General features: G+C 39.0%; 3 protein-coding genes across 5 annotated transcripts in view; 1 reads left to right on the top strand and 2 right to left on the bottom strand.

The window, feature by feature from the left end:
• Positions 1-25,965: 25,965 nt before the first annotated feature.
• spp1 (secreted phosphoprotein 1) lies at positions 25,966-32,215 on the top strand. 2 transcript variants are annotated; one of them, XM_047371990.1, is made up of 8 exons: positions 25,966-26,070; positions 28,383-28,459; positions 28,577-28,621; positions 28,901-28,975; positions 29,195-29,257; positions 29,339-29,479; positions 30,074-30,403; positions 31,025-32,215. In XM_047371990.1, exons 2-8 carry the CDS (start codon positions 28,406-28,408, stop codon positions 31,436-31,438), a joined length of 1,122 nt encoding a protein of 373 aa, XP_047227946.1. In that variant the 5' UTR covers positions 25,966-26,070; positions 28,383-28,405; the 3' UTR covers positions 31,439-32,215. The 2 variants fall into 2 exon arrangements, with proteins under 2 accessions (XP_047227946.1, XP_047227945.1); XM_047371989.1 differs by having other exon boundaries at positions 30,074-30,409.
• Positions 32,216-45,664: 13,449 nt separating this feature from the next.
• LOC124872794 (FK506-binding protein 5-like) lies at positions 45,665-53,524 on the bottom strand. Of its 2 annotated transcripts, XM_047373141.1 has the most exons (4): positions 53,369-53,524; positions 50,947-51,106; positions 50,667-50,746; positions 45,665-46,514 (listed from the first exon to the last, which is right to left on the bottom strand). In XM_047373141.1, the coding sequence occupies exons 3-4, from the start codon at positions 50,727-50,729 to the stop codon at positions 46,098-46,100; spliced, it is 480 nt and encodes a 159-aa protein (XP_047229097.1). In that variant the 5' UTR covers positions 50,730-50,746; positions 50,947-51,106; positions 53,369-53,524; the 3' UTR covers positions 45,665-46,097. The 2 variants fall into 2 exon arrangements, with proteins under 2 accessions (XP_047229097.1, XP_047229098.1); XM_047373142.1 differs by lacking the exon at positions 53,369-53,524 and having other exon boundaries at positions 50,947-51,371.
• Positions 53,525-67,931: 14,407 nt separating this feature from the next.
• The window catches only part of parm1 (prostate androgen-regulated mucin-like protein 1), a 9,557-nt gene continuing 5,399 nt past the window's right edge, over positions 67,932-72,089 (bottom strand). Inside the window, exons 4-5 of the mRNA XM_047372233.1 lie at positions 69,453-69,531; positions 67,932-69,369 (exon numbers count right to left, since the gene is read on the bottom strand). Coding sequence (XP_047228189.1) covers positions 69,288-69,369; positions 69,453-69,531 — 161 coding nt within the window. The 3' untranslated portion in view covers positions 67,932-69,287. The remainder of the gene's footprint in view (positions 69,370-69,452; positions 69,532-72,089) is intronic.

The following is a 72,089-nucleotide window of genomic DNA, read 5'->3' as shown; positions in this document are numbered from 1 at the left end:
ACGCTCATTGCTGAAGATGGCAGAAAGCATGAATTTTGCTGCACATGTCCAATTAAAAATAGTCCAGCATCTGGGAGTCGACGTCAATAAATGTCTCTTGAACTCAGTCAAGGGTTGACATGCGTGTAAACGTGGAAACAGAAACAGACTTTCACAGACAGTTTGACGTGTGTGAAGATGGAAAAATGGTGAAAACAGGTTTAAACTAGTTGGATGACCTTTTTCATATGTCTGAGTGAGTGTTTGTGAGGTTACATATACAGTATATTTGCGTACTTTCCTGCATTTCTGTCTCACTGGTGGTTCCCCCACGTTTTGTTGTTTTTATTAATAAATTAAAGTTTTTATAAACCTAAACTGTGAGTAAATAATCTGTGATCAGTGTGGAATACCTTAGTCCACGTTTACCTTGTTTCTGTAATGCCATCGTCCAACTTGAATCAATCTAGATGATCCTAATGGCATTAAAAACATTTTGTGCATTCACAAATTGAATAAGGGCTTAATTATGTTTTATACTGCGTTTTAAAGAATATCTGGTCAATGTAGATCAATGCAGTTCAGGTCTGACCAGTCTGAATACTTTACACTCTGGAATAGAGATGATCAAATGTGGTCCAGATTTCCTAAAAATAGAGTGGCATAGCCTTTTAATTTGTCACTAGATAGAAATCCACAACTCAGATACCAACGTCAGCAACATTATCTTCTAAAGAGATATATTTTCTTGACCTGTTTACATTGAAAAGAACAGGGGGCACTCTGAATTTACAGGATGTGCAAAAACAAGAAATAGGAAAGCTGTTTTTGTTATGAGTGCTCCGTGATGAAATGGCACCTTGGGCAGAGAGCCACATTGCCTGTATCAGAAACTGCTCCAGTTATGGTGTCTGCAGGAGTCCAGGTAGGTTTTTATAACAGAGTTCAGAGTGTGCTTGTCATCAAGCAGGTTTTCATCGTCTCTCCTCGTCTTGGGCACCTGAGAACAAACCGTTTCCTGTAAAAGCGGGCTCAGCCCTTTTCCCCCTCCTCTTCTTCTAGGAAGCGACTGGAAGATGTAAACACAGCAGCGGCCCGGCCCACTCACTTTGGTTTCTGAGGGCTGGCTCGCAGCTGTTTCTACATTCTCCACCTTTCTGTTTGCGTTCTGCAGCAGCCACGGGCTAACTGCTGTGCTGTCACACTTTCAGTCGCTGCTGTGACTTAGCAGAGGCCATGAAGTTAAACACGAGCCTGCAGACCACTCAGTCTGTTAAAACCTCAAGAAGCAAAAGCAAACGTGGTGAAACGTGCCACATGAGGTGTCAGAGCTCAGCTTTATGAAGTATTCCAGCATTAGCTCGCTGTTTGTTTTCCAGCCCACAATTTTAGAGTTCGGTTTTACTTTTAATTTTGAGCTTGTATATTTTTATGTAGCAGCCAGTTAAAGAACTTTAATAACATTGTTGTATAATATGGAGAAGTTGTAGATGTAAACACAGCTGTTAATCTTCTGGTTTCTGGATGAAGAGTTTAATTCTCAAGAAGTTTCTTATTCCTCTGGAACAGCTCATGGGATGGAAACAACAGTTATGACCCGAGTCACATTGTTGTGTGTAGACTTGTTTCTGCTACTAAACTTTGTAACACGGCAGCATTGCTATTCTGCATGTCTGATACTGTAGCATAGGGTGCTGTGACAAAGTATTTCCACTTTCACAGATTTCTCCTGATTTTGCCTTTTTATAACATTTAAATGTTTCAGGTCATTAAACACATTTTGAAATTGAATAAAGATAACCTCAATAAATACAAATAGCAGTTTTCAAGTGATGATTACATTTATTAAGAGAAAAGGTCATCCAGACCACCCTGCTCTTATGTGAAAACAAATTGCACTCATTGTTTAATCATTAATTAACTGCGATTAAACATTTTTGGCAGCTGAGTTCAGTTACCAACCACACCTGGCCCAAAAGGCTCAAGAAACAATTTAAGTAGACTTAACCAAAGTTTAATGTTAGACAAAGATCCCCTGAGTAAATACAGAAAGCATTTTGATTAAAAAAGTTATCCAACCCAACCTGGTCTAGGTGAAAACCCCACCCTTCTTTGCATAATTGATTTTATTCAGCCATACTTGAAGTTTTTACAACATTTCAATTGAATTTAAGTCCAGACTTTGACTAGGCCACTCCAAAACCTTTATTTTGTTCTTATATGCTATTCAGAGATCAACTTGGCATAGTGCTACTGATCATCCTGCTGCATATCCCACGTGTGTTTGGGGATTTTCTGCAAGAAAGAATTCATGGTTCCATTAATCACGGCAACTCGTCCAGGTCCTGAAGCAACAACGCAGCCACAGACCATCACACTACCGCCACCATGTTGGTTTTATTTTCTGATTTTCTTTTTATTGCTTTTATGGGTTTAACAACACAAGGGCACCCAAATGGTTGATGTAAATAAGGAAGGAAATATGAAGAACAATTGAATAAAAAGCAGTAGTAAGAAAATAAGACCGCAAGACAATTATTGAGGCTTAACTGAGAATTAAATACCATGAAACACAACGAAGTACTATTACAGAAACAATAAATTGATAGAAAAGTGTACAACGCATGACCCCATCACCATGTTTGACTGAAATGCTTTGTTAGTTTTAAACCAGATGTAATGGCAGGAACATCTATCAAGAAGTTTCCCTTTGCCCCATCAGTCAGCAGAAGATTTTCCTAAAGGTCTTGAAGATCATCAACAAGTTTTTGGCTAATTTGAAAGTGAATTTCCTTTCGTCATGACATGATGTTTTGCTTTTCGAGATCTTCGGACTTACTTCATGCTGTCAGACAGGTTCTGTTTGAGTGATTTCTTTATTCTACAAGTCAGGCAGTAAGTTAGGCCACAGACTTGTTACCCTTCTAACAAGTCGTAAAGCCAGAAAAGCAAAAACCAGTTTGTTAAATTTTTAAGTAGTTCTGTCTCTTTTTGCTTTTGTTGCCTCTCAGGGCTTCCATACAGGGTAGCTTAATTTATCATTGAAAAAGGCTTTACTATGGATATATTGTGCACATCAACCAGTAAATGTTGCTTAGATAATTGATATATAATCTACAACAGATGAGGTAAAGAAAAGTAGCCTCACAGTTGAATGACTCTATGATCTCACCATATTAGCTGTGCTGCTTTCGCCATTGTAGTTTTTGAGACAACAGTCACCTCAGTAAAATGCATATTTATAACCTCACAGCGGTCAGTTTTTAGTGCAGATATTATATATAAACCAATTTTATTAGATATTAATGAATTACAGGAGTTGAGGGCTGGTAGGGATTCCCTTGTAAATACATTTAGGAGTAAAACTGAATGGAAATTAAAGATGTGTGAGAAGAGTTTATAAGGGTTGAGCACATGATGCAAGAGTCCATGCATAGGTTTTAAATAGTGGGGAAAAAGCCCCAAGTGTTTATCTTTCTGTGGCTTAGTGGTGTTGTGTGTCACCAACCCGCTAGGTCATTAAACAAACTGGACGTAGCACCATCTCTGCTGCAGCAAATCAGACTTTTTCCATCATCACTGCCTGGAACATGGGGAATCTCTGAGTCTGTCCCAAAAACAAACACAATGAGCTTAAACACCAACCACAAAGTTGAAAAATGCATATTTGTAACTAATTTCTAATATTATTTGGAAAGCATGAAAAATCACACTGAGGTTAAAGAGTCGATCAGTCTCCCACCCACATGTATAAATGTCTGAATGGGCAACCAGGTGATCTCCAAGGAGGTTTTTGAAATACTGGTGGATCAGTTTGTGGTTGCACCAGGCCAGAAATGCTCCAGGTTATCTCTAAATACAGGGGTTGGACAATGAAACTGAAACACCTGTCATTTTAGTGTGGGAGGTTTCATGGCTAAATTGGACCAGCCTGGTAGCCAGTCTTCATTGATTGCACATTGCACCAGTAAGAGCAGAGTGTGAAGGTTCAATTAGCAGGGTAAGAGCACAGTTTTGCTCAAAATATTGAAATGTACACAACATTATGGGTGACATACCAGAGTTCAAAAGAGGACAAATTGTTGGTGCACGTCTTGCTGGCGCATCTATGACCAAGACAGCAAGTCTTTGTGATGTATCAAGAGCCACGGTATCCAGGGTAATGTCAGCATACCACCAAGAAGGACGAACCACATCCAACAGGATTAACTGTGGACGCAAGAGGAAACTGCTGAAAAGGATGTTCGGGTGCTAACCTGGATTGTATCCAAAAAACATAAAACCACGGCTGCCCAAATCACGGCAGAATTAAATGTACACCTCAACTCTCCTGTTTCCACCAGAACTGTCTGTCAGGAGCTCCACAGGGTCAATATACAAGTCCTTCTCAAAATATTAGCATATTGTGATAAAGTTCATTATTTTCCATAATGTAATGATGAAAATTTAACATTCATATATTTTAGATTCATTGCATACTAACTGAAATATTTCAGATCTTTTATTGTCTTAATACGGATGATTTTGGCATACAGCTCATGAAAACCCAAAATTCCTATCTCACAAAATTAGCATATTTCATCCGACCAATAAAAGAAAAGTGTTTTTAATACAAAAAAACGTCAACCTTCAAATAATCATGTACAGTTATGCACTCAATACTTGGTCGGGAATCCTTTTGCAGAAATGACTGCTTCAATGCGGCGTGGCATGGAGGCAATCAGCCTGTGGCACTGCTGAGGTCTTATGGAGGCCCAGGATGCTTCGATAGCGTCCTTTAGCTCACCCAGAGTGTTGGGTCTTGAGTCTCTCAACGTTCTCTTCACAATATCCCACAGATTCTCTATGGGGTTCAGGTCAGGAGAGTTGGCAGGCCAATTGAGCACAGTGATACCATGGTCAGTAAACCACTTACCAGTGGTTTTGGCACTGTGAGCAGGTGCCAGGTAGTGCTGAAAAATGAAATCTTCATCTCCATAAAGCTTTTCAGCAGATGGAAGCATGAAGTGCTCCAAAATCTCCTGATAGCTAGCTGCATTGACCCTGCCCTTGATAAAACATAGTGGACCAACACCAGCAGCTGACACGGCACCCCAGACCATCACTGACTGTGGGTACTTGACACTGGACTTCTGGCATTTTGGCATTTCCTTCTCCCCAGTCTTCCTCCAGACTCTGGCACCTTGATTTCCGAATGACATGCAGAATTTGCTTTCATCCGAAAAAAGTACTTTGGACCACTGAGCAACAGTCCAGTGCTGCTTCTCTGTAGCCCAGGTCAGGCGCTTCTGCCGCTGTTTCTGGTTCAAAAGTGGCTTGACCTGGGGAATGCGGCACCTGTAGCCCATTTCCTGCACACGCCTGTGCACGGTGGCTCTGGATGTTTCTACTCCAGACTCAGTCCACTGCTTCCGCAGGTCCCCCAAGGTCTGGAATCGGCCCTTCTCCACAATCTTCCTCAGGGTCCGGTCACCTCTTCTCGTTGTGCAGCGTTTTCTGCCACACTTTTTCCTTCCCACAGACGTCCCACTGAGGTGCCTTGATACAGCACTCTGGGAACAGCCTATTTGTTCAGAAATTTCTTTCTGTGTCTTACCCTCTTGCTTGAGGGTGTCAATAGTGGCCTTCTGGACAGCAGTCAGGTCGGCAGTCTTACCCATGATTGGGGTTTTGAGTGATGAACCAGGCTGGGAGTTTTAAAGGCCTCAGGAATCTTTTGCAGGTGTTTAGAGTTAACTCGTTGATTCAGATGATTAGGTTCATAGCTCGTTTAGAGACCCTTTTAATGATATGCTAATTTTGTGAGATAGGAATTTTGGGTTTTCATGAGCTGTATGCCAAAATCATCCGTATTAAGACAATAAAAGACCTGAAATATTTCAGTTAGTGTGCAATGAATCTAAAATATATGAATGTTAAATTTTCATCATGACATTATGGAAAATAATGAACTTTATCACAATATGCTAATATTTTGAGAAGGACCTGTAAGTACTCAGGAGACTGATTAATCAAGTCAAGTCATGTCAAGTTTATTTATTTAGCTCTTTTCAGCAACAAGGCACTCAAAGCGCTGTACATGAAGAAAAACATTACAATGATACAGAAAATCAAACACAGAAAAACAAATCAAATGACATTAATAATCCCTGGGAGTTTACTGGTAAGACCTGGTTCTACTCCTATCTTTCTAATAGAGGTAATTCTATTCTCAAACATAAACATTGCATGGTAATGTTGCATCACTCTTTTGGTCATGATTTTCAATCATCTTTAATCAACTTTTTTATTTTGTACATACCCCATTAATCTTCCCTATTCTTTAATTCTGCTTGGTAGTTTAGTTGGATTGTTTTAGCATAGTAAAGAGTTTGTTGATTGAAATATGTTTGACTTTGAGTTGACTTATTTTTGTTAATAAATTCTTGTATTTTAAGAAATTGTGTGAATTCATTCCATGTGTGTGCAGAGTTTATGCTGTTCAATAATGTCAGAGCTCGTCTCACACCTTTCTATTTTGTCCTAACACCATCGCCTTACTGGGCTGGTATTCACAGGACAACCCTTAAAAGACTGAAATATTATTTGATAAAATATAAAAATATTAATATTAAATAATATTCTCAGATTCATAATCCTAACATAAGAAATCTGAAAATCTATGAAAAGTAATGAAATCACACATTTAGGTAGATGAGAAAAGAGACCACATTGTCCTTGATGAGACGTAGGAATGTTCATCAACCGGCCACACGGTTCAGAGGGAGCAGAGCGTCATGTTTACATAACTTCCAGGAGAAGTTGAAGATAGCCAGCCATCAAGGCCGTGCAGGGGAGCCAGATTCTGGATAACCACAATTATTTGGTTTAGGCTGACTCTTACTTTTCCGTCAGCCTTGAGAGTCTTGCTGGTGCTTCTCAATGGCGAATCCAAACAGCCAAATTCCAGGTCCTTTCCGCCAGACCCGAGCGAACAACTTTCTCCAAGATTTATCCCATTTCAGCCCTGATTACCTGCTGAGGACAGGTATTTTACCATCAAAACTACAGCTCAGATGTTTACATGCACTCATCATGGACATGGATGTCATTAGTTTCACTTATAAGCATCACAATGACTTAGAAATCATTGTGAGGCTTTCAAACTTAAGAATACTCTCAGCTGTAAAGCAATTTGGTGGCAGCATCCTGCTGTGGGTCGGTTTCTCACAAGAAAAATCTGAAAGGATTCTGGAGAAAAGTTTAAGTTCACTTGGTCATGATGGCAGGATGTGTGTTTGGAGGAATTAAACCAAAGCAAACGCCACTGAACTAAATGTCAGGCATGGGGTTGGTACCATCATGCTGTGTGGTTACCAGTGGTACTAATACATTGCACACAGTGGATGGGATAATTCGAGGATGACTGCCTCTAAATTCATTAACTTCACCTCAAATCAACCCCTGGATGGTGGAAACTCAGATACAGTTGTGTTTCAGCAGAAAAATAATCCCAAACACTATCCATGCAGACAACCTAAACTAATCTTAACCTTCTGAATCGGCCTTCCCAAACCCGAGACCTCAGCCTTATAGAAAGTTCATGGACTACTGCAGGAAGAGGGGTCAAATATCCAGCAGAATGAGATCAGAAGGCTACAAAAGGAGTGGGTTGAGGGGCACGTAATATTGACTCTCTGTGGATAAGAGAAAGTCCACAATCAATTCAAACTTATGCACCCATCCAGCTGCCCATCCATCGTTTACGCCTGCTTATCCTTGCTGGGTGGTGAGGGTTGGAGCCTATCTCCAGCGGTCAGTAGGAGAGGGGTGGGTACACCCGGTAAAAGTCAGCAGTCCATGACAGAGCAACACAGAGGCAGCCTGGAGAGACAACCATGCTCACACACTCATACTTATACACACTTTAGAAGGACCAAATTACCTAACATGCCTGTTTTTGGACCTGGAGAGAACCCACTCATGCACACGAAGAATATACAAACTCCTTGCAGAAAGACACAATGCAGGGATAGGAACCAAGGACCTTCTTGCTGCATGACAACAGCACTACTAACTATTCCACCGTGTCAAATTATCATTTCAAATTAACCAGTAATCACTTCTAATGATTAATGTGCAATTAATATGAGGTTTATGCCTACAATTAGGGGGTTAATGGATACAATTAAATTAAACTGTTCACAATCACATCAATGGCAGCTATCTTGCACTCGTTGGCTTTCTCAGGGTTTTCCTGAATGAACATTTACACCAGGGTAATAAAAACAATGCATACTTCCTGAACAAGACACTTTGACCAGGTTATGGTCGCCGCAGACAAAAACTAACCGCAGCATCTTTAAAAAAGCCGTTCAACCTCAAGATACACATACAATTCAAATCACTGTCGCTCTATTGTCATCACCCCACAGTTTGTTCATAACCTCCTAACCTGCTGATTGTACAAAGAAGGGGTTTTTCCGACAATAGGGAATACAGTTTAGGTTGCGGGGTCGGAGGACAATGGATGGGAACCTGTGGCTAGCGTAGAATATACCACAATGATACTGTATAGCTCACCACAGTGAAACAGTGTCTGTTCTGCCAGGTTAATTTAAGCCACAGGCTGGTTCTTATGCGGCCAAAGCAGAGAGGCTTGTTGAAGTAATGTTTATCAGATGAGGTTTTGTATTTCACAAATGTCTTTACTGTAAGTAAAGTCTGAGTTTGGTTTTGTTGGACCAGCAAAATGTTGAAGAAGTTCTTAAAAAGAAGTTTGAGAAGCTGTAGAGGTGAAACGTTTATGTAATTTAACTTGCGACCTCGTTTGTGCTCCATAAAGTATCACCTAGAATACTACATGTTTAAACAAAGTTTTAAAGCCCATTTAAGGCAAAAAATTGTCATGCTCGGCCAATTTTTGCTTCTCATTACATTTACATTTCCTTCCTTATTTGTTCTTATCTTAACACCTTCCTACCTCATCTCTGATGACAAACTGTCTGGTCTGATCTGAGTGTTACCACAACATGACCACAGGCACAGGCAAAAATAGCCCATGTGGCTCCACCCTCGGATAAATATAGTGCAAAGAACCCAGAGGCAAAGGCAGGGACGACTAGGTTAATTCCCCAATTTACTCCATTTCTACAGTCATGGCCAAAAGAAAGCACATCTTCATTTGATTCTTGGTTTTTGGGAATCCAAACATGATAAAAATCATCAGCAACAATGACTTTCTCTTACAGAGCATATGTTCTTGGCATTATGCTGCTCTGGAACATACCAGGGTGGGAAGACATCAACAATAACCTTGCAAGACACAACTATTGCTCCCCAACAATCAGGGAAGGGCTTTAAGGGCATTCCCAAAGTATTTTAAGTCAGTCATTCTGCAGAGAAAAAGATTATTTACTAGTGGAAAAGATTTAAGAGAGCTTCCAATCTTCTCAGGACCTCCAAGCAAATTCAGCCCAAGGTCAGAACCTGCAACGTTTAAAGAAATGACAAAACAACGTCTTACGCCTCTGTTTTCAAGAGCCCATCAGTCCATCCATCCAACTTTACATCTTGTTTCAAAAACATACTGCGAGAGGAAGTACTATGTTGTATAACAGCATGTACCTCTTGGATGACAGTCGATGGTGTAGTTGATACATTAACCGTTTCTGGACTGACGATCCTTATGGCTGCTAAAAAAATGACATCTCAGCACCTGTTGTTTGTGAAGAGGGGGGTGTTGGACATTTGGGGGCTTGGGGTTTCAGTGTCGTATTCACTGGCCTAATTTTGTAAATTGTCATTCAATTAAATTGGACTATATTGTTCTCACAATGGAGAAATTGTCCTGTGCATTTACCCTATCCCTTAGGGAGCAGGCCTAAGGGAGAGGTCTCCAGGCCTCTTCTGGAGGCCAGGTTCTGCAGGCCTCTGCAGAACTTGGTGACACACTGAGGAGGTTTGAATCAACTGTATGCAAGCACACATGCAAAACATCAGTTGCACATTCATAAAAGAGGTGTTGGTCTTGGATGACTGTTTTGGAGTTGGACCTAAATCTGTTGACTAAAAAAGTCAAATTTCAAGATGTTTTTCTGTTTCCCAATTAAGACAAGGACTGGAAATATCTATGAAAAAGAGTCCATGGACATCCAGTGTGGAGAGGGAATTGACATGCCTGCCCTTGTCCATACACACAGCCACTCTGCTCCGCTGTAGGAGGTTTGACTTATGTAGAGAGGGTTTCCAGTCACTTCTTCAGGACCCCGAGAGAACAAGGTTCAATCATTAAGTGCTTCCTGGCAAGCTTTCTCCCAGGCCTGGCTCCAGGAAGGGTTTTCTTGGCCCTGTCCCAATACCCACACTACACCCTACGCCCCTCTATGAAGTGTTTACTTTGTACAAATGCATGTAGGGGTTGAAGTGTGCAGGTTACAAGTGTGCAAAATTGGAGAATTGGGACAGTAGGAGTTATTTCATCGACTTGCACCTCTGCGCCATAACTGAAACATCAAAAAGGGCGGGAACCAGCGCTGTTTTCACAGTCTTGTTGCTAAAAAAACAATTTAAAACTGCAACAAGCAATTGTTTTGAGGAGTAGAAAGTGCAGGAAGCGAAGGAGGTTTATACACCAGACTTGTCGTGGCACCAGTGTTTGTTTGAAAGGTAACTTCAGTGTTATGGCCTACTGACTGCCCAGACTCCCTGTGAACCCAGTGGTTTCTTACAATGTTGAGCCTGGCAAACCATTAAAAAATATATATTTGTTGGCTTGCTGTCTAAAGTTTACGCAGTTCTTATTATTCTGATTTGATGGGTGGTTACGTTGATGGTTGTGATTGGTTTTTGCTCAGAACGTCATCTGCAGCAGTGAATTGTGGGTAATATACTTCAACGAAGTCCGCTTAGATGCGGGCTTTGCCGAAGGGCGGATGTGGGGCACAAAGGGGCGGGGCTAAGGACCACTCTGGAGAATTGGGTCACACTACGGACTCGAACCCATCAACGGGAACGCGCAATTCAGGGACACAAGGGTGGAAGTGCAGGTAATGGGACAGGGCCTTTGTTTCGCTTTTCTGTTCCAAGTATCCTGTTTCCTTTGCATCAAAGTTGAATTGCTTTTAGTCAGACCATTGTCCTGAAGCCAATTTACCACGGGGGACCCTACCAGGAGACAGCACAGCTTCCAGTATCACTGGAATACTCAACCACCCTCAGTTATGTCAAGATGGTGATTCATCAAGCAATATAATTTATTTGCAAGAAAATATTCATCTTCTAAACTGTTTAGTGCTGTTAAGATTAGATAATTTTATAGCTTAAGTAAAATAAGAAATTAGGGAAAAAACATAATTTAGATGATTATTGTAGAGACCTGAGAAAGGAAGTCAGGTGCTTCCCCCAGGTGTACGTTTGAACCCGTTTTTTCCCCCGTGGCTCCAACCACCTTCCACTTGCTTTACATTTTGCATGATCAGGTCAGGAGTTATTGAACAGTAAAACTAGGATGTTGTTAAGAACACAGAAATGCTTTTTTCTGAAGTGGCATCTTATGTTTTTACATATTGAGACATTGCATTGATAACATTTTCTATTTTCTATCTTTACTCTTCTTCCATACAGGATCATGGGGATGCCTATCTCCAGCGGTCTACGGGTGAGAGGCAAGGTACATCCTGGACAGGTCTCCAGTCCATTGCAGGACAACACAGAGACAGACAGGACAAACAAACATAAACAAACCTAGTCACACCTAAGGGATATTTAGAGAGACCAATCAACCTAGCATTCATGTTTTTGGACTGTAGGAAGAAGCCAGAGTACCCAGAGAGAACCCATGCATGCACAGAGAGAACAAGCAAATTCCACGCAGAAAGACCCCTGGAGTCGAACCCAGGACCTTCTTGCTGCAAGATAACAGTTCTACCGACTGCACCACCATGCAGCCCTTTACCCTTTACCTTTGACCTTAATTGGAAGATCCAACAAATAGCTGTTGAATATTACACTGAAAAAAAGAAGCCACTTTACAAGAGTTTTATTTTTTGCACAAACAGACACAACATCAAAGGTTTCATCCAGTATATAAACTAATCTAGCCTCAGTCTAAACAGACATTGGTCGTTTTGCAATGCTAGTTAAGGAACACACACAACATACAGTCCACATCTCAAATCCCTCCCTTATCAGACTCACTAGACCTACTTAGCTGGAAAAGACTATGCAGTCATAGCAACTTCTGTTCAATAGAACACAACTGCTTTAATCAGGTGCTGAAAAATGACCCTGAGGTAAGGGTACCTGTGCTTTTCAGTTGAATTATGAATGAGCTTATTTGCCTCAGAGCCAATTAAATGTCAAACGTACGAAGCTCCACAGGATGTCTCGTTAGTCTTCTAACCAAAGCAGCTGCATCTGTTTTCCAGCAGAGTTTATGTTGATCATTAACTGAATAGAAAACTTGTTTACTTATTTGGTTCAATTATGAATATAACAATGTGGCTTCTGCTTTTGCTAATCTGTTTCTATGTATTTGGAAATGCTCTCTAATGTTGGCTAAAGATGTCATTCTGACATTAGGGTCATACCTTCTTTTTTTGAGGATGTTACCTCCAGGTTCAGTAGAAACAGAAGAAGGTGCACACAGGGATCCTAAAGAGGTTGGAAAAGTTTGGAAAGTCTGGAATTTCATTTAAGTATTTCCCAGTTTTTCAATTCTTTCAAGAGCCCATCGGTCTATCCATCCATCCATCCATCTAGGGGAATTTGAGGAGTAGTATAAAAATTGTTCATACATAATTTGTGGGAACCCTGAATCCAGTATTAACCTAAACCAAAGCATCAGTCTTAAAGTTCTTTACATAGGCCCTAAAAGGCAAGTAAGAAAAATGTTTTTTTTTAGAGGCTTATTTTTGTTCTTGTAATACTTGGCTCCGCCACTAGAGGCACTGTCATAAAGCCACCAGTCTTCACTGTAGAGCCAGCAGCTGTATTGTTCAAACCGGTAGTCAAAGAGCTGCTTTCCAAGAACCAATGTCCCGTTTTCTAAATGAGATTTTTGTAAAATAAAATAAAATACAACAAAGCACATAAACAGTGTATTAGTTGGCCATGCTGTGTTTTCATACTAAGAATGTATATTCATGTGAGATATATAATTAACTACAGCATTGATCAAGGATATCTGTAGGACAGAATGACCATTGCCCACCATGACTGCTCTTTCTTGGGACCTAGACTGTATCTCGCAAATGACCTTAAAACTGTCGTGCCAGTCGTGCTTATCATAACCTGTCACAACAAATTAGAAAGGGATACGAATAATCACCAGGCAAAATTTAAAATATGAACCTGTTAATTATTTATATATGTTTTTATTTGTTTATGTATTTATAATTTGGTGACAACAGCTTAATAAAAAGTCATTTAGAAATAGAAACCATGTTTTATCTCTGTCAACAGAGAGGGAAATAAAGTCTTTTTTTTTCTTGTCTCAAGCCTGAAAGTTCTTCCTCATACTCGTACCCGTACTCCTTGTCTTCCCCTTTATCCGGTACCGGGTCGCGGGGGCAGCAGACTCAGCAGAGACGCCCAGACGTCCCTCTCTCCAGACACCTCCTCCAGCTCCTCCATGGAGAGCCCAAGGTGTTCCCAGGTAAGTCGGGAGACATAGTCCCTCCAATGTGTCCTGGGCCGTCCTCTGGGCCTCCTTCTGGTGGGACGTGCCTGGAACACCTCCCGGGGTAGGCGTCCAGGAGGCATCCGGTATAGATGCCACCTCAACTGGCTCCTCTCGATGCGGCAGCAGCACCGATCCGTTTGTTGATCTCCCGCTCCCGCTTAAAAAGGAAAAAATAATAATAATTGACGTATTGCATAAACAGTCTATTGCACAATGAAAACAATCTCTCTATAATGCATAAAGATTAATTAGTGTCCTCAGCCTTCTTTTTCCTTCTCTAATCTCTATAAGTGTTTTTATGCTAGAAATCTGTGAGAAATAAAAAAACATGTCTGTAGTCCTCCATAATGACTAAATAACCTTTAATATGAAACAAAAGTATTAAAAATAATCATTAAGCTGGTTTGCTAACTGGTGACACACGTCTAAAAACCATCAGCCACAGAAACCGCTCGCTGGTTTTATTATCGCTAATGAGGAAAAATAAAGAAATTTGACTATGGAAAGAAATCTATGTGATAACAGCTACAACAATTAAAGGAAACAAAAACACTTTTAATGAATTGATAAGATTTAAACCTTTCCACAACATTAACAATACCGCAGGGTTATTTTCTAGCCTGTTTTAAAATATAATAAACTGTTGTTATGGAACATTTACTGTCTGGTTCAGCTCTCTCATTCACCCAGAAGACAAACGGCAAGCTTCAAGTAAGTTCATGTAAAGGAACAAGGAGCTAGAACAACAGGCTGATTAAAAAAGTGAAACATAAAGACCTCTAGAGCTATGCATTTAGGTCAGGAGCAATCCTCCGATAAGTGGGGATAGGGTTAGGTTGCTGCAACTTCCTTTAACACAAAATGGGTTAAAAGGTTTCTCCAAACTTCCAGCTCATCATCCTTATATCCTAAAAACCACTTCAGCTTCTGCTTTCCACATATGTTATATGGTACCATTCACAATATCCTCTCCAGAGTTGATGGGTTAAACTTTCTGTGATGTGGTTCTGGTTGATAAAACATTTTCCTTGCAAGAGGTCCCACTGATCTAAAAATAGTTTTATATGACTGAACTTTATATGGGATCACTGTGAAACTATTAAATTTGAATTTCTGGGACAACTCTGCAAATTATTATTGTCACTGATTTTACTTTTATCATTGTAATGATGTTTTTCAGCACTGTGACCTAATTAATTAAATGCTATGAATGAAGGAATACATGTACGAATGAATAAATGCATACATTTATTATTGCAAGCATTTATTTATTCATGCATTAATTTATTATTATATTTATAAGTCCTAAATGAAGGAAAGCATACCGCAACCAGAATCAGGTTAGATGACAGACAGACAGACAGACAGACAGACAGACAGACAGACAGACAGACAGACAGACAGACAGACAGACAGACAGACAGACAGACAGATAGACAGATAGACAGATAGATAGATAGATAGATAGATAGATAGATAGATAGATAGATAGATAGATAGATAGATAGATAGATAGATAGATAGATAGATAGATAGATAGATAGATAGATAGATAGATAGATAGATAGATAGATAGATAGATAGATAGATAGATAGATAGATAGATAGATAGATAGATAGATAGTATTACAAAGCACCTTAAATGTTGTTGCACAGTACCTCACCTCTGTCTATGCGGGAACCTAAATCCAATTCCACCCCAGTTGTACCCAAAAATACTCAAATTACAACCTCAGACAACAACATCAACAAAATACATAATTTCTTGTCTGAAATACAAGCCAACCCAAACACGGAGCTCAGTTATTGGGGGCAGTGATTGTAGACTGTAATACGTCAGTCGTTAGGTGAAATATGAACCTTCACATGTGGGTGATGTTTAACTGTTTTACAATCCTCCCCTGTACCCCTCAGCCCCCATCCAACAACCAGTGTTCTACTTGGGCTTAATTAGAAGAGGAATGTCTGAAAAAGGTTGTTAGGGAACCACCCTCAGTTTTTCAAACAGACAGGAAGCTCCTCATACTGTAGATTTCAGACCTGTTATTCTGCCTGGGCTGCTCTGCTCTGGATATTTCTGCAGGAGGGAGATGCAGATCCCTGCAGAAAGACAAACTACATGTGAGATTTATGTGTTCTTTCAGTTTGTCCTATGCTTTTAAAACATACTAAACCTTTTTTGTAAAGGAGAGAAATACAGTCCCTCCTAGAGGGATTACAAGCCCTTCAAACTATTACACGTTTTGTTACCTTACAACTTCGAACTTCAATGTATTTTATTAGAATGTGATGTGACAGATCTACACAATGTAGAGCATAGTTGTGAAATAAAAGGAAAATGGTGGGTGGTTTTCATCAGTTCACAACATGGTCCCATTGGAGGCTTTTTAAGAAAATGTTGGATGACTTGGAGTCAGACACAGATCAAATAATAATTAAAAAACTACATACAGGGCAATCCTGGAAGAAAACCTTTTGGAGAAAACAAGTCCTGATACTATGGCAGAGTTTTGCCTTCCAGCAGGACAACCATCCTAAAAATCCAGCCAGAGCTAGAATTAATTTAAATCAAAGCATAATAATGGGTTACAGTGGCCTAGTCAAAATTCAGACCAAAATCTAAATGAGAATCTGCTGCAAAACATGAAAAGTGATTTTCATAGTTGCTTGTATCCATTGTCATGTAGCGTGAGCTGCTTTAGCAAACCCAAATGACCTCTTTTGCTTTAAAGAATTTTTTTTTTAGCATTTATGTTACCCTTAACTGTCTGTTTCTGTTGCACCACTGCTGTACTCTGATCCTGGAATCTGCAGGAATTCCCCAACTGAAGAAAATAAATATATCTTTGCTTGATGATTTAAGACCCATCAAACCTACCCGGCTTACTTGCTGTGTTAAGTTTCGCCCACTCCTTTGCAGTTCAAAATGCTTCTACAACAAAAGGCAAATTTAATACAAAAAGTTCTACTTCATTTTTATTTTATAAAGATTAAAAACTGTTATGTAATAAACATTAACAAAGATAGCCAAGTCATTCCATGTGAGCATGCTGATGTTTCCAGGAAGTGACACACTGCCACCACACCAAATACAGGAAGCACATGGATGTCCAGTCATAGTGGAAACCGGTGGAGTAGGCTAAAAATACTGCAGATCCATTGGTGTGCATGCATGCAGCGCCTCATTTGTGACCCCACCGCTGGCATGAAAAAGGTCACAGCAGGAAGTGATAAAAACAGTGTTATAAACAGTTTTATTTTTCTGTTTTTAAGAACATGCTTTACTTCAAGCTGTTCCTCTTATTGGTTTCATGGGTTTTTTATATTCTGTTTGGAACATGAAAACAATGTCCTCTTTAAAAGCAAAAACAGTTCGGCTCAGTTTTAGAGCCAAAAGTCAAAGTCTGGTATTATTTAGAATTTGAATTTTCCAGCAGATTAATTGTAATCTCACTGAGCATTGTGTTTGTGTCTTAGAAAACCAACAGCTTGTTGTTTTGGACAGTGTACAGACCACATGAAGCCATGATACCTTAACAACTGGAAATGATCCAAACTTTGTTTATCAAGGAATCAAAGATGCAAAATTCAGACAGAAAAGCTCCAAACTGAGGCCAGTTTCATCATCCCATCGGACTGGTTAGTAAAACAATAACAGGAAGAGTTTACAGTAGCTGCTGTTGTTTTGGTGAGCTGAGGGAAGGAAATTTACTCACTTGGTCTTGGCCTAAAAATGCATTTGAGTACAAATGAACATTTGCTTTGAAGCGTGAGGTTGTTTATAATCCATTTATTGTGGCTATTAGGTAGAAAATAAAATAAGGCCACTGAAACAAAATGTTTACCCGTTGTCTGCACCTGGGGTGTCCTCCTTCAAGGACATGGCTAATTAAATGGCCGAAATGGTTCCCACCTCATTAGACTTAATTTGATACAGGATATTAAAGAATAGCGTAGCATAGCATAGCATAGCATAGCATAGCATAGCATAGCATAGTATAGTAAAGTATAGTATAACATATTATAACATATTGTATAGTATAGCACAGCATATTATAATGTGTGGTATAGTATAGATTGGTATATTATAACGTACTGTAACGTATAGTATAGTATAGTATAGTATAGTATAGTATAGTATAGTATAGTATAGTATAGTATAGTATAGTATAGTATAGTATAGTATAGAAAAGCATATCATAACATATTGTATAGTACTGTATAGCTTAGCATAGCATAATGGTATAGTATAGTAAAGTACAGTATAGTATAACATATTATAACATATAGTATAGTACTGTATACTATAGTATAGCAAAGCATTGCATTGCATTGCATTGTGTAGTACAGTATATTATATTATAACATATAGTATAGTACAGTATAGTATAGCTTTACATGTTATAAGATATAGTACAGTATAGAATAGCATATGATTACCTATAGTATAGTATAGTATAATATAGTATAGTATAGTATATTATAGTATAGTATAGTATAGTACAGTATAGAAAATCATATCATGACATATTGTATAGTATTGTATAGCTTAGCATAGCATAATGCTATAGCATAGTAACGTACAGTATAGCATAACATATAGTATAGTATAGTATAGTACAGTACAGTACAGTATAGCATAACATATGATAATATATAGTAAAATATAGAATAGCATATAATAACGTATAGTATAGTACAGTATAGAATCAGAATCAGAATCAGAATCAGAAAAGCTTTATTGCCAAGTACGTTTTTGGACATACAAGGAATTTGTTTTGGCGTAGTCGGTGCAATACAGTACAAATTAAACAGTATAAACATATCTACAATATAATATAAATATATGTGCACAGTTTTAAGTGAGTGAGAGTAAATATAGAGCAGTATAAGATGCAAGAGCAATACAACAGTGCAGGTGATCATTGTGCAAGTAAAGCAGTGCAAGTAAAGCAGGAGTCCAAGCTGAGCGTTAATGTAACACATAGAGTTACAAGTTACAAGTGTCCTGTCAGCAAAAAAAGGGGGGGTGTGGGGGAAAGGGACAGTGTCAGGGTGGTTTCCGGGCTTTGTTAACCAGGCTGGTGGCAGATGGGAAAAAACTGTTCTTGTGGCGTGAGGTTTTGGTCCGGATGGACCGCAGCCTCCTGCCAGAGGGGAGAGTCTCAAAGAGTCTGTGACCGGGGTGGGAGGGATCAGCCAGAATCTTCCCTGCCCGCTTCAGGGTCCTGGAGGTGTACAGTTCCTGGAGCGACAGTAGACTGCAGCCAATCACCTTCTCAGCAGACCGAATGACACGCTGCAGCCTGCCCTTATCCTTGGCTGTAGCAGCGGCGTACCAGATGGTGATGGAGGAGGTGAGGATGGACTCAATGATGGCTGTGTAGAAGTGCACCATCATAGACTTTGGCAGGTTGAATTTCTTCAGCTGCCGCAGGAAGAACATCCTCTGCTGGGCTTTCTTGATGAGGGAGCTGATGTTTGGCTCCCACTTGAGATCCTGGGAGATGATGGTTCCCAGGAAGCGGAAAGATTCCACAGTGTCAATTGTGGAGTCACAGAGGGTGATGGGGGCAGGTGGGGCTGGGTTCTGCCTGAAGTTCACAACCATCTCCACTGTCTTTAGAGCGTTGAGCTCAAGGTTGTTCTGTAGTGTAGTGTAGTGTAGTATAGTATAGTACAGTACAGTATGATATAGTATAGCATAGCATTGCATAGTCTTGTACAGTATAGTATATTATAACATATCGTATAATATAGTACAGTATAGTATAGCATAACATATTATAATATATAGTACAATATAGAATAGCATATAATAACCTGTAGTGTAGTGTAGTGTAGCGTAGCGTAGCGTAGCATAGCATAGCATAGCATAGCATAGCATAGCATAGCATAGTATAGCATATCATAGCATAGCATAGCATAGCATAGCATAGCATAGCATAGCATAGCATAGTATAGTATAGTATAGTATAGTATAGTATAGTATAGTATAGTATAGTATAGTATAGTATAGTATAGTATAGTACAGTACAGTACAGTACAGTACAGTACAGTATAGTATAGTATAGTATAGTATAGTATAGTATAGTATAGTATAGTATAGTATAATATAGTATAGTATAGTATAGTATAGTATAGTATAGTATAGTACAGTACAGTACAGTATAGTATAGTATAGTATAGTATAGTATAGTTTAAGGACCCAGAACGTTGGATAGCTCATCTGCATAAATAAAGATTATGAATGAATGAAAAAAATAGGATATTCAGCAAAAACAATAAAATGTCATTCAGATTAGAGAAGTTTAGTCAGACAGTATCTCAGAGACTCAAGGTCTTAAGGGGATGGGCTTCCATAAGGCAACACTGCAGATATTTTTGGACAGCTACAAATACCATGGGACCCCAGAGGCAAATAGTAAGAAATGTTCTAAAAAGCCAACTGAAAATGAGAACAAAGTCCTAATCATTATTTTATAAGTTTTACCAGTCATTAGATACCCTACAAAACCTACAATCAGGCCTAAGGAGGAGATAGAAGCCACTGATTTTCAGCACTCTAACAGCACGCTAAGCCAAGAGAGGGAGGTCAAGGCCAAGTAAGCATCAGAGTGTGGGATACATCAGGAAGATGCACCTGACAATGAAATGGAGGTTTCAGGAAGCAGAAAATTCAATGTGAAAAATGAGACGTGTAGGAAACTTTCATGGAAGAATAAGTTTAGTCGCGACATCTATCACCAGAGGACTGAGGAAGTGGCTGATATTGAAAAGCTAGATATGGCTAGAGGAGACTGGATTGAATTGCTGAACGGAGTCAATTATACGAGCAACAGATTGTAAAACAAAACGGCAAGGTAACATGTAGAGAAGCGCCTCATACCCACTGTTAGGTGTGGTGGAGGATCTGTGATGCTGTGGCCTTTTTCCCATCTAAACGCCCTGGGAGCCTTATTAGAGGATATGATATTATTAGCTACTTTAGATGCAAGGACACTCTAAATAAACATATGGTGGACTTAAGACATGGACCAGTTGCCTCTATCAATGTATACTGAGGATGCACAAATGGCAAATTTTAGGGGGGCCTGTGTGAGTGAGGGTAGTACGTGTAGGGTGTGTTGTGTTATTTTTGGTCTTCAAAAAAAATCAAAATACAGCAACTGAACTTTAAGATAAATAGTTTCTGAGAGGTGCTTCAGTTTTAAAGTAGTTGTTTTTGTCAATTTTCCTGAGAGGAAAGTTCTCTTTCGCGAAATTCATAAATACGTTAATGCATAACAGAAAGACACATGCAAGTCTGGAAAAGTCCTAATGAATGTGGGTTTCTCACTTTACTCATTTTATGTCATATTCCACTGTCTGCAAGTCAGCCTTCCATCACATTTACAGCCTGGAAAGAGTGTGTGTTCGCTCCTGCTGCTTGTCTGTTTTCACACGAGCCGAACGTGTCTGTGACAGTATGTGAAACAGCGTCTCCGCCGGCATCCAGACCACGTCTCGATCTCCCCCTGCAGCCGAGGACAGCTCTGAATGTTTTTTTATGATAACCAAACTTGATGAACGAGCGTTCTATTAAAAATGTTGCTGCACTTTTATGAACACACAAATATCCTGAGGTTGCTTTTAAAAAGTGCAATTCCACAACGTCACAACCACAATGGTCCCTCACATGCAGAAAATAACAAAAAACATTAGCTTTGAGGTACACATGCGTGTTCATCTGATACATGGTAGATGATTTTGTGCAATTTTAAAGTTTTTTTCTATTTGATTAGTAGATTGGAGCATCATTTCTCTTTATTTCTCATAAAATGTTTTACTTGCATATAGATGACTCGTGAAAATGCATAAAAACTGTTTGTTTTGTAAAATTTCTGCAAATATATTAATTTCTCAGTTTGTCACATTGTTATCATACCTTTCTTTCCAGCTGTAGTTTATTGAGGTTAGCAGACATATGTTTCTGCAGAGTTCTGTAAAGGTCCCAAAACTGCATATCAATCAGGTTAAAGTCTGGACTTTGATTAGACCATTAGAACAACTCGATTCCTTTCTTTTTCAGTCATTCTAAAAACTGTAATTTTGGATTAAAATAGACTATTATGTATGACTTTATGTAATTCTGTTGTGCATATAATGTTTATGTACCTGGGCTGTCATGTCTGCTTATCAAATGTCAAGAGAAGCAGACATTTTATTGTAATTGCAGGTCTGAAACATTCACAAATCAGTCATATTTAATGATCCTGTCGCCTCAGTGAGTGTAAAATAAAAATTAGGAGAGAATTCAAAGAATGCTTTTCTGTCTGGATTCAACGCACCCGCTGTAACTTATTCCTATATTGTAAGTTTTTATGTGCATCTGACGTCAGTGATGTATGTGCTCTGAGATAATAAATCAGTGTAGTCAGGCAGGGAAAATTATCTTAACTATGCCTGGCTTTGCAGGAATAAAAAGATACTTTCCAGCAAATTAGTGTAAAACGTTTTACAAAGAGGAATTAAAGCAAATTTTTGTCTTAAAAGGCAAAATCAAAAGTCAGTTTTTTGTAATAAAAATTTAAATTCAGAGAAGCTTCTTCCAACCATCCTAAAACATGCATGTTCGTCTTACTGGTAGCCTTAGCTGTGTGTGTTTGATTCTTTGTCTTATTTGTCTCTCTTTTGAGCCTGTGATGGACTGAAGACCTATCCAGGGAGTATCCTCCCTCTGTAGTCAGTATCTTACCTGCAGTAGACAACAGTGAAAGTGATCCCAGTTTGGAGAAATTCCTGCAGGAAAGTCATGCTAACTTTAGTTTAGAGCTGGAACTATCCAATCTAAGGCAAACCAAACTCAAACATTTTGTAGCTTTCCATACAAATGTTAAATTGGGTAATTTTACACTTCATTACCTCATAAATTAGACAGTTGATTACTTTATCACCATGTTCCTAACTGAACAATGTTGTTGTTGCTGTGTGTCCTGCGTCTTCTAAACATACCACCTGTGAATCACAGTTCTGGTCCAATCCCACAACAACAGCTACAGACCGTGAAGTTAGTGATTAGGAAAAGCACAGAGAAAGGTTACATCTAATTATACACAGGATAAAATGTTGATTAGAGACATGGAGCACAAGATTCCTGCACATTTTCCATTTACAAATTCAATAGTTTCCAGACTTTGGATTTGTTATTTGGATATCTGAGTACAAAATGCTTCAACAGTGGTCAGTTTTAATTATGTATCTAAAAATTGAAAAAAAAAAACACAAGGACTACAGGAGTTGGACAATGAAACTGAAACACCTGGTTTTAGACCACAATCATTTATTAGTATGGTGTAGGGCCTCCTTTTGCGGCCAATACAGCATCAATTCATCATGGGAATGACATATACAAGTCCTGCACAGTGGTCAGAGGGATTTTAAGCCATTCTTCTTGCAGGATAGTGGCCAGGTCACTACGTGATACTGGTGGAGGAAAACGTTTCCTGACTCGCTCCTCCAAAACACCCCAAAGTGGCTCAATAATATTTAGATCTGGTGACTGTGCAGGCCATGGGAGATGTTCAACTTAACTTTCATGTTCATCAAACCAATCTTTCACCAGTCTTGCTGTGTGTATTGGTGCATTGTCATCCTGATACACGGCACCGCCTTCAGGATACAATGTTTGAACCATTGGATGCACATGGTCCTCAAGAATGGTTCAGTAGTCCTTGGCAGTGACACGCCCATCTAGCACAAGTATTGGGCCAAGGGAATGCCATGATATGGCAGCCCAAACCATCACTGATCCACCCCTATGCTTCACTCTGGGCATGCAACAGTCTGGGTGCTACGCTTCTTTGGGGCTTCTCCACACCGTAACTCTCCTGGATGTGGGGAAAACAGTAAAGGTGGACTCATCAGAGAACAATACATGTTTCACATTGTCCACAGCCCAAGATTTGTGCTCCTTGCACCATTGAAACCGACGTTTGGCATTGGCATGAGTGACCAAAGGTTTGGCTATAGCAGCCCGGCCGTGTATATTGACCCTGTGGAGCTCCCGACGGACAGTTCTGGTGGAAACAGGAGAGTTGAGGTGCACATTTAATTCTGCCGTGATTTGGGCAGCCGTGGTTTTATGTTTTTTGGATACAATCCGGGTTAGCACCCGAACATCCCTTTCAGACAGCTTCCTCTTGCATCCACAGTTAATCCTGTTGGATGTGGTTCGTCCTTCTTGGTGGTATGCTGACATTACCCTGGATACCGTGGCTCTTGATACATCACAAAGACTTGCTGTCTTGGTCACAGATGCGCCGGCAAGACGTGCACCAACAATTTGTTCTCTTTTGAACTCTGGTATGTCACCCATAATGTTGTGTACATTTCAATATTTTGAGCAAAACTGTGCTCTTACCCTGCTAATTGAACCTTCACACTCTGCTCTTACTGGTGCAATGTGCAATCAATGAAGACTGGCTACCAGGCTGGTCCAATTTAGCCATGAAACCTCCCACACTAATATGACAGGTGTTTCAGTTTCATTGTCCAACCCCTGTATGTTTACTGTGGAATCTGTACGGTGGTAAAAAGAGGGTTCTCAGTCTGCAGCATTAAAAACAACATGCTAATAAGTAAAACGTGAAACTCAGTTTGAGAAAAGGTGTAAATCTTAGACACATTTTGATGTTTGAAAGGATTAGTAGAAAGTCTTAGGATTTCTAAAAATCCTAAGGATCCTAAAGCTGCAATACCCATGCCATGCCAGCAGGTGGCAATAGCTTCAACATTAACAACATCGAGGTTTGAAAGAAAAAGATTCTAGTATGGCTAAAGCAGTGTTGGGCTAAAGGTTCTCTTAAAACAGTTGTAGTTCATGTTCTCTCTGAGAATGTTTAGCGTTTTCCCTCATTGACTTCTTCAGCTCATATTTGAAGTCTAAAGGAAACAGAGTCATAACAAAGTCAGACAGATGTGGGACAAAAATCACAAAAACTGCTCAGTTATCGTTGTGGTTCCTAGCATAGAAAGCCATAATGGGCATGTGTGCATCGCCGTATTTAATGATTTACAGATATCCAGCCTACATGTAGGCTATACGCTGCAGAGTTTTCAAAAGTCTCCACTTTGAAAAGCGTTATTTCAATATAATCTTTTTTTTTTTTTTTGTACTAGAAACCATGTTTGCGCATGCCAACGCGACAGAAAGTATCAGTTGTTGTAAATAAATATCCATGTTAGCGTAGCCTGGTCTATACGAGTTCACTTCTTACAGGCTTTATAACCATGGTAACCTATTATGGGAGCCTCATCTGCTGGTCAGGCTTCTAGATTAGAAATAGATACACCTGAAAGTACCGGCTCTGAAGCAGGGTTTTAAAAAATAAAATCTAAATTTAGACAGCAGTATGTGAAAGTGTCTCCTTTCTCCTTCTGTGAACTATCCAAGCACTTTATGAATCACAGATTTATATACAGGATGAAAGAAGATTTTTTAAGGCTCACGTTACATGTCTGAGCATTGACTGAGTCTAGATTACAGAAAAGGACTTAAATATTTAAAGTAACGGAATCTTATACTTCACTTATTTTCCACCATTTGTGGAGCAGTGAGTCAGTGTGTTGTGACCCTGACTTCTTCAACAAACAAGGCATGGAAGACATATATGACAAATACTGGTTTATATTTGTGTCCTAGAAGATTTCTAACAAACAGCTTGTCATTCTCTAAAAGGGCTATGAAAATATTGATCATTTATTAAGTTACGATGCCAACACAGATGTGCATGGTTGTACATATTTTTATCCTGGAAAAGAATGGCAAATTTTTTGCCAAGAACTCTACGAACAGAACACCACAAACACGCAGAGAATAAAAGAGAGCTAATGTTTAAAATTTAGACAAATTACTCTGGTTTTGTAGCCAAATTCCTAACTGTGTTGAAAGACCTTAAACAGATGTTGTTTCTATCTGTGGGGGAGTTGAATCACTGTCATGCCACCTCCATCTATAAGCTGCTGTTTTTCCCGTCAGCTTGTCCGAACATGTGCTTAAATTAACTTCACACACAATCAGCATGAATATCTGATAGACAGAAGCAAAAACAGGAGTGCTTTCACATGCTTACGTCTGGGTTTTAAGTGTCTCCTTGTTGTTTTTTCATTGCATTTTGTACATGTATGTGTGTGTCTGCCAGCACACCACCAACCACAGGAAGAGTGGGAGAAGAGAAGAGAGGTGGACCAAGGAGCGGTTAACCTCATGACATCACACACCCTGCTGTGATTGGCTGCTCCTGCGAGGTTCAAGGGTTTAAAAGCCAACCAGGAGCCTCGCTTTCAGTAGCAGCATCACCGGACAGCGAGTAGCACAAGAAAAGGCCAGGAGATAAAGACTTACCACATCTGCTGACATTCTGAAGCTTCTGTTGACTGCAACCAAGGTCAGAATGAATGCATGCATTGATTGTTACTTTTATGATTATTGTCCACTGTGAAAGTCTTTCTGCTAAGATGTGTGCATGTTTGCAAAGTGCTTTTACTTATAGGGGGCAAATTACCTAAATTTGCACAATGAAAAGCTGACTTGCAGTATTTTTTCCAACCTTTCTTAGTATGACCTTAAAAGGTGCATGCATAATAATATTGGCTTTAGTGCTGATTTGAAAAACATAGTCATGAATACTTCACTTGCAACAATGTTAAAGCAGTTGTATATTATGCCACTTTCTTTCAGGGTAAACTGGAGTACCATGCAGTAAAAATGCAATCTATTGACAACTTTACTATGGTATTACTATTACTTTTTCTTCCAAAATAGGAGCTAATTTCAGAGTAAAAGTTCAAAAGTATGACAGAGAACCTCAAACCAAAGGTGTGCAGGCTGTCATAACAGGAAATATTTATTTTTGCATTGAAAAGCTGTCTGAAAGATTTTATCTTGTAACCAAATACAAATTTGAAAAAGTTTTTATTATTTCAGTTTTTATGTAAGTTCAATCAATTTTATTTTACAGAAATTTCTAGATGTAAAGGAATTTATTCTAGAAAAAAATCAATACTTTCAAAAAGATTCATATTTACCTTGAGACAATATGACTCAGATTTGCATTAAGGATGCAATGTTTCAAAAATCAGCAAAGTAAAAATATGTCTACATGTTAGCAAAGCAAAGTCTTAGCATCCCAATGTACCAACATTTCTTTCTTGGTAGGTTTTAGTACAAGTTCACATCAAGACATAAGACAGATAAAGAACAGGTCTAAATAATTGAAATATGTAATGAATAAACATATTTAACTTCACTTGTCCTTACCAGTTAGCAAATAATGGTAATGCTTTTTTTCTTAGCTGCTAGCTTACAAGGTAGAAATCTTTTATTTCTTTTTAGGTTTATTACAGACCGACTATCTTTAAACTTAGGCAGATGATTGTCCCGTGTCCTCATTATACAACTATAGTTTAGAAATCCATGACTAATTAATAAAAAAAATTACTAAGTATGTTTCTCCCAACTTATCCTTTAAAGTAAAGCTGTTCGCGTAGAAAAGTATCTTTTTACTGCTAGCTTGCAAGGTAGAAATGTTTTCTTACCTCATCAGTTTTATTACAACACTTCATTACTGACTTAAGGACCTTGTGTTGCTCTTTCTGTTCAACTCAACGATATGCTAAACTATGCTAATCAGCTAGTTTTAACATCAAGCTTAGCAGACCACCCAAATTAGGCATTTTTCCGTTTCTCAATTACATTATCACACCTAGTTTTTTATCTACCACTAAATCCAAATTCCGATCACCAAAAAGGCCGTTGATAATAAAAATTTAAAAGCAGACCAGAACTCGGTTCAAGCAACGACGGCAGAAAAATTCCTGCTAAAAACAAAACTTTATTTTCCACCAGTTCAACTTCAAATGTCCTCATACTCAAGGTCACGCACTCACACAGGACAAAGATAGTCATTTAAAAATATCTACCCATATAGTCCTATGGGCGCCTGTCAAGTTTCGGCTGTGCTGTGGCTTTCCAGTTATAACCCAGTAAATACACACTACATGAGGAGTCCATCATTAAAACATAGAAGCAGCCATTACGACTGTTCCTCCCACAAAGAAACTAGTTACAGTGATTGAAAGAAAAATCTGTACCCAGCGTCCAACAGATGCACCATGAGCTCTGGTTAAGATATAACTATGACCCTTTACTAAAGGTTGATGCTCTCTTTATTCTTCATTCTTAGGCCCAGTGTAAGATTTCTGTTAACAAGAAATGTGGGGGAAGCTGATTTAAGCCAAAAACTTTGAAGGAATATTTTTAGACATTCCTCTATTATACCTTTTATTTTCTCACATCTTTTGGACCTGATTCGGACAAAAACCTCTCAGAGTATACGAAACCATGCACCAGAGCGATGTGATTTCCTGGCGCTGATGACAGAGAAAATCTTCGACTGTTTTAATTCAGGAGCTCATAACTTCTGCTTTGGGTCTCTAATTAAGGCTTTAATGACTTCCTGTGACATACCAAGACTAGTTAACAGTCATGTGACCATGCAGCCTCTGTTTTTAGGAAGGAATCTGGGTGAGAGACAAGTGAGCTGATGTTAAGTTTGACATGTCATTGTGTTTCCTGTGAAGTTATGGCAGTCAAACGTGTATTTTGGTATCATGATTATGTTTTATTGTTTTATTTTGCTGTACAGTGGTGTTTGATTGTTAAACTATAACCTGTGTGTGTTTCTGGTTATATTCCCAGTTCTGGCATTAAACTGTGACACAATGAAGGCGGCTGTTGTTTTTGTTCTGCTCTTTGCCACAGTTTTCTGCCGACCGGTGAGTTTTATTCAGTTTACAAGAGTAAAATATATGAAGCTAACGAGTGAAGTACTTTAGTTTTTATATTCAGTTGATGCTGGCATTGAGTCTGCTTTTTGCATTTCATTTTTCTAGGCGAGAAAGGTTTCTCACAGTGATTCAGACAGCTCTGAGGAAGTGGTAAGTATCCAAGGCAAGGCGAGTTTATTTATACAGCACATTTTAGTAGCAAGACAATTCAAAGTGCTGTACATGAAAAAAAGAGAAAGAGACATAATACGAAAAGTACATTGCAGAGGCATAAAGGTAATTAAATAATTAATGAACACAAATAATTAAAGAGAATAAAAATGAATAATTAAAATGATAATTATCCAGAGAGAGTTATGCTGTAATGATTTTTTGGTTTTGGCCAAAAATAAAGACTTGGAATCCATGTATTGTATGTATTGTCCACAGGTGAGAAGACCAGCACCTCCGGCCATCAGAAGACAGCAGCTGGTTCTTTCTAAGTCACGACCGGCACCAGTGCAGGTAAAATTATTAAGCAACTGAGATGTCTTCTAATCTTTGAAAGTTGTCTTAAACAAAAGTTCTCCAGGGTTTGTGGGCTTTGGCTGCTTCTTTAAGGTCATGACATGACCTCCAGCTCAGCCATATATTAAAGGCCAATATTTGTAGTTTTTAATAATTAAAAAAATTGTCAGAGATAAACAAACGCAATTAATGAAGTGTCCTGCTCCGTGTGTGCAGAACGTTGTAGCACCAGCTAAGGCTGGATCAGACGAGAATGAAGACACCTCAGATGAAGCTGAGGTGAGACTGGTGATCAGCAGCGAAATTATTCCTAAACTTTCCATAAGATCGTTCAGTTTTTCATGTTTTCTGTTCGAGCAGGAGGCACCGGCAGCTGAGGCTCCAGTAGAGGTCAAAGCTGTTGTTGCAGCTCCAAATGCAGATACTGGTTCTGTCAACAGCGAGGACATTGAAGACAGTGATGATGACCATGATGATGATGATCATGAAGAGGAGGAGAGTGTGAGTAAGATGTTACGACAAGATTAATTCTTCACATTATATATTTGCTTTTTAGGTTATTGTCATCATAATTGTAATTTTTTTAATGACATTTAAAGACAGATTTGTTGTGAGATGTTATGAGTAGTAAATACTTTATCTGCAGTAGACAGTCTTAAAGTGGTTTGGACAATTAGGGAAAAATCTGCATTGGCGAGTGATGCTAATAGCTACTTTAAGCTATAAAAACTAAAAAATGTATTTCCATCAACTATAAATTGAAAAAGCACCATTAAGGCACAAGGTGATTCAAAGTGCTTTACAGCAAAATAAATGGACAGAGGCAATAGAAATTATATTAAAGCGAGAAATATATTAAAAAGTTTGAAATTTCAGGAAATTGATTGCAGAACTGAGGAGCATAGAAACCATATGCTGCTTCCTGTTGTTAAGCCCTGAAAACATTGAATGAAGGGTCTAGACCTGACCTGAGTTTGTCCTCTAACTTATGATCCCCCCTGACTGCTTCTAGTTGTAGAGATTAATATTTACACAAGCGCATTTGTTAAGAGAAATTTATCAAAAGGTTATTAATTTTCAAATTTATAATCATAGAAAACAGAGGAGGAAGAAGAATCTGACACAGACTCAGAATCGGGTGAGTCATCCACCCCTGTGCCTGCCACCGTCACCCCCACACCTGGCATAGTCGATCCGGAAACCACTCCAGAATACATCGTGCCAACCATCGTCACCGACCCCGATGCTGGACGAGGTGACAGTTTGGGAGGATACCCCGATGACTACAAGTCCATCATCTATGTGGAAGAGAAATCCTACCACAAGGCTCCCAATCCCTACAAATCTTATGGGATTGTTGGAAAGAAGGTGGCCTATGACATGACTCACGGCAATGAGGTGGAGAAGTCACCAAAGGCTTACAAGGTACAGGTCAGTTTTGCTATGACAAAATGGTAGAAATGTTCAGTTCAGGATGCACATCCTCCAAAATGTCCCCCTATTGTCTTGTCAGGCCTCAGAATATTTTCCTTTAAGTCTTGGGGATCATTCCGATGCTTTTTCCCAATCTTGAGATGGGCCTTTTTGTTCGTTTTGGTTTTTGCTTTGGATCTCTTGCATTTTTGCTTAGTGAGGCAAGTGAAGCCTGCAGTGCTTTAGATGTTGTTTTGTGGTTCTAAGTTTCTTTGTCAACTCCTGGATGAGGCATCGATGCACTCTTGGAGTTGCTTTGGTAGGCCTTTCACTCCGAGGAAATTTCAACACCGTTCCATTTTTTCTTCATTGGTGGATAATGGTTTTCCTGTGGCTTTGTGGGTTCCCAAAGCCTTAGAAATGCCTTTATAAACCTTTCCAGACTAATAGATGCCACTGACTCATTTGTTTTTGAATTAACTGCTCTTTGGTATCTTATACTCTAATTTGTGTTGTCATACAGATGCTATTTAAGGAATTTTCTGTCTTGATTTTACTTCCAAGGTATATTTCAAGCTCTGTTTTATTTGTTTCACATATTTTAAAAACCATGTTTCCTTTTCTGACTTTCAGGCTTTTCAGGTCCACTCTGACCTCATGGAAGAGGACACCAGCACCCCGGAGGTAGAGACCCTGGGCCTGGATGCGTCTTCTGGGATCGCTCAGGACCAGGATGTCAGCCCCCGGCAGGCTGCTCTTCCTGAAGAGGAGGAGAGCACCAGCAGTGGTGCATCCACCACCAACGAGAGCGAAAGCAGCAGCACTCCAGAGGAAAAGGAGGAAGAGGAGGGTGCCAGATCCCCTAGTGACAGCGCCAGTGCAGAGTCAGAGGATGAGGAGAGCCAAAGCAGCGAGGAGGCCACTGCCACGCCCGGAGCAGCCGACAGTGATTCAGATGAGGACGACAGCGTGGAGAGTGAATCAGACGAAGACGGGGCGGGACCTGACAACACCATTGAAATGCCAGTAGTTGTCACTGCCAAGTAAGGCATCCAAGAAGTGGGGTTGACGGTGGTGTAATTGTCACATAAAGAGCTGCATCCTGGAGAAAAGACCTCCCCCCTCTCCTCTTAGGCCACTAAAACTGCAGGGTCAAACAGGGAAAACCACAGCTTGATTATTATTAGTTCTAATAATCTTCAACATTATTTATCTGATTATTTTTGACCATCTGTATGAAAACAAACATTTCTGCTGTAGGTTTTATTTAAACAAAGCAATACCTCCTGCATTCTGTGGTGTGTCAATAAATGTCATGTTTGGTCCCTGAGGGGAGAACACAGAGGATGTTCAAAATGACGACTGCTGCCTGCTACAGGTTTCACCAACCTCATGATCTTGTCTCCCCATTAACCTTGTTCCTGCAAAGCTGCAACAGAATACACAAGGTTAAATCACCATGTCTACACCAGCACACAATGCATCAACATTAAATAATTGCTTTTTGCAAACTGTTGTTTTTGTGCTTTAGAAATACCGAACATAGAACCTGTTTGTTGAAAAACTTGATTTTAAAGCCACACATTTGCAGCCAGTGCGGCTGAAGCTTTACTGCTGGACAAAAGGATGCAGGCAGATTAATTTGCATTGCAGTACAGGCTTTAGTCAAGTAAGAATTCAGCATTCATACATATACATGCAACACAGTCTTGTTTATTTGCACAATTCCTACCTTCACTACATGGTGTTTTTTTCAGTGTTGTTTACTGTAATGTATCATATTGTACCATTTCTAAAATAATAAAGTTCATTTTCATATAAAAAGCTGCAGGTTGTTTCTTTTTGTCTAACAATTGACATCATTTTGTTTTCATTTGCAAGAGAGAGTCACAGAATAATAAAAACCTTTAATTAAATTAAAGCTATGACTGCATTAGGGAGCTCAACAGCAGTTTGACTCCGTATAAACCTCAACCAACCATTGTTGATATGCTAGTCTCCTTATTTTAACCAGAACCCTTATTGAATTTAAATAAATTAGATAACAACACATATAACCTCTTTAGGAAATATTAAGTAACATTTTGTTTCTAAACTGCAATTCTGGTCGCAGTGGTTGGAGTTTGTTACATCTATAATAGCCATTGCATGCTAATAAATTCACATATTAATAATATATTTATTATTGTAAAAAGTGGCCAAGTAAAATTAGCAAGATCCAATAAGGTTTTAGTCTCTGTCACACACACACAAAATAAAGACTTTGTTAAATATGCTACAGGCCTATGACTAGAGCATGCTAATCTATGTTGGCTAACGATTTTATCCTGGTATGCTAACAGTTATAGTTGTAACCCGAAACTGTCCAATAACTATACAAACAAAAATGTAAAAAGGGAATGGAAAAGCTATTTTGCCACGTTGACATGTTTTTTGTGTTTGTTTATTGTATTAAGCTAATTGATATTAGCCAAGGGATTTTAGCATGTTACGCTAAAGTCAACTATGTAGATTTTGAAAAGAAACATTTCCAAAATTTACACAAAACATAAGAATTTGTAAGTTTGTACCAATATACTTGACTGTGCTTTTGAAGTTATTTAGAGTGTGATTTGGTTTTCTTTCTTTTTTATGATGCTAACTTATAATAGCTACTGGATATTGGCATGTTATGCTAAAAGCAGTTGCTTGTAAATTCAGTAATCCTCTGACAGGCTAAAAATAAAAATAAAAAGTGAATTGAGAAATAGGGGAGCTTATCTTATTGCACTAATGTGGCATCTGAGCTTTGTAAAGAGCTTTTGTTGCTTTTCGAATTTAGTATTCTAACCAATAATAGTTGGTTATTTACAGTTGAAACCATATATTTACATACATACAAACCTTTTATCTCCTCATTATATGACATTCAACCAGATTAACGTGTTCCTGTTCTTGGCCTGGGTTACCAAAATGAGTTCTATTTACTAAATATTGGAACGGAAATTTTAAACCATCACAAGTTTGTTTCAACTTCAGATGCAATTTCCAGATGCCTAAAGGTTCCATGTTTATCTGTTCATACAGTTACTGTTTACAAGTATACACCATGGAAATGTCCAGCCATCATACCGTCCAGGAAGGAGACGAGTTCTGTTTCCCAGAGATGATTGTGTTTTAGTACGAAATGTATGAATCAACAAAAGCATTAGACTTTGTAAAGATTCTGGCTGAAGCTGGTGAGAGAGTTTTATTATCCACAGTGAGACAAGTCCTGTAGAGACATGAGCTGAAAGGCCACTCAGCATGGAAGAAGAAATGACTCCAAAAGATTTCAGTTTGCAAGATGTGAGTGTCTTTTGTTGTTTCACATTTTAGAGTGATTATCGCTAGTAGGTAATAGATTTTAGTAAGTGACGGTAAAATACATTATATTTGTCGAATCATAAGTTCAGCAATGAAGGAGGTTGTGTTGTTATACTGGTGTGTTGCCACTTTGTATGTGTCAAATTGTTTAATTTTAGCATGATAATAATAGTGATTGGATCTTGGTATGTTAAGCTACAATAAATTGTACTTGTAGATTAATTTAAGTCACCACTAAATGTACCAACAAATATTTGGCTAATTGGAGGCGTTTGTAATATTGCGTTATTGTTGCCTCTATCAGGTATTTAAACTGTGTGTTTTGTTATTGATTTTAGCATGCTAATAGACATTAGCTTATCACAAATGTTACTCTAAAATCAATTATGCTTTTGTAGATTTTAAAAAACACCAAGAATTATTTTAAAAAGCAGTTTAAAACTTGACCTTATATCATCGTATTATCATTGCCTCTTTCAGGCGTTTGATATTTGGGTGTTTTGTTTTGAATTCTTAATTTTTAAGTCTCCTATCCATCCTGAAGTGTGCAAAAAATCAGAAGATTGGTCTTTCTGTGTATTTAAACCAAATGCAGCTATCCACTTCTGCAACAAGGTAGCGTAGCCTGACAGAAGAAACATAAATTCCTTACTGCACTAAAGTGAATTTATTATACTGTAAAATGTTCACCAAGTAAATCTTTTAAAAAACTTAAAAATAGTACCTTAGTATTTCTTTTTTATATCTGCACTTGTGAGAAATCTATTAGTAGGCAATTTATTATTGCCATTGTTCTTATAACGCATGAGTACATGCAATCTACATGCAGAAAAACCTCAGACTGGGGTTTGAACCCAGGACCTTCTTGCTGCTCGGCAACAGTGCTACCAACTGTGCCACTGTGCATCCCAGGTAATACATTTCTGGATGATTTTCAACCTCAAAAATAATCTTTCCTGGTCTATTTTGAACTATTTCCTTATCGGAACGGCTCTAAAATGTAACGATAAAACCTTCAACGGCCAAAGCAGCAGAAGAATGCTATGGATGCTTGCACACTGAAGTCAGTTACCCTTATAGAACGAAAACTCTGGACTAATTATACTAATAAGCAATTACTAGTAATATAGTTGAACCTTTACAAATGTAGCATCTTTACATTTTTACTGAGCATGTTATTTAAAAATAATTATTATTTGATGTGTGTTTTGTTATTTTCTTAGACCAGCCAAATGCTTATATGTAGGCTTCCCTAATTTCACATGTATATACATAATACTACAACTAATAATAATACCAATAATGATGATGACTATTGTTATTGTTATTATTATTATTATTATTATTTTTTATTATTTTTATTATTGTTATCAATAAACATAGTAGTTGTAGCAACAATTGCTGGCCGATCATGCTAAATACTTTCTATCATATCTTCCTTAGCACTGAGAAATATATTCAATTCAATTCAGTTTTATTTATATAGCGCCAATTCACAACACATGTCGTCTCAAGGCACTTCACAACAGTCAGGTTCATACATTCCAATTAATCCTAACAATTGAACAGTGCAGTCGGAGTTAGGTTTTTATTCAAATTGGATAAAAAGTTTTTCTATCTAAGGAAACCCAGCAGATTGCATCCAGTCAGTGACTTGCAGCATTCACTCCTCCTGGATGAGCATGTAGAGACAGTGGACAGTCACTGGCGTTGACTTTGCAGCAATCCCTCATACTGAGCATGCATGTAGCGACAGTGGAGAGGAAAAACTCCCTTTTAACAGGAAGAAACCTCCAGCAGAACCAGAACCAGGCTCAGTGTGAGCGGCCATCTGCCACGACCGACTGGAGGTTTGAGAGAACAGAGCAGAGACACAAAGAGAACAAAGAAGCACTGATCCAGGAGTACTTTCTATGGGAAGGAAAAGTACATGTTAATGGATGTAGCTCCTTTAGTTGTTTCACCTAGAAAGAACGGCGACTGTGGCTCAGTAGGAAGAGTAGTCGTCTTGCAATCAGAAGGTTGTGGGTTTGATTCCAGCTTCCTCCTGCCATATGTTGATGTGCCCCTGGGCAAGGCACTTAACCTCAAGTTGCCTACCGATCTGTGTATCGGTGTATGAATGTGTTAGTGAGTGTGATTGGGTTAATGTGGTGCTGGTGTAAAGTGCTTTGAGCGGTCTGCATGACTAGAAAAGTGCTATATAAGTTCAGTCCATTTACCATTTGTCAGCAGAAGCTTGGACGATGCCCCTCTCCAGAAAGGTGTCACAGGTAGACACAGAGTCAGGCCAGGTGTAGCTTCTAGAAAGAGAAAAGAGAGAGAACAAAGTTAAAAACTGAAATAACAGCAAATAATGCAAAATTGGAGAGTAGTGTGAGAATGTAGCGAAGAGGGTGAAAGTGGTCGTTATGTCCTCCAGCATTCTAAGCCTATAGCAGCATAACTACAGAGATAGTTTCAGTTCAGATTATTTAGTTAAACGGCGCTTATTTACAACAATGTCGTCTCAAGGAACCCCACAAAGGGTCCCACTGGTGGTCATTGTTATACTAAAAACCACAATGATTGGGATACCTCTCTCTGTCAGACTGATTATAACCATTGGAAAGAGAAGGGGTCATACAGGTAGCAGAAATGGAGGGTGTGTTTGCACCTCAACCATAACTGAGCCAGTCTAGGTTAAACCTGACTCCCCCTTACTCCATCCAGCAAGGAGGGAGGAAGGCTCCCTCCCTGATAACCTAAGCCACTCTAACTATAAGCTTTATCAAAAAGGAAAGTTTTAAGCCTAGCCTTAAAAGTAGACAGGGTGTCTGCCTCACGGACTAAAACTGTGAGCTGGTTCCACAGGAGAGGAGCCTGATAACTAAAGGATCTGCCTCCCATTCTACTTCTAGAGACTCTAGGAACCACCAGTAAACCTGCAGTCTGAGAACAAAGTGCTCTGTTAGGAACATATGGACCAATCAGATCTCTGATGTATGATGGAGCTAGATCATTAAGGGCTTTATATGTGAGGAGGAGAATTTTAAATTCTATTCTGGATTTAACAGGGAGCCAATGAAGGGAAGCTAAAATAGGAGAAATATGATCTCTCTTTTTAATTTTCATCAGAACTCTTGCTGCAGCATTTTGAATCAGCTGAAGGCTTTTAACTGCATTTTGTGGACATCCTGATAGTAAAGAATTACAATAGTCCAGCCTTAAAGTAACAAATGCATGGACTAGTTTTTCAGCGTCACTCCTAGATAAGATATTTCTATATATATTTTCTTTTTTTGAAGACAAAATTTTAAATCGTTGTTTTTCTTCTTACACTTGCCATTATTCACAACTGAGCCGAGCTTAATTATGGGCTAATTAGGAATATATGTAAAGATATGAAAGGACTGGAGCAAGTGAAACCAGAAGAAACCTTAAACGGTCTGATGAGGAAAGACAGACAGCTCAGAGATGTTTGTGTGGCAGCAAAGAATCCTTTCGGATATAATAATATACTTATTATATACTGTATAATTGTCCCATCTATTGTCATAAAGTTGTCAAAATAGTTTAATTTTAAAATGTATTTTATGCTGTTTGTTTTGCTCACAGGACCAGACAGAAGAAGACACTGGCTTTTGTCTTGACTTCATCTCTCCGTCTTTTTATGTCCTTTTCTTCCCTTTAACATACCATAGACATATATAAAAACTTCACACAGATTACAGGCTTCAGTCTGTTCAGACTGCAGCCGTGAAGCCCCTGAGGAGGAAAGACGAGACAGACAAAAATGTCCCAAGAAATTTCTAAGATTATGAGCAGAAGAAGTATGGTGCAGTGATCTTCCAGCATGTTTTCTTCCCATCCTTTTGGTTTATGTGCAAACAGGAACAAGACAAAAATGGAACTGAATCAAGGTTTTATGGCTCAGTAACAGATAGTATGGCAGATGATAAAAAATGTCATAAATCTTAAAAAAATCATGAAATTGTTGAGGTTAGAAAGTCTAGACTGGTAAAATGTAGGTGATTTAGAAAGAAAGAAAGAAAGAAAAAAGAAAGAAAGAAAGAAAGAAATATATATTAGAAAGAAATATATATTTACAAATACCAAATAAACTCCAAATGTTGTTACCTTGAAAGTGTTTTTATTGATTTATATCAGTTTTGTTTATTTTCCAGTTTGACTCAAAAGTTATTTGAGTTTATTTATAAAGTGCCGCTTACAGACACAAAGTCATAAAGCGCTGTAGAACGTAAGGCACATTTAGTTATATAGAATAAAAACAAGCATAAATTCATTCATTCAATCATTCATTCATTCATTCATTCACCATGACATAAAAGCCTGGTGGAACAGACCAGTTTTCAGTTGGTTATTAAAAACGTCCACAGAGTCAGTCCCCCGAAGCTGCAGGGAAAACTGGAGCCACAGACCTAAGGCCCCGGTTCCTCTCAGCCTAGTTCGAGGAGCGGAGATTCTGGTCTGGGATCGACGTCTACATTTGTTAAAAGCTGACACAAATAGTCAGGAGACTGGCCATTTAGGACCAGAACTTTAAACTGGGTTCTAATATCCACTGGGAGCCAGTGTAGAGAGTATAAGACCAGGGTGATATAAGATTGTTTACTAGATTCAGTAAGAAGTCTGGCTGCTGCATTCTGAACTGTTTGCAGACTGTTTGGGAAATTGATGATTTGTCCAGACTGTAAAAAGAGCACTGCAGTGATCTGTAATGTGGTCTTCCACATGGTCCACATCTACCTAGAGAAACATGCTGCAATACCTGGTCTACTCCGCTAGATGGAGATGAATCACTAAATGCATTTCAGAAGGGCCTTGAATCCACAACCACTTGATAACTCATGACAAAACTCGACACACCTTGAAGCTTTAAAACAATCTGGACAGCAGAGGAGCTGTTCAGTTTTCAGATGCTGATATTCTAGTAGTTTTCTTCTTGAATTTGGCTGTTTGGTCTCATTATTCTCACTCTTCCTACTTCTTCTAATGAGATAACTAATGGCAGAGCAGGTTTCCAATGCTCCAACTCCCAGGTTGTTTTAAAGAAAAGTCTGAGGAGCATCAAGCTTACTCTAAAAGATGTCAGTTCTGCATTCAGAGATTCCTGGATGTGTCTTGGTGAACTGAAAACACAGACATTTATCAAACCCCTGGCAGATGTAGGATTAAAGTCATTCTTTAATTTTATCAACATCTTTGTTCTCACTGGAAGCAATTGTAATGTCTTTGGAGTGGCCAAGCCACAGTCCAGACTTAAATCTGATATAGGATTAGTGGAAGGAGTTTATGATTAGGGTGATGGCAGCGGGGTCTTCCAACTTGACAGACTTGGAGCTCATCAGCAAAGTAAGCAGCTGCTCAGTAGTTAAAAAGGGTTTGATTTCCTATAACGATTTTTAAACGTATTATTGAGAAAGGTGTAAATGATTTTCAAACGGCTGCTGACTAAAATGTAAAAACAAACAGAAATTAATTCTCCTTTGAGGATGTTTTATCAATTTAAGAGATTCCCATCTAATTTCTTATCAAAAACAAACTTCTTAGCTAAATGAAAGTCCTTTCATATCTAAATCTGCCAGGGGTGTGAGTAATTTTGGGCTTAACTTTAAATTTTGCTATGGCTAAACAAGTGACATTTCAGTTATATAAACAACAAAGCTTGTATAAATATCCAAATGAAAATCAAGCAGTTCCTGAAACAATTTTCCAGTTCTCTGGTTTTCTAAAATTGACCATTTGGGCATTTTCACCCCCAAGAATATAGAATGAAATGAGATTTTAGTGTTTAAAAATGGTGAATTAACCTCTTCAGATCCCATGTGCTTTCAGTTATATTCAGTTAGTTAGTCAACCGAAAAATAACCAATGAAAAAGCTGTGTCACTCAGCTGCTAAAATATTTAGACCCCAAGGTGTGTAACAATGTGCATGCTGATTAGAGGTTTACATGTCAATGCAACATCATCATAAACACGATAACCAAAAGTTTCTCTGCAGAATATTCTGTGCAAAGATATGATTGATGCCATTCACTGAACCCATCAGTGGTTATTCATGCTGTGACCAGTTCATGGCATTATCCTCAGCTTACTCTGTGTTCCCTCTGAAGGATAAGCTTCAAAAAGAGAATAGGAGTTGTTTTTTAAATTATGCTTGCCACGACAAAAACAAAGTTTTACAGCAAGTTAAGCCTTCAGAAGGCCAAATTAAAGGGCTTTGGTCCAAATGGAGACCAGGGATGGGTTAGTAAATTATTTTAATTACAAAGAGCTGACACATCTATGACAGGCATGAGAGGAATCGTCACGAGTGAAGCAACAGTGTTATCATGCAGCTCCTGGAGCATCCAACAGTCACTCAGGACAGTAAGTAAGTGAAGGTCAGCAGAAGATGCCTCATAGATGCATTAGACAGCACAGCCATCACTGATTGGAGGAATTAACAAATCTTGATCTACATTGATAATTGGCAGTTTAGTGACTCTGCTTGCGTTTCTGGTGGTAAAGCGTATTCGTCACTTCCTGTTTTCACTGCTGCACTCGGTGGATTGTTTGGTGTGTGAAGGCTCTCTCGTTTGATCTGATTTCTCTCTACTGTGATACCTCTTACTTGTTATAATACATAAGCACGTTAAAACACATACTTTCTGTAGCTGCATTTAACATTTGGGGACTCTCCGTGTCTTACACGGTTTTCTAGTAGTGGTAAGGGGTCGCTAGCTTAGCTTTAGCTCCACCACGGCTACCCGTTCTACTGTTTCTCTCTGAGTCTCCTCCTCTCTCCTGCTCTCTGTGTCAGATGTTCAGTTACTCCTCTGCCTCCTTTAGTGATAATGGTACGTGTAATAAATGTAGCATTTTTGTAGCTTTGGAGGCGAGGGTGTCGTAATTGGAGACCGGGCTCCGCGCTGTTGAAAAATCAGCAGATAGCCGAGGCCCCTTAGCCAGCGCGGAGCCACCGAGGGTAGCTCCCCGTAGCAGTCCTCCAGCAGAGCCCGCGCAGCCGGGGCCTCAGGCCGGCTGGGTGACGGTATGTAGAAAGTATAGTGCTAGATCCCAGCCCACAGGTCACCATCTGCGTTTCTAACAGATTTTCCCCGCTCAGCGACATACCCGCTGAGAAGCCAACTCTGGTAATTGGCAGCTCCATAGTCAGAAACTTGGCACTAGAGACACCAGCGACCATAGTCAAATGTCTGCCAGGGGCCAGAACGGGCGACATCAAATCATACCTGAAACTGCTGGCTAAGGATAAGCGTAAATACAGTAAGATTGTTATTCACGCTGGCGGTAATGACACCCGATTACGTCAATCGGAGGTCACCAAAGTTAGTGTTGCTTCGGTGTGTAAGTTTGCCAAAACAATGTCGGACTCCGTAATTTTCTCTGGTCCCCTCCCTGATCTGACCAGTGATGACATGTTTAGCCGCATGCGGTCATTCAACCGCTGGCTGTCTAGGTGGTGTCCAGAAAACAATGTGGGTTACATTGATAACTGGCGAACATTTTGGGGAAATCCTGGTCTGATCTGGAGAGACGGCATCCATCCCACTTTGGATGGAGCAGCTCTTCTTTCCAGGAATCTGGCCGAATTTATTAGTTCTCCAAAACTCTAACAACCCAGGGTTCAGACCAGGAAGCAGGGTCGTAGTTCAACACTCCTCTCTGCAGCATCTGTACTGCTACCCACCCATTACCCTATTAAGACAGTGTCTCGCCCACGGCCGAAATGTAATAGATTAAAAAATAATCTAAAAGGAGAAATGTCACGGAGTGACATTTTTGGACTTTGTTTGTGGCTTTGTGTTTGTTTACCTTTTGCTTAGTTTTTTCTATTTCGGTTTTTGTATCATGTTTTCTTTTCTCCCTCTTCCACCTCCTAGTGTTTACTTCTTAAGTTCTGTTATGGTGGTTTTCTTATTACTTGGTATGGTTTATTATTATTATTATTATTGTAATTATTATAGTTCTTGGTCTTCCCTGGATTCTCTAGTTTTATTTCTCTTTAGTATCTTTGTGTTTAATTGTGTTTTATTATTTGTTCCTTTGCATTCTTCTTGTTTTCTAGTTTTTCTGTTTCCTTTCCAGTTAATTCAGTCAGTGTGGTTAGGTTTGTTTACTTTTGTATTCAGATTTTCTTTATGGCTTCTTTGTTTGTTCTCAGGTTCTTATTGTTGTTCCTATGTTCCCTCTAGTTTCTCTGTTTACTTTAGTCATGATTATTCTAGTTTTCTTATTCCCCATTTGATTATTTATCTTTGTCTATAGGTTTGCTTGGTCTGTGTTTCTGTTTATTGTTTATTAGTTACTTTGCCCATCCTCAGCCTTTGTATTTGTTTTCACCTGTTCCTTCTGCTTCCCTTCCTCCTTGTCACACCTGTTCCCTGTTCCATTGATTATCTGCCTTTGTTATCCCTCAGTATATAAGTTGGTTTTGTGTCTTTGTTTGTGGCTGGTTCCTTGTGTTCGTCACACCTCGCTCTCGTCCATGATTATGCTTTGTTTTTTGCCACGTCTTGCCTTGGGAAACCTGCAGTGATTTTGCTACGTTTTTGACCTTGTAAAATAAATCTGTGAAAAATAAATAAATCATGAAAATCTCATAAAAGTAAACACAACTCAGACTAAAAATAAAAATAAAACAATAAATGTGGCTTATTGAACATAAGATCTCTCTCTTGAAAGACTTTGCTAGTTAGTGACCTGATTTGTGACAATCAGATTGATTTATTTTGCCTCAAAGAAACGTGGCTGCAGCAAGAGGGTTATGTTACTATGAATGAGTCAACTCCTACTAATTATTTAAATTTTCACATTCCTCGAAATACTGGGTGAGGAGGAGTAGCAACCATCTTTCAGTCCGATTTATTGATTAGCCCCAGACCAATCAATAGCTACAACTCTTTTGAATATTTAATCCTTAGTTTCCCTCATCCAAATTGCAAAGCACTAACACCACTTCTGTTTGTTGTTTTGTACCATCCACCAGGCCCTTACTCTCAATTTTTAGATCAGTTTTTAGACCTTTTATCTGATTTAGTGTTAAATACAGATAAAGTTATTATAGTGGGGGATTTTAACATTCATGTAGACACTGAAAGTGATAGCCTAAATATAGCGTTTAATGCTATCTTAGACTCAATTGGCTTTGCTCAAAACATTAACAAACCTACCCACCTTTGTCTTCATTCTCTGGATCTTGTGCTGACATATGGCATTGAGTGTAAAGACATAACAATATTCTCTCATAACCCTGTCCTGTCTGACCATTTCTTAATAACCTTTGAGTTTAATTCAACCGAGTACTCCACACCTGAAAGAAAATTTCATTATAGTAGATCATTATCAGGCGATGCTGTTTCAACCTTTAAAGAATCTGTTCCATTTTTGATTCCCTCATTATTACAGAAAAACACAGTGGAGGGCAATAATTTTGTTTCTGCCCCTTCACAAACTGATTCTCTTGTTCATAGTGTTACTTCATCATTGCATGGTGCATTAGACAATGCAGCCTCCTTGAAAAAGAAGGTAATTATTCATAGAAGACAGGCTCCCTGGTTTAATTCAGAGCTGCATACTTTAAAGCACAATGTTAGCAAATTGGAGAGAAAATGTCGCTCTACTCACCTAGAGGATTCCTACCTAATCTGGAAAAATAGCCTTCTGTTGTATAAAAAGACACGTCACCAAGCTAGAACAGCTTATTTCTCATCATTAATAGAAGAGAACAAGAATAATCCTAGGTTTCTCTTTAGTACAGTTGCTAAACTTACACAGAGTCATAGCTCTGTTGAGCCATCCATTCCCTTAGCTCTCAGCAGTCATGACTTTATGGGATTCTTCCAAAATAAAATTGATTCTATTAAAAATAAAATCTTTGACATACTCTCGAAGATGATTACTTCATCCTCAGCAAGTGAGACAACATTAGAAGTAACTGTAGAACCTGATCTGTGTTTGGACTGTTTTGATCCTGTGAAGCTTCCTGAGTTATCAGAAATATTAGCTTCATCTAAACCTTCAACTTGTATGTTAGACCCAATCCCAACCAAATTATTTAAGGAAGTGTTCCCTCCGATTACCAGCCCCATTTTAGATATGATTAATCTATCTTTAGTAAATGGACATGTACCACAGGCTTGAGACGACATGTGTTGTGAATTGGCGCTATATAAATAAAATTGAATTGAATTGAATCTTTTAACTTGATAATCAAAGATCACTAATTTCATTTAATACATGTAAAAGAATGGAAAATCATCATACATAATTTCTTTTGGATACACTTGTTTATATTTCTGCAAAAGATAAGACAGTTAATATGTAGCTCCACACAGGCCCCTCCAGTCTTTCAGTCCCAGAATATGAGAATATGGTTGTTTCACTCTAGGATATTTATTGTAATTTGTATGGATTTAACTGTGAGCAGTTAATAAATGTTGCATGGATTACATGGAAAGATCTCACCTTATTTTGACAAACCACAACCATATTTTATTGGGATTTTATGTGATAGGCCAACAGAAAGTAGTACCTAACTGTGAAACGGAAGATATGAATAACTGAACCTACCATCCCCACTGTGAAACAAGATCAGAATCAGAATCAGAAAAGCTTTATTGCCAAGTACGTTTTTGGACATACAAGGAATTTGTTTTGGCGTAATCGGTGCAATACAATACAAATTAAACAGTATAAACATATCTACAATATAATATAAATATATGTGCACAGTTTTAAGTGAGTGAGAGTAAATATAGAGCAGTATAAGATGCAAGAGCAGTACAACAGTGCAGGTGATCATTGTGCAAGTAAAGCAGGAGTCCATGCTGAGCGTTAATGTAACGCATAGAGTTACAGGTTACAGGTGTCCTGTCAGCAAAAAAAGGGGGGGTGTGGGGGAAAGGGAGAATGTCAGGGTGGTTTCCGGGCTTTGTTAACCAGGCTGGTGGCAGATGGGAAAAAACTGTTCTTGTGGCGTGATGTTTTAGTCTGGATGGACCGCAGCCTCCTGCCAGATGGTGGCTACATCATGTTGTAAGAATGCTGGTCAGAGTTAATAGGAACAAGGATGGAACAAAAAACAGCAATTATTCCTGGAAGAAAACCTGAGTTGAGACTGGGGCGGAGATTCAGTTTCCAGCAGAACCACGGCCAGAAATACAATGAGATGGTTTGCATCAAAGCATGTTCATGTGTTAGAAGTTGAGAACCACTGTGAATCCATTCCAGGGGTGGGAATGCATTGGGTTTCCTCATGAGAAGCTGAGAGGAATGTGTGGGTTTCCCTCCCAGAGCAGATTGTGCACTCTGTTGTAAAGATCTGAATGCAAATAAGACACTAGATTTTACTGAACCGAAGTGGATTGGTTTGAATTGAATTTCACTGGATCTTGAATAGTTGGACTGGTTGGCACCAGTTTATCCTGTAAAATCCCTTGAAATTACATCCGTTGATATTGAATTGAATTGGTCAGCATCTGTCTATGTTTAGGTCCAAAGCACCATTCCTTCCAGTGGGGGTATATATAATTTTGTTAGTATACAAGTATAGTTTTTTCGTACCATATAAATCTGGTGACCAACACCACACCTTCCAAGTTAAAACAGAAAGCCAACCAGCAACATGTTAGTATTGTTTGGGCTGTGTAAGTTGGGCTCATTTAGAGTAAAAGATAAATTTATAACCCATAATCAACGCTGTGGCAGGAACTCCATGTCGGTGTTAAACACAACAACTTCGACACACCCTTCGTCGTCTGTAATAAACATCCAGCTGTAGTTTACATACTGTGGACATCGTCGACACAAGTTTATGTTTTGTTACATTAACATGTTTAAAAATGTGTCATAATTCAGCAAATCTTTAAGGGAAAACTTAAGTTTATTCACTTTCACCACGGTTAGAAATTACACAAGGATGACATGCAAAAACAAAGATTTGTTTATTACGTTACATAAACACGTTAAAGTAGTTCGTACAATACAACAGCAACGTCCCTGGTTGATGGAGAAAGCACCATAGAGGCTCGTTAAAATACATGTAAACATTGTACATATATACGTGTGTGGTATGTGTGTAAAATAGTTATTTTCATACAATGTCAGCACATATTCAGTGGAAGTCACGGTTCTGACAAACCTTTCCATTCACTTTCAACGGGTTGCATCACATTTTTGAGAAGAAGTTTCTTCCCATGTTGCACATTTGGTCATTTATTTAAACCGACCAAAAAAACCCGGCAAGAAAAATAACTTTAAAAAAAATTACCTAGCAGCCTCTAGTGGACTGAATGTTAACCATCTTAAAGAGAGGAAACAACAAGTCTCAATAACTAAATGTTTAACTGTGTTTTAGATGTCCCCCCTGATTGCTGTATTACGAACTGATGTCGAAATCACATCTAATGTGGTTGTATCCTCGGTCATGTCCGTCACAGGCATGTCCGGCTCGAGCGTGCCTGGCACGGGTGTCGTTTCCTGCACCATGATCACCGGTGCTTCAGTGTTTGCTGTGTCGGGTTCAGGGGCGAACGTGCTGCCGTCTCCTGAGGTGATGGTCACCATGGCCTCCGTGGTCACAACCAGCAAGGGGGGGACGGTGACAGCTTCAGTAACATGAGCAATTTCTTCTTCTTCTTCTTCTTCCTCTTCCTCAGTCTCCTCCTCGGAAGACTCCTCAGAAGATTCATCTGAGCCTTCGGAAAGCTCTGCTAAGTATCTCTGTGGCGTGTGTTTGTCGGGAATGTCGGCATCGTGTCTGTGTCGTACCTGTGGAGGCAAAGCCAACATAAAGTAACTTTTTCATCAAATAGTGTCAACAAAGGATGTAATTTTCATCCAACGTCTGACCGTATGGTGTATAAATGACTAAATCCATATTTTGAGAGGTAAATGTTGATTACAAGTTTTTGTTAAAAATGGTGGTCAACCACATTTTAATTATTTAATAAGCAAAGATGAAGAAAAGATGGTAAAGCTGTTTGCTGCTTGGAGTATACAGGTCCTTCTCAAAATATTAGCATATTGTGATAAAGTTCATTATTTTCCATAATGTAATGATGAAAATTTAACATTCATATATTTTAGATTCATTGCACACTAACTGAAATATTTCAGGTCTTTTATTGTCTTAATACGGATGATTTTGGCATACAGCTCATGAAAACCCAAAATTCCTATCTCACAAAATTAGCATATTTAATCCGACCAATAAAAGAAAAGTGTTTTTAATACAAAAAAACGTCAACCTTCAAATAATCATGTACAGTTATGCACTCAATACTTGGTCGGGAATCCTTTTGCAGAAATGACTGCTTCAATGCGGCGTGGCATGGAGGCAATCAGCCTGTGGCACTGCTGAGGTCTTATGGAGGCCCAGGATGCTTTGATAGCGGCCTTTAGCTCATCCAGAGTGTTGGGTCTTGAGTCTCTCAACGTTCTCTTCACAATATCCCACAGATTCTCTATGGGGTTCAGGTCAGGAGAGTTGGCAGGTCAATTGAGCACAGTGATACCATGGTCAGTAAACCATTTACCAGTGGTTTTGGCACTGTGAGCAGGTGCCAGGTCGTGCTGAAAAATGAAATCTTCATCTCCATAAAGCTTTTCAGCAGATGGAAGCATGAAGTGCTCCAAAATCTCCTGATAGCTAGCTGCATTGACCCTGCCCTTGATAAAACACAGTGGACCAACACCAGCAGCTGACACGGCACCCCAGACCATCACTGACTGTGGGTACTTGACACTGGACTTCTGACATTTTGGCATTTCCTTCTCCCCAGTCTTCCTCCAGACTCTGGCATCTTGATTTCCGAATGACATGCAGAATTTGCTTTCATCCAAAAAAAAGTACTTTGGACCACTGAGCAACAGTCCAGTGCTGCTTCTCTGTAGCCCAGGTCAGGCGCTTCTGCCGCTGTTTCTGGTTCAAAAGTGGCTTGACCTGGGGAATGCGGCACCTGTAGCCCATTTCCTGCACACGCCTGTGCACAGTGGCTCTGGATGTTTCTACTTCAGACTCAGTCCACTGCTTCCGCAGGTCCCCCAAGGTCTGGAATCGGACCTTCTCCACAATCTTCCTCAGGGTCCGGTCACCTCTTCTAGTTGTGCAGTGTTTTCTGCCACACTTTTTCCTTCCCACAGACTTCCCACTGAGGTGCCTTGATACAGCACTCTGGGAACAATCTATTTGTTCAGAAATTTCTTTCTGTGTCTTACCCTCTTGCTTGAGGGTGTCAATAGTGGCCTTCTGGACAGCAGTCAGGTCGGCAGTCTTACCCATGATTGGGGTTTTGAGTGATGAACCAGGCTGGGAGTTTTAAAGGCCTCAGGAATCTTTTGCAGGTGTTTAGAGTTAACTCGTTGATTCAGATGATTAGGTTCATAGCTCGTTTAGAGACCCTTTTAATGATATGCTAATTTTGTGAGATAGGAATTTTGGGTTTTCATGAGCTGTATGCCAAAATCATCCGTATTAAAACAATAAAAGACCTGAAATATTTCAGTTAGTGTGCAATGAATCTAAAATATATAAATGTTAAATTTTCATCATGACATTATGGAAAATAATGAACTTTATCACAATATGCTAATATTTTGAGAAGGACCTGTACAGGTCTGTGTTAACACAATACTCAAACAGAAAGACAACAGCAATGACCTTGGAGAAGCCTAAATTTGTGCCCACCAGTATGGGAACGGTTACAAAGGCAATTTCAAATCTATCTCAAGTCTTGTTCTTCTACAAAAAAAAAAATCTTCCAGCAGAAAATGTTTCAGACAGCTGCCAATCTTCCCTGTGGTGAACATCCCAGTAAATTCACTGCAAGCATGTAATTCTCAGACAAATGGCAAGAAAACCGAGAGCTTCCATTCAGACTTTACTAATCTCAGTTAGTATTGTTAAATGTTAAGGTTCCTAACAGGAAAATTAGAAAAGGCATGAACCGTTTTGGAAGGATCCAAAAACCATAGCAGATTGACTTAAGTGCTGACTTCTGGGCCAATGTCCTTTAACCTCTTAAGCCAGAGGGTCTATTTTCCCAAAAATGCATACTCGTACTTTACAAGGCATTTCTCAACTTGTACAAAGCCTAAACTGCTAATCTTGGTATCAACTCACTGAAAGGTTCTGGAGGATGATGTGGATATGAAAATTTGAGAGTACATTATTTTGGACCTGAGTAAATGAGGTTTAAATGCCCCCCAAAAAAATTTCTGCCTAAAAAAAACAGATGCTTACATACAAAACCATTTACTCTACATGTTTAGACTGAAACAAATCCAGGCGGACCCTTACTGTGCTATTTTGGCACACTTTGGCACAATTATTGAAATTTTTTATTTATTCTTGAAATTGAAAATGTGGATTGCTATTATATATTTGGTCATAAAACTACAGTTTTTCCAGAGGAAAATACAATTTTTATTTTTTCAGCACCCTTTATTTTTACACTATATATACAAACAACTATAATGAAAAAGGGTGAATACAGAAAATAAAAAACAGTTCACTTTGAATCATGCCACACTGCAAAACAGTTATTGGTCATAAGTTGCATTTTGGCTACCTGTGTGCATTTTTGCATGGTGTTTGAGCTGTGGTCAGTGGATATAAGAATGAAGTAGATACTTTTGTACTTTTGAGTCTCAAATGAAGATCTGGACATATGAGAAGTGTGTGCCAGTCTCAGAGTTAGTCAGCTACAAGATAAAGAGGCCAAGTCCCCTTATAAGGGGACTCTCAGGCTTAAGAGGTTATGACAGATGAGACCAAAGTAGTGCCGTCTGGCCATGATGCATAGTACCATGTTTGCAGAAAAACAAACAACATATGAGCACAGACACTTCATACCAGCTGGCAAGCAAGGTGGTAGAGGTATGATTATTTGTGATTGTTCAGAACCTGGTAACCTTGCAGTCTCTTAGTCGACCGTGACTCCTTATCCCAAAAGTATGATTATCAGCAAGTAGGAAAACCTCTATATAATGACCATAGAGACCTTAGAGAAGCAACTGTTACAGCCTATCAGTGTGGAAAAGGGTTTTGAGCCCATTTCCACATAGTTTGATGTCCACTATTCAGTAAAGACAAAGATTATTGACAAAGGAAACCATTAAAGGCAAACACCTCAAACCAGCTGACAAGTATGGTGGTAGAAAGGTGATGGTATGGGCTTCTTCTGTAGCCAGAGGACCTAGGCACCTTGCAGTGATTGAGTCAATCATGAGCTCCTCTGTATACCAAGGTATTCTAGGGTGACTGTGGCTCAGTAGGAAGAGTAGTCGTCTTGCAATTGGAAGGTTGTGGGTTCGATTCCAGCTTCCTCCTGCTGTATGTCGATGTGCCCCTGGGCAAGGCACTTAACCTCATGTGTGAGCGTTAGTGAGTGCGATTGGGTGAATGTGGATCTGCTTTAAGCGGTCTGTATGACTGGAAAGGTGCTATATAAATTCAATCCATTTACCATTTAGAGTCAAATCGTGAGTCCATCTGTATGTCAGCTTAAGCTTGGTCCAAACCGGGTCATTAACAGGACAATGATTCCACACATAGCAGCAGATCATCAAAACAAGGGCTGAAGCAGAAAATAATCAAAAAGTTGCAATGGCCCAGTCAAAGTCCAGATGAAATGTTGTGATGGGTTCTTACAAACCTCAGTGGAGTAAAGAAACACTGGAAGACGAGTGGGTCAACATTGCTAGGAGCTGCTTAGTGTTTTTGAACATTTAAGGTTTGATGTATTTGTATTAGTATTAGTACTGAAATGTTAGCATTTTCTTCAGAAATGTCATTTAGACTGTGGATTTTATTACAAATTGATCCTCAGTAACAGTTAAAATAAAAATAGTAAATGAGGTGGTATCTACAACAGCACAATGATGCATTGAACTGTAGCAGTTGTGTGTTGTTGGTCTTACTGGCTTAGCGGCTGTTGTTGTGAGGAGAACAACAACGATGAGAGTGGTTTTCAGAAGCCCCATCTCTGGTTATTTAGCATCTGTGTGTGAAACATGAAACATTAACAAAAATGTTAATGGAGGGGTCATGAAAATCACATTTACTCTGACAAATTGATAAAATATGCACAAATTATTTTTGGATTTGATTGTTTTTCTTTAAACCTTCATATGTAATAAACATAAGAGCAAAGCCTTGTTTGCCATATTAAAAGAAAAGAAACAGAATTAAAACCCTCACCTGTTGTCTTCAGCAATTAAATCCTGAGCTTAAATCAGAAGGATTCTTTGTCTCAGCGCAGAAATGCTTCTGAGCTTCCTGCAAGCGGCTGCTTCCTTTATGCTGCCCAGACTCAGAGGAAACCTGGGGCGGCGGTTGTGTAAGATCGGTTTTCCCAAGGCTGAGGTGCAGAGGAGGAGCAGAGGTTTACGACACAATCCAGAATGAATACCAAGCTTATTTGTTATCGTTGACGTGTTGTGACTGATATTATAAAATGTAATCTGGAGATATTTTTTCTTTATTAGCAACTGCTCTTAAACTGACTGCTGTGGCTACTTTTAGAGTTCTGGGTGAGTCATGTGTGTTTTTGGGTGTTATATGAGTCAGTTGCACTGAATTTCATTTTGCTATTTTGAAATTTAGACTAAATGTCAGTGTTCAGTTTTAGCTGTTAGCCAGCAATTACTCATTCCCACTTTGTCTGTTTCAGACATTGACACAAAATAGGTAAATTTACCAGACATTAAATTTAAACTATTTGAAAAATGTGCATTTTTCCTATATTACTCCTATGTTTTGTTTAATTTCAGGAAACAAAAAATATAACAGACAAAATATAAATGAAAATTGTTAAATATTTAAAAGGTTTAAACTATAGATATTACTTTATTATTACAGAAGCAGTAGCGGAAGCATAAAATAATAAAATATTAAAAGACAAGATTTATTTTAATCACACCAAGGTACATTCCCTAAGACTGACTGACTGACTGACTGAAACATTTTAAATATCTGAGCTGATTCAAGGTTAAAATTTTATCAAATGTTTATAAGTCTCTAGTGAGCTTGAAGAAAGGGCTGTGTTGTCTAATTCTAGGTTATAAAACCCAATGTTAAGTAGCAAAAGAGAAATTGGGAGACAAAAAAGGGAGGTAAAATACAACATTTCTAAACCAACTTTGAATCATCACCTTCTCACACCAGAATTGCCACCATTGGACAAGAAAAGAGAGTGCCTACTTTGTAGTCCGGAATCAGGCCATTGGCTTACTTACAGATTTGGACTTTGGTTCTTGCTGTTCTCGCACTCCCTTGTCTAGGCTTGGCTAATGGAAAAATCTTGGCTCAACAGCCAAAATTTCATTCCAGTCACTCATAAACTCGAAGTCACAATTCACAATTTGGGAGACATGCAAAGAAAGGCTCCGAAAGAGGACAAGACACTAAGGGGGTGGGTGCAGGAAACAGGAGAAAAGCGTCCTCCACCAAGAGCCATAAATGAAAGGGTGTGTCATGAAGGGTCAATCAACCCCCCTCATATTGCCTGAATAAAAAATCTTCTTTGCTTAAATAAATCTTGTCTAAATTAAAGTATTTTCATTATTTATACTTTCATATCTGTAAAATTAATATGGCAGAAAAAAGTCCTTTATTAAACATTTATGTACTATCCCAGCACAAATGTTTGACACGTTTTTTGTAAGAGTTGAATCCACTTTGGATTCTGAATTAGGTGACGTGTCTAAAAAAGGAAAACAAAAATCTTGCAGGAATTTAACACTAAATAAAATTAACATGGAAAAGTGTATGATGCAAACAAAGTACTGATTGCAGCTGAATCTGACAAGTGGATCAGGATTATTTCTGACTTGGCCTTGGTTCTAGTTAATTTTCTGTCTTTGTTAGAACTAGGCTGCCTTCCGCCGCCTTGCTTCCAGGAAAGGAGTCGTCAAGAAGGCCCTATCAGCCAATCAGATGCGGATGTTGAAGAACATACAGCAAGAAGCCAATAAGAAAATGGACGCTACTGTTTTTTCTACCGCAATCTTTATCAATAAGCCTATCTCTGTACCAAGGCCATTTCACAACTAAGGTTTTACACATGCAGTCCTTCTATTGAATAAAAAATTCACTTCAGAATTTAACACTTTAAATAACATTTAAAGATACAACTTGTCATGACCTAATTATGGATTGTTTCAAAAGCTTTTCTGATTTTGTAAATTGGCCAAATAATTTCATTAGAGTAAGAAAACGTTAAAAGGCATTCAGACAAGACTTTTTTGAACCTAACACTTCGAGTTTATAAAAACATTCTTAATTTGAAGATTCGAAATGTCTGCTGTGTAAAATAAGAGACTATTTTGGATAAAACAAATAGGCCTGTCAGGTCATTTTGAAGATCCTTTGGAGGAAATAGTTAAAACATGTAGAAAGCTTAGATCTGTAAGTTTGTGTTCAACACAAAAGAGAGAATTTCTTTTAGGGAGAGTAGCAAGAAGAAAGCCTACTTTGTAGTTTGGATGGAAACAAGCTTACCATTCATGCAAATGAAAAATTTGTTTTGGACACAGAGATGTTCAGGGTTCCTCTTAGACTGCAATCTTAAAGACAGCTGTAATACTTTTTGTATAGATGGAAAACATTTGAAAATACTTACATTAGTTGTTGACTTTGCTTAACACTCAGCTAAAATTTTACCTGACGTCAGCGAAATGCTGAGAAATTATAACCATAAGCAGAAATCTGACTGAAGTCATAAATAAATGGTCTCACAGCAGGTGAGATTGCTTGAGTTTTGTTCAGTCAGTGGAATTTTACAGTAAAGACAGAGTGAAGCCACACTTTGATCAGACGTGTGACACCACCGTGTTACTTCACCGATTTGAATCTGTCCCCACCTCTCTTCCTCTCTACTGCTTGTGAAATTCCTGCATAGACCTCATCGTGAATCATTAACCAGTCAGAGGATGGTTTCACAGACACTTCAGGGTACAAACCAGCAAAACGTATGCAGAACCTCCTACAGAACCATTATAAAACTGACAGAGTAAACACAACAGTCAGTGTGAACATTTACCTCAAAGATTGTTATATATATATATACAGTACAGACCAAAGGTTTGGACACACCTTCTCATTCAAAGAGTTGTCTTTATTTTAATGACTATGAATATTGTAGCTTCACACTGAAGGCATCAAAACTATGAATTAACACATGTGGAATTATATACTGAACAAAAAAGTGTGAAACAACTGAAAATATGTCTTACATTCTAGGTTCTTCAAAGTAGCCACCTTTTGCTTTGATCACTGCTCCACACACTCTTGGCATTCTGTTGATGAGCTTCAAGAGGTAGTCACCTGAAATGGTTTTCACTTCACAGGTGTGCCTTGTCAGGTTTAATAAGTGGGATTTCAAGCCTTATAAATGGGGTTGGGACCATCAGTTGTGTTGTGCAGGAGGTGGATACAGTACACAGCTGATAGTCCTACTGAATAGACTGTTAGAATTTGTATTATGGCAAGAAAAAAGCAGCTAAGTAAAGAAAAACGAGTGGCCATCATTACTTTAAGAAATGAAGGTCAGTCAGTCCGAACAATTGGGAAAACTTTGAAAGTGTCCTCAAGTGCAGTCGCAAAAACCATCAAGCACTACAAAGAAACTGGCTCACATAAGGACCGCCCCAGGTAAGGAAGACCAAGAGTCACCTCTGCTGCGGACGATAAGTGGCTACTTTGTTAACACATGTGGAATTATATACTGAACAAAAAAGTGTGAAACAACTGAAAATATGTCTTATATTCTAGGTTCTTCAAAGTAGCTACCTTTTGCTTTGATTACTGCTCCGCACACTCTTGGCATTCTGTTGATGAGCTTCAAGAGGTAGTCACCTGAAATGGTTTTCCAACAGTCTTGAAGGAGTTCCCAGAGATGCTTAGCACTTGTTGGCCCTTTTTCCTTCACTCTGCAGTCCAGCTCACCCCAAACCATCTCGATTGGGTTCAGGTCCGGTGACTGTGGAGGCCAGGCCATCTGGCGCAGCACCCCATCACTCTCCTTCTTGGTCAAATAGCCCTTACACAGCCTGGAGGTGTGTTTGGCATCATTGTCCTGTTGAAAAATAAATGATGGTCCAACTAAACGCAAACCGGATGGAATAGCATGCCACTGCAAGATGCTGTGGTAGCCATGCTGGTTCAGTATGCCTTCAATTTTGAATAAATCCCCAACAGTGTCACCAGCAAAGCACCCCCACACCATCACACCTCCTCCTCCATGCTTCACGGTGGGAACCAGGCATGTAGAGCCCATCCGTTCACCTCTTCTGCGCCGCACAAAGACACGATGGTTGGAACCAAAGATCTCAAACTTGGACTCATCAGACCAAAGCACAGATTTCCACTGGTTCAATGTCCATTCCTTGTGTTCTTTAGCCCAAACAAGTCTCTTCTGCTTGTTGCCTGTCCTCAGCAGTGGTTTCCTAGCAGCTATTTTACCATGAAGGCCTGATTCACACAGTCTCCTCTTAACAGTTGTTCTAGAGATGCTGCTAGAACTCTGTGTGGCATTGACCTGTTCTCTAATCTGAGCTGCTGTTAACTTGCGATTTCTGAGGCTGGTGACTCGGATGAACTTATCGTCCGCAGCAGAGGTGACTCTTGGTCTTCCTCTCCTGGGGTGGTCCTCATATGAGCCAGTTTTTTTTGTAGCGCTTGATGGTTTTTGCGACTGCACTTGAGGACACTTTCAAAGTTTTTCCAATTGTTCGGACTGACTGACCTTCATTTCTTAAAGTAATGATGGCCACTCGTTTTTCTTTACTTAGCTGCTTTTTTTTGCCATAATACAAATTCTAACAGTCTATTCAGTAGGACTATCAGCTGTGTACTGTATCCACCTCCTGCACAACACAACTGATGGTCCCAACCCCATTTATAAGGCTTGAAATCCCACTTATTAAACCTGACAGGGCACACCTGTGAAGTGAAAACCATTTCAAGTGACCACCTCTTGAAGCTCATCAACAGAATGCCAAGAGTGTGCGGAGCAGTAATCAAAGCAAAAGGTGGCTACTTTGAAGAACCTAGAATATAAGACATATTTTCAGTTGTTTCACACTTTTTTGTTCAGTATATAATTCCACATGTGTTAATTCATAGTTTTGATGCCTTCAGTGTGAAGCTACAATATTCATAGTCATGAAAATAAAGACAACTCTTTGAATGAGAAGGTGTGTCCAAACCTTTGGTCTGTACTGTATATATATATATATCAGCTCCCCCGTGACCCACTGTGGAATAAGCGGTAGAAAATGACTGACTGACTGACTCTATATATATGTGACACTGCTACTAAAATCAAAGGATGAAAGGATGTTATAAAAAGATCCTCCTTGTGGTGACTGCAGAAATGTTGCATGCAGACATTTTGTTACTCCAGCAGCAGGATGCGACATAACATAATCCGACTTCCTATTGATAATCCGGCCTCACTCACGCAGCGACAGCCATGAATAGACACATCCGAGTCAGAAAAACAAATGACACAGGAACCTTTTTCAGCTGCATTATTTAGTGGGAAAATCCCACTTGTGTTCGGTGATGACCCACACCCACAGTGTCTGTGGTCATATCAGGAAATGATAAATTATATTTAGGCAAGTAAACAGTGACTTGGAAGATGTTTTAAGTTAATGTTTGTTCATGGGTTGAGTCTGTTTAAATATTAATATAACTTACAAATTTTAAATGATATAATTTTTAAATATTTATTTCTACTCAGTTTCAGACACTTTAATCATGTCTGACCTTCTCAGGTGACATATTCAGCTTTTACTGAGAATTATACATATAATAAGAAAGATAGTTAAAGACAAAATGCGAAACTTTCCATGAGGAAGGGCTCAGTTTTTCAGGTCACCAAACTTGTGCAGTTAGGATGGCTGCAACTCTGGGTTGAAATCTGGTAAAATAATTTCCAAATTGGAAGATATATTGTAATTATTTTCCATTTTTGTGGTTTTCTTGATTTCTGTTTTCAAAGTACCACTCTAATATAGACTGAAAATCTGTTGTCATCAGTGTTTTTGTCTTTTTTTATGTGGCTCACCCCCAGGGTGCCATAATGTCAGGGAGCAGCACGGGTGCTAGCAAAAACAAACTATAAAATTGCTTTAACTTCTTTTCCTTTTCAGTCAACAGGGAGTGGGCACCGCCTGTACTGTGCATGGTGTAAGGACTTAAAGGAAATGTGGTCCTACAGATTCCTATTCAACGCTAATGTAAATCTGGTCTGTGTTTTTACAGCTCTAGTTCAACATCTAAAACCACTCAAGTCTCACCCAGGGCACCATTAGTTTTGCTATTGCCGCTGGTTGTCACAAATGCAAAATTTTGAAACTGTGTGGAAAAAAACTGAAACCGTTTGGGGGTCTTTTAAAAGCAAGTAAATAAATAGTGAAGAGAAGGAAAAAGAAAAACATGAACTAAAAAAGGTTCCTTAAACAAGAAAAGCTCGAACTATTTAGCACAGCCAGCTTAGAAAATCCTAAATTGTCCATCAAATATAAAACAGCACAATTATTATTATTTAGAGGTGATGTGGACAAGAAGGGAGTAATAAAATATAAAGCAAACATTTAATGTTAAAATACAAAATTTATAAGTGTTTTCACACTTCTCTTAATTACTTTGAATTTCTTACACATGGTCAATTCAATTCAGTTTTATTTATACAGCACCAATTCACAACACATGTCATCTCAAGGCTCTTTGGAATGGTGCAGGGTTGTTGGGGAGGTTAGAATAAACTACTTAGTGTTAAGAGTTTGGCCATTTTAGAATGGGCTATGTGTAGGGGTACTAAGTAAAATAATAAACTGATAAAGTGTGTCCATCTAGAGCCCACTGGTGGCCATTGTTATACTAAAGACCACAAGGACTGGGGCTACCTCTCTCTGTCAGACTGATTATAACCATTGGAAAAGAGAAGGGGTCATACAGGTAGCAGAAATGGAGGGTGTGTTTGCACCTCAACCATAACTGAGCCGGTTTAGGCTAAACCTGACTCCCCCTTACTCCAACCAACAGGGAGGGAGGAAGGCAGAGGTAAAAATAATTGGCAAGTGTTGTTTCCTGTTGCATTGTGTGAAAGGTGGGCAACTTTAAAATGGGCAAAGTCAATTCAGTCGAATCATACAGATTTCAAGATACATACATTTCAATTAATTCTAACTATCGAACAGTGCAATCAGATTCAGTTATTTATTGAAATTGGTTAAAAAGTTTTTATATCTAAGAAACCCCAGCAGATTGCATTGAGTCAGTAACTTGTAGCAGTCAACTGTATGGCTTTCTGAGCATTCGAGCAGACAGTGATTCAAAGAGGAGCGGCAAACACAACGAAGGTGGACTAGCAGTACTTGTGAACAACAGATGGTGTAATCCAGGACATGTTACTGTGAAGTGTCATCTCTGTAGCCCAGATATTGAACGGTTAGCAGTAAATTTTTTGTCCATATTTACCTAGAGAGCTCATCAGTGTAATTTTGGCAATGGCTTACGTTCTACCATCAGCTGTTCAGCTGTTGCCGACCCCGCATGTGATGCCATTAGCTCAGTTGTTGCTAAGTTACAGACACAACACCCTAATGTGTTTATGGCAATATCTGGTTACACTTCCAATGTTTTAACAGTTTGTCAGCTGCTCTACCAGAGAAAACAAATCGCTGGATTTGTTTTATGCAAATCCCAAGGACTCACATCTCTAAAGCAAGACCTCCTCTAGGCAAATCAGATCACAATCTTTTTTTCTCTGCTCGAAATATAAACCTCTTGTTCAAAGGCAACCTGTAATAAAGAGAACTGTGAGAAGATGGTCACAGAAAGCTGAAGAAGCCCTGGGAGGTTTCTTTGAGGCTACAGACTGTGCCAGGGCTGCACTGTGCCAGCCAAATAGAGAGGACATCAATGCCATGACTGTGTGACTGACTGTATAAACTTCTGGGGGTACCTCCATCCCCACCAGAACTGTGAGATGCTTTCCCACTAACAAATCCTGGATCACCAGTGACCTAAAGGACCTGCTTAACAAGAAAAAAAGGGCCTTCAGAGAGAGAGAGAGAGGGAATCATTGAGGAGAATACAGAAGCAATTGAAAGTCAAGATACGAGACAGCAAAGAGGTGTACAAGAAGAAGCTGGAGAGCAGGCTCCAGCAATATTAGAGGTGTGGTCAGGGATGAAGAAGATCACAGGTTTCAGGCAGAAGGATGATCGGACCAATGGATGTCTCGACAGAGCCAATGAACTGAACACATTCTTCGATAAGTCCAGTTCAGAAACAAGCTCAGCATCCTCCTCTCCTGCTCACAGCCAATCAGACATCCCGCCCTCCTTTGACTCACAGCTTTTCTGTCACACTTCAAATTTATCTTCCACCTCAACCATGGACTCCTCTGCTTCTACATGTTTGCCTTCAACCAAATCAGAAGATGCTGATGTTCCCTTTGCCTAGCCCTTCCAGCAGTGTGTCTCAAGGAGTCAAGTGAAGAGGCAACTGGAAAGACTGAACCGGAATAAGGCTGCAGGTCCAGATCATTTCAGCCCTAGAGTCCTGAAGGTCTATGAAGAGCAGCTGTGGGATTCTGCAGCACCTCTTCAACCCTAGCCTGGCTCAAAAGAAGATTCGTTTTGTGGAAGTCCTCCTGTCTTGTTCCGGTACCAAAGAAAACTCACCCATGAGTCCTCAGTGACTATAGACCTGTTGCCCTGACATCCCACATCAACCGGAGGGCCAATAGAAGTCTGCAGCAGAGACCCTGTCTCTACGATGCCAAGTGGAGCAGTTTTTCCCGGTCTGAAGGAAGGACAACGGGACCGCATCACCGTGGTTACAGCAGTAACGTGCAGTTTGGCCGGCCGACAGAATGAGCCGCCCCACCCACAGCTACGAGGTTAGCTGCAAGTTAACCCTTGTTCACTGTGGATGCTTCCTTCAACTTCGTCGCCATGGACAACTTTTCCTCAGCACGGTTCACGTAAGAGGTTGTGTTTTGGGCAGAGAGAAGTAATTTAGACTGAAATAATCTAAACATGTTTTGTTTTATGACGTTTGGTTTTGTTTGTGTTGAAAACTCAGCTATCTTAGTGCTAGCAGATTATCTGCTCAGCACATGTTCTCAGTTTGTGTTCTGTGTTTTAAAGTTAAGACAATTTAAAGGGTGATTTTAAACACGGAAGATCAGCCATAACACGCCATCCAAGCTTATGCATTTTAACCCTTTTATTAATGGTATTTTAAAGGTATGTGTTTGATTCTGATGATAAGCTATAAGCTTCTTTTGTTAGCTTCAACCGCTAACAGCTAAGAACACGTTCTTGCCTGCTAAAGATCATTTACCCAAAAATGTTGTTAGTTTTCAATCTAGTAAAATAATATTTCCCTAAATATTATTTTACTAAGCTTGATGACTAAATAACACAATTAAGCCCCATTTCTCCAGAAAGATTTGGTTCTTATTTAAAATAATATTTCCTTAAATACTATTTTACTATTTCCTTGATAATATTTCTTTAAATATTATTTTTCTAATAAAGGCAGCTAATTAAACACCGTTGAGAATTAGTCATCCAGAAGGTTGGTTTTATTCAGCAAATTATTCTTTAAAATATGATTTTATTAAAATAATATTTTATCTGATCTTGCATTGTGAATGGTTGTCTAAAGGTATACCAATTATTGCCTAAGTTGGTTCCAAGACTAACTTAACTTCATTTCCAGATTCTTCAAGATAATTCTTGGTTCTCAAACATAAACATTGCATGGTAATGTTGCATCACACTTTAGTCATGATTTTCAATCATCTTTCATCAACTTGTTTATATTGTACATAGTCCATTAGTCTTCGTTATTCTTTAACTCTGCTTGGTAGTTTAGTTGGATTGTTTTAGCATAGTAAAGAGTTTGTTGATTGAAATATGTTTGACTTTGAGTTGACTTATTGTTGTTAATAAATTCTGGTATTTTAAGAAATAGTGTGAATTCATTCCATATATGTGCAGAGTTTATGCTGTTCAATAATGTCAGAGCTTGGCTCACCCTTTCTATTTTGTCCTAATACCATCGCTTTACTGGGCTGGTATTCACAGGACAACCCTTAACAGAAATATTATTTGATAAAATATTAAAGTATTAATATTATATATTAAATAATATATTCATATTCATAATCACAACATGGCTCTGTGCTTTTTTAACATATGTGGACATAAGGATATTTATATCAGATTTAACAACACAAAAAAAATTCAAGTATATTAACAAATAATAAAATCCTAAGAAAATACATTTTAAAACATTATGTTAAACATAATAGAGAATGTTATTTCTGGTGGGAAGTAAATGAGGACACCCACCACCCATTCATTTCCACTTAAAACGGCCAAAATTACACACAGACGTTTCTTATCAGGTGTCCATGAAAAGAACATCATTACACATCATTTTAAAGGAGGATTTTGCTGTTTAAACCTCAGACATTTAGTTTGGTGCTCCTGACAGATGAAGTGTCAGTGAACACCATGGTGAGGTCCAAAGAGCTGTCTGAGAAGTTCAGGATAAGATGAAGAAGATTAATAAAAGCAGAGGAGATTCAACACAACGGTCAACATGCTGTACATCTTTTAATTATTAAATCAAAGATAATTTAGCAGAAATGTATTTGTATTTGTTAATCCATGGTCCGAAAGAAAACCTGATTCTACTGGTCAAAACATGAAAAACTGCTTCGATCGCAAGGTAACTCAGTTTGATAAAGTGTGACACCTTTTGGTTTAAAAACAGATTTAAGACATATATATATATATATATATATATATATATATACATAAAGAAGTCACCTTCATTCAATAAGGCTAAGCGCTCAGTGTTTCCTGGTGCAGTAATGTTGGTGTTTACTGACATCTAGTGGTGACAGAAATTACACGCAGCCAACTCAGAACTATTGCTCCATTTTCAGATACTTCACTTAACTCTCAGCTCATCCGGTACAATAAGGCTTGTTTGATAATTACTGCTCTTGTTTTACACGTATAATTGTCTATTATGAAATAAAGACTTATCAGCTGTTTATTTCTGCCAGAAAATTGTAATTATCTGCACTTTAGCCTTCAGCTTTGTTGATATGCCTTAAAATTTTTGTAATGTGTTAAAAACAATCTTAATGTTGTTATATCCAAAGTCCTGTGATGAATGTTGCTTCATCTGATGTTCATGAGGCTGTTGTGTGAACAGATCATGGGGTGCTGTACAGAGCTGGTTACATTTATTTAAAAAACATCTAATGGATGATGTTATTTTCCATCTGTGGAGCCTGTTGTGTCATTTGGAGGCCATGTTAATAATATAGTAAACAGTATGTTGTAACTGGAAGTACTTTGCATTGTTCTAACATGCTATAAGTAAATTACCTGCTTTATGTATGAAAACATGTGATTTGGAAATCTGTGCCTAAATTATTTTATGTTATTTATTTTTATTTTATTCTTTAACAGAATTGGCACATAAATGACATCGTTGTCTGTCTGATTACATAATAGTTACATATTCAATTAGATGACTGAACAGTTACCCAGGACTTGAGTAGCCTTTTTACAGAATACATCTTTACTCTTGAGTAATGTTTTTGGTGACTACTTTTTACTTCCAAGTATAAAAATACTCTGAAGTAATGCAACTCTTTTACTTGAGAACCATTTCTGGGTCCTCTATCCACTTCTGTTGCAGTCTTCTGAGGCCCATCCCCTTCTGTATTTCTCATCCAGGTTGCATGAAATGAATGAAAATCTGCAGGTTGTTAATCATTCTGATCTCAAAAAAGGTAACATTCATGTCAGAGTCTGATTAGCTGAGATAATAAATATGTAGGTTGAAGCGTGTTCATGTTTGATATGAACGTTATCATAAAACTCAGTGAGCTGACTGAAATCAGCCGCACAGTTTCAGTCAGGCAGAAAGTGAAACCATTTGTTTTTCCCTTGAAATGAAACCTGGGTTCAGACAACAGTTTCCGTTCTGTTTGGAAGCCACACCACAGCCAACGTTTACTGCCCCACCCGTTATCACGCTACCTTTCAGCTTTCTTGTGCCTGTATGTTGCAAACAGGTTTCAGACCCACAAAAAGGACATTTGGATCCAGTTATTTCCTCTTTGTTCCATCAAAACTTCTTTCCATTTAAATGGTTCCACATTTGTATGGAAACACATTAATGGGTTGAGCTCCAGAGTTGTATGTGGGTATGTGGGCTGTGCTCATGAAAAATTGTTAAATCCTCTCTGCCAATGACAAGCTTTTGGTGGGGACAGTATGATGGTTTAGGGTGGCATCTGCCTCACAGTAAAAATGAGGCTTGTTATCATTGAAAGAAATCTCTATGCAGAGAGACATGGTTTGATGCAGTTCTGCAACCAGTTGCAATCCCATATACCACCAAACTGTATCTGTGAAGGTGTTTTAAGGCCTGCCCCAACATATCAAGCTTCATGAGAGACTACCTCCAGAGTTTAGGAAATGATTAAAGTTAGCAGAACAAAGACATACTGGCAATTTACCAATGTATTAATTTAACAAACAGAGCACTCAGTAGTACTTGGGAAAACCGTACAGTACCGCAACAGCCTGGCACCTCTTCCTCATGCTGGGCACCAGATTGGTCATACACTGCTGTGGGATAGCATCCCATTCTTCAACCAGCATTTGTTGCAAGTTAGCCATTGTGTTTCTGCCAGTCACCCTGGCAGCACAAGCACACCCAAGCAAGTTTTTCATTGTTCGACCAGGAGGCATATTCTTTGCAGTTGTGGCACCATTTAAGCAGAAAGAAACTGGCTTTTTGAAGGTGTGAAATGGTTTGCCAAGAAACATTGTTACAAAGAAAACATTGACTAAACACACATTCTGCTATGAATCAGAAAAAGGCGGACCCAAGATTCAGCCAGATGCAGTACTGAAAGTTTAAAAGGTTTATTCAGCCACAGGAAAACATCACACAGGTAACACTCCTCACAGCTTCCAGGAATCACTGAGGCAGAAAGAAGGATTAGTGACTTGTAGTCTCTCCAGATTTTGCAGGGATCAGAAAAGCCACTAACCTGCTTTTGTCTTGAGTGGAACTTGAAACCCAGAGGGCAAACCTCAGTGGGCAGCAGGCAGTGATCTCCACAGCTCAGGTAAGAAGTGACTCCAGGCTCAATAATCCAAGGACAGAAACAGGGTCAATGATCGGAACAAGAGGCGTCAGGCAAGGGGCAGGCAGAGGCATAAACCAGATGCAGTAAACAAGGTCGACAACCAAAATCCAAATAGTCTGACAGGGAGCAGGCAGAGGCATAAATCCAAAAGGCAAAATCAAGAACAATGATCAGACAGGAAGGAACGTTGGATATCTACTCACACGATGGCTTTCAAAAATCTGGCACCGTCTGCCTGTCAGAGTCAGTATATATCAGGGAAGACACAGGTGCTTGGCATTCAACAGATTGTACTACACTGCAGCAGCCACCAGGTGCATCTAATCTGCTGATTGCAGCCAGGGAGACAGGGTAGAGCAGACGTGCCAGAATCATAACACATTCCCCTACATTTTGCTAAGTTGATTTTGCACTGTGCAAAAAGTCTGAAGTCATGACCAATTGGTGGACTGAACATGAGTGGAAAATAAGCCAACATCCAAAGAAAGGCATGAAAGACCTTCAGAAAGGCTGGAGAACTGTAGATCAGACATCTTTAGAGATTACAAGGTCTGCGCAACTGAGAGGAATATATAAAGACATTAGGGGCGGGTTAAAACATTGGCATGCAATGACAGGTTATTAAAGTAAGTTTGAAAGCCTGCTGGGTGCAAACATTGTTTGTTTTTATCTCCTAATCAGAATCAGAATCAGCTTTATTGCCAAGTTCGTACATACAAACAAGGAATTTGTCTCCGGTACACTTTGCTCTTTTGTTCTGTTTTTGTATTACAGAATATACAAATTTACAATTTACAATGTACACATATATAATAAAAAGGTGCATTTGCAACATCTGTATGCTGTTGTTTTGTACTCTATTGAATGTTCAACAGAGAAACAGCCTGGGGGAAGAAACTGTCTCTGTGGCGGATGGTTTTAGTGAACAGTGCTCTGTAGCGCCACCTGAAGGTAAAACTCTAAACAGTTTATGTGCAGGGTGTGTGGGATCTGCAGAGATTTTAGCAGCTCTTTTCTTGGCCCTAGACCTGTATAAGTCCTGGATGGAGGGAAGGTCAGCTCTGATTATTCTCTCTGCATTCCTGATTATTCATTGCAGTCTGGACCTGTCCTGTTTTGTGGATGAGCCAAACCACACTGAGATGGATGAAGACAGGACAGACTGAATGATGGCAGTTTAGAAGATGACCAGCAGCTCCTGTGGAAGGTTGAACTTCTTGAGTTGCCTCAGGAAGTACAGTCTCTGCTGGGCCTTCTTTCAAACAGTGTCTATGTGTGATGACCATCTCAGGTCCTCAGAGATGGTGGTTCCTAAGAACCTGAAGTGGTCCACGGCCGATACAGTGTTGTTGAGGATGGTGAGGGAGGTGTATGGGGGTGGTGTTCTCCGAAAGTCCACCACCATCTCCACAGACTTGAGTGGGTTGAGTTCAAGGTAGTTCTGACTGCACCAGTGTACCAGCCGATCCACCTGCTGTCTGTATGCAGACTCATCACCGTCCTGGATCAGTCCAATGACAGTGGTGTCATCTGCAAACTTAAAGAGTTTCACGGACGAGTCCGATGAGGTGCAGTCATTTGTGTACAGAGAGAAGAGGAGTGGGGATAGAACACATCCCTGGGGGGCACCAGTACTTATTGATCTGGATCGGGAGAAGAGGCTCCCCAGTCTCACCTGCTGCTGTCGGTCCATCAGGAAGCTGTTGATCCACTGACAGGTGGAGGCTGGGACGTTGAGCTGGGTGAGCTTCTGGTGGAGGATGTCTGGTATGATGGTGTTGAAGGCTGAGCTGAAGTCTACAAACAGGATCCTGGCGTACGTCCCTGGACGGTCGAGGTGTTGCAGGATGAAGTGTAGACCTAAGTTAACAGCATCATCTGCTGACCTGTTTGCTCAGTAAGCCTGTGATGTCTTTCAGGTGCTTCAACACCAGCCGCTCAAAGGACTTCATGATCACAGACGTCAGGGCTACAGGCCTGTAGTCATTTAATCCTACAATGGTGAGTTTCTTGGGAACCGGGATGATGGTGGATCGTTTGAGGAAGGAGGGGACCTCACATTTCTCCAGTGACTTGTTGAAGATCCTTGTGAAGAACGGAGCGAGTTGATTTGCACAGGCTTTCAGGCATGATGGGGAGACGTAATCAGGTCCTCCAGCTTTCTTTGTTTTCATGCACTGAAAGAGCCTGTTTACCTCTTCCTCGGAGATCAGTATATGGACAACATTTTTGGACAATTCACATCTGGAATCCCTCTGAGAATATATTTTAGGGGTTAGTTTCAACCCTGTATTTGATGAAGGAGTGTGAGAAGTCATTTTAATAGTAAGAGACTCTCTATTACTAGCTACTGTGGGTTCAGACCTTTGAGCAACTCCAAGACAACAGCATAGAGCCTATACCTGGTTTTAGAAGCCTGATAAAATGAAATGGTATTCAGAGCAACAAGACTGCTGCTCTGACTTACTATTGTCTAAGGGGTTTAAAGGCATCATGATCGCAGTTATTTCTTTACCAGCATAAAGATTCAGACCAGATTTAGGCTACATTAATATTCACTTTGTTTAAATCCTTATATCATATTGGAATTTAGCTGGTCCAGATGTTACTACAGTAAATAATGGTAACACCCTTCCTGCAGTGTAATTACAAAGGCAACCCATATGGACACACACCAAATAGATTATTTAGGGCCTGATAATGACAGCGTGGCATGAAAAACGACTCCCTCTGTAATTACCGCTGCCCAGTAATGGCGACAAATTGAGTGGTGTATCAGTGGGTTGAATAAAAAGGTCTACTTTTAGGGTCTTTTATCCAAAGCTGTGCTGTTGCTCGATTTAGTACACGCTGAGGCATCCTGGAAATCTGTATGACCACCATACAGGCAAAACTTAAATTTTTAAAATCACTTCAATTTGTGTGTTTTTATATCTATTAAACTGCCATACAGATTGAGAAAGTGTGCATAAGAAACACGATTGAAAAAAACATGTAATATTTATTATATGTAATAATATTTATCATCGTTCATTACACACAGAGCATTTATATCTGTTCATTTTGAATTGTGGCTAACAGCTATTGTAAACCAAAAAACCAATGCCTCAGAAATCAAAGTTTTACATAAAACTAATAAAAATTTACTTTTATTACAGAATATTATGGCCTACACAGTCATGGTGAGGAGTAGTGAATTGGCTGTGTCATATCCAAGCTCATCAATGGAAAATTAGGTGGAAGGTAAAAGAGGGGTAGAAAGACGTGCTTGAGCAACAGGGATACACACGGCCTAGAGAGAATTGCGAAGCAATAGCCAACTAAGGGTTTGGGGTATTTTCACATGGTGTGGCTAGCAGCTGGGGTCAGAGCTTCAAAGGCAACAACACAAAAGTAACCAAGGCATGGATTATTGCTGCCTATGTCCTTGTGTTAAAACTGACCTAAAGACAACATCAGAAGCATCTTACCTGGGCTAAGAAGAAAGAGGATCAGACTATCGTCCAGTTGTCCAAAGTCCTCTTTTCAGATCAAATTAAACTTTGCATTTGAAAATCAAGGTCCTTGAGTCTAATTAGAAAGCCATACTATTTTACATTAATAAAATATCTGAATATAAACATTTTTAAGATAACTATCTGCACACTGACTAGCCAGGCAACAAGCTATTTAGCAACCATACCTTCTGTCACGACTAAGACTGACGCATGGATAGTGAGATTCGTGTTGGTGTGTAGCATGGCAGAAGTTAGCAGTGGGCAGGTGGAAGCATGCAAATTGATATAATAACACCCCCACTTGTAAACACGGTCGCGGGTAGGAGAACAGTGTTACAAGTCGTCCTGGATGTTAACAGGGAAGACTGGAAAATGGTAAGTAGGACTTACGGTTCTGGAGAGGAGACTCGGCTGACGCAGAGGAAGAATCTGAGCTTGTGACATGCAAGAACGACCACTTGTCTGACACCTTCCTGGATTAATGTGGATTTTATTTTTTATAATAATGTTAATGAAACTTTTTTTTCTACAAATACCGACCTACCTCTTACATGCTAGCTAACTAGATAAACACAAACTACTTGAAAAGGCAGCTAACTAGCTAGCTTAGTCTTTAAACTAGCTTGATTGTTAGGATCTTTCTGTTTGTGAAAAGTAGTTCGAAGTTAAATTCTTAATGTTAACTTAAAGATTGTAAAGTAGCTTTTTCAGACATATCTAGCTATTTGGCCTCTTTGTTAGCTAGTGAGCTAGCTACAAGCTTACTAGCCGGTTAATTTGCCCCCTAGCTTGTGCTAGCTAGCTGGTGGTTAAATTTCCGAATTAACACTTAAATAGCAGCTTTTTTTCCACCAAGCACACAATCTACAGTACAGTGAAAAACTCACAACTAAGTGACCACATAAAGCTAAAAATGATTTCCCCAAAATTGTCATCATCAATACCTCACATAGTTTTTTAATCACAATTTAAATTCACCGATGGAAAAGCATCACACAATCAAAACAGATTTTTTTTTCTCAGATATTAAACACACAGCAACCTGAGGTAAAATTACAATCCAAACTGTGTCCTGGCTTCAAAAGCAAAGTGAAACAAAAACACAGAAGTAGAACTGGAATCAGGTGAAACAGAAGAAAACAATTAATTGATTTATGAGTTTTTAAGTCACATTATTGGATATAATGTTATATTAGAAAAACTTTTATCTTTAAAAAAAACATATTCACCATTATTTATTTCCTAAGCTTCCATATGGATAAATAAATGCAATTTATTGTAAAAGATAAAGTTTCATAGACTTTGAATAAAAATCCTTCCTTAAAACTTTTGACATTTATTTAAACTAATTCTACTTTCTGGGCTTTTAATCTTTCTAAAGAGCCCATTTACATTTTCAAGTGCAAAAGTATTATCCCACAGTTTTACTTAAAGTGACCCTAAAAATACCATGAAGACTAAGGTATCGAAAGAAATCTGACTATAGTTATATAAAAAAAAAAAACTTCATTTAGTATTGAAACACCTGCTTCCTTATTAGCCACCGTCTTGCAGTCAGTGTGTTCTACATATGGAGGTCACAATTGTTAGTTTGACTTTCAGTGCATAGTCAGTTTTTACGGTGAGGAAAACATTAAGAAAATAGTTCTTAACAAACAAAAAAAACACCAAAAACATCCACTTAGCCAGTGTTCAAGACAGGTTTCATAACCGATACATGTATATTCTGACTTCACTGACGTCCTCCGTCACAAACTGCTGAAACTCTCTGTGCAGAACGGCTCAGTCTGTAGAACTTTTAACTCTTCTGAGATCAGAGATCCAACACATCAAGGGTCGTACATCGGGTTGGTGAAGTTTGCAAAACTGCCATGGTCATTGCTGTCATCTAGGGGGCCGTATGATGTCCGTCTGTAAAGAGTAATAGAAAGTAGTGCACATTTTTATATAAAGGTGGCTCTGGAGGCAGATTTATTGTGATTTACAGGACTCACCTAAATTTGTAATAGTAAAATCCTCCCAGCACCAGGAGGACCAACAGGAGGAACATACACACGATGAATGCAACTCTTCCTGAAGCGGACATCAAAAGAGACAAGAAATCAGGCTTTCTTCCTCTTAAGTTTAGTGGAATAATTTAGTGTATCATAGGAACAGGGGAGGCTGACCACCAAGGCCATGCAAAATGACTCATTAAAGATGTTTGCTTGGATTAGATCGAAGATCCATTTGGTTCTCCTTTCACAGTGGAGTACGTTTTTAATGGCTCAACTTGTAAGGGTGGAAAAAGTTTACATTTCTCAGATTTTTATTAATTATTAACCTGATTAGTGGAAGCCCGCAATCAAAAAGAGGATCCATGTGTAGAGCTATTGGAATAAAGATTAGTATCAGTGATTCTGGTATCTGGATTCTGGTTCATTTATTGAAAGATGTTCATGATAAGGCTTAATTCTTTAGGTATTTTTTTTACTGATATTCCAGCTCAGTTTCATTTCTCAAATGCATTTTGATCTAATGTGGCCAATGGTTCTGTTTAAACAGGAGTGTTATTTTGGCAATAGATGAGACAAAAAGACACAGAGTTTAGTAAATCCTGCCATTATAGCAGCTGACCGATTTAATAAAAACGTGTTCTCAGCTGATTGTACAATCTGTCATGAATTGTCTGTTTGGAGTAGGACCCAAGTGGAAACAAGAACATGATGATTATGATTTAATTAAAAATTGAAAACCTTACAAAGACGACATAGAACATGGGCAGAAACACAGAGGATTGTGGCACCAGGCTGACAAACGAGGAATAATGGGAAGTGAAACGAGCATGATAACAGGAGGATCTAGAGAACAATGAGACCTAGAGGGCTCATATTCTCTGTAGACAACAGGAAGATGAAGAGAACACAAACACACATGAAGACCAAAACAACTAAGGGTCATGACTCAATCTCTCTGAATAACGCAGCTGTAAGGTAAGTGTACCATGAACTTCTGAACTCTTCCAACAGATCAAACAACATGACCTTTGAACTTTTAAATTAATAGAAAATGTCCATGTAAGAACATTAAAACAAACACAGTCAGTGAAGCAACACTAATATGAAATATGTAGTGTTCTGAGTCCTTTTTTAACTCTGGATTTGAAACCACATATTTACATGTTATGGATAAAAACAATTTTATCTCAGAGACTAAATCAGCAAAGATAACCAGATTAAAAGCAAAATGCTATATGGCTGCAGATTCAAACAATGCATGTAAAAGGGTCTCCGGTGTTATAACTGACTGTCTGTGGTGACATTATAATATAAATGTAGTTTTAGCTTTAGTTCTGTTTCTTGTATTACATAAATGTAACTTCTGCAATATATTGTTTTACATTTACTGTCAGTGGTGTAAAGAAAAGGATGTACTCTTTTCAACACCGTTACAAAGCGGCCATTAACATATGCAAAGTGTTCAATAACTTCTGCTGAGTGACATCAGGGAACATGGATCTGTATGCCGGTCTGAGAGAAGCTGGATCGAGTCACCTGTAGCTGAGCAGAGAGAGATGCACAAATAACAAAGCAGCTGAAAAACAAGTAGCTAGAAAGGACTCACAGGGCCAGTAAACCTGGGCCCCAAAGACTGTTTATAATTTTTTAATAAATGCATTTTTTGCAAGTATTGTTCTTTATGTTAAATTCCTTGGCCCATTTCAGGTGAAGTTTTTAATAATGTTGGATATTTATGAATATAGGCAGATGCCAGGTAACCCCAGGCAGCTCAAATGTGACAACAGCAAGATTTAAGTGGTGCTCCACTCTACACCTGCTTGGTTTTTGGTGTATTTCAGTGATTTCATTTCATCACCACAAACAGGCCTGGGTTAGTTACAAAAACATTTTGGGTTATTTTTGTTTTTGCAATGAAGAAATCTCACCAAAGGGTGGTGGTTAGTTTGCCCTTTGCCATTTTGGGGTACATCTTGGAGCTGTCTGCCAGCGGACGTTGTAAACTAACTATGCCTCAAAGCCTGCTGGTATGTAAGACTCCCTGAAAATTAAATTGGAGTGGGTAGGGCATCAAAAGTGGATCTAGCCGAGGGGCTCACAACCTCGAGATGTACAGAAATATTCTTCGCAGTTTTTAACGATTTGTAGTGTTCCTCATTGGTCAATAAGTTCTGGATCACTGCTTTTACTTTGGCTACAGACTTTCGGTGCTGACCCACCGTAGTTAGACCATACAGCCAGTGGTCACAACACAGTATTCAGACATCTAAAATCGGACTTCCTCAGTCATGCCCTGTTGACACACTGTTCAGAATGACTCAGTCTACAGAACTTTAAGTTCTTCTGATATTCAGTAGATTCCTCCTTATGACTTTCTCATACCTTTTACAACATCTGTTTATCACACTCCTCCTCTGTCATTTCTTCAGACCTTCTCATCCCACTGGTTCCCCTGATTAAGCATTATGACCCCATTTCATCCAACTCTTTTTCTATTTTTTTTATCTTTCTAATCTTCTCCCCGTTTTACACTGTGTTCATTCCACTCATCCCAATCCCTCTTTGCAAACTGTTTACATCCCACTAATCCTCTTCATCCCTCTTTATAACTCATTTTAATCCCACTCATTCTCA

The sequence above is a fragment of the Girardinichthys multiradiatus genome, chromosome 8 (assembly GCF_021462225.1).
Source record: "Girardinichthys multiradiatus isolate DD_20200921_A chromosome 8, DD_fGirMul_XY1, whole genome shotgun sequence".
In the NCBI taxonomy this organism is placed as follows: Eukaryota; Metazoa; Chordata; class Actinopteri; order Cyprinodontiformes; family Goodeidae; genus Girardinichthys; species Girardinichthys multiradiatus.
The sequence above is the reverse complement of the archived record's forward strand: the minus strand, read 5'-3'. Positions and strand labels throughout refer to the sequence as shown.

Coding starts and splice junctions, on each gene's coding strand:
- LOC124872794 (XM_047373141.1), bottom strand. CDS start 50,729: ATGGGGCTTCTGAAAACCACTCTCATCGTTGTTGTTCTCCTCACAACA. Junction 46,515..50,666: donor CAACAACAGCCGCTAAGCCA/GTAAGACCAACA, acceptor TTGCCTCCACAG/GTACGACACAGACACGATGC.
- spp1 (XM_047371989.1), top strand. CDS start 28,406: ATGAAGGCGGCTGTTGTTTTTGTTCTGCTCTTTGCCACAGTTTTCTGC. Junction 29,258..29,338: donor ACACCTCAGATGAAGCTGAG/GTGAGACTGGTG, acceptor CTGTTCGAGCAG/GAGGCACCGGCAGCTGAGGC. Junction 29,480..30,073: donor ATCATGAAGAGGAGGAGAGT/GTGAGTAAGATG, acceptor TTATAATCATAG/AAAACAGAGGAGGAAGAAGA.